This window comes from Rattus norvegicus, chromosome 1, assembly GCF_021556685.1.
Source record: "Rattus norvegicus strain SHRSP/BbbUtx chromosome 1, alternate assembly SHRSP_T2T, whole genome shotgun sequence".
NCBI lineage: Eukaryota > Metazoa > Chordata > Mammalia > Rodentia > Muridae > Rattus > Rattus norvegicus.
In genome coordinates this window covers 62163224-62235312 of record NC_141534.1, presented here as the reverse complement: position 1 = coordinate 62235312, position 72089 = coordinate 62163224, and the positions used below count along the sequence as shown (strand labels likewise).

Sequence of the window (72089 nt, the reverse complement as noted above, 5' to 3'; positions counted from 1 at the left end):
CTCTTCTTTATGCAGTTCTTAAATTATCTTTAAGAGAAAGTAGGGCATTGACCTACCATGAAATCTTGGACCTAAAGGTACATTTTAATACAAAGCTTACATATCACTTACAGATAACTCTAGTAGGAAGTACATTAAGTTCAGAATCATTCAATCAGAAACCCTTAATGTATATACACCATTCTCACTGCCTTCACTTAACCTCATGTCTGGACCACTGTTCCTAGCTGGAGATTCCTGTTTATCTCCCAGAATAAAAGGGAGGCTCCATGCTCTATTGGTAAAGCAGATTCAAGGTGGGACTGTTGGGTGACATTACAGTGAATATCAGGGACTGCCCCACAGAGGCAGGTAGTGGCCCTTTCTTTCTTCCTGGGGAATCATTATCTACATTGTCCTGAGCATAGAAGGATCCTCTCATTTTAGCAGATATTCTGGATGACACAAGGAATGTGAATAGATTATGAGATCACTTTTCCACATTTCTTTCTGAGGCAGAGACCCTTGAGACCCTTGGCTTAGGAGTAACAGTTCCAGATAGCAAGGTGAGGTCAGTGTGGGCCCTGTGTTGACCTATGAATAGTTATTTATGTTAATCACCAAATCTTTAAAACTTACAGCATGTGAGAGAAAAGTCTGCCAGGAGACTCAACTAAAACTAATCAGTGAGTTTTTAAGAACAAGAACAAGTAGGAAATTTAAATTCATGTGATTGCTACAAATAAAGCAAGATATTGTCACTAGATCACGTTTGTGTAAGGGCCCTGACAACATACACAACTTTAGATGTGAAGTGCTCAGCTAGCATGCTTAGTGGCATGAACCCAAGACACAGCTTCTCTGTGTCTCATCACCTCTGAAGCATGGTCCACAAACAATGGCAACAAACCTTCTCTTCCTCAGAGTTCAAAGTTACCTTTACTGGTAGTGATAGTTTCCACAGTTAACTAACCTCTACTGGATAGACAGGTTTGACTAACCTTCTCTGAGCTTCTCCCAACCGTGTACAGATGGTACATTCCTCTGCAATGAGGCCTGTCCCTCTCAGGCCTGCTGTTCTCCTTCCCAGATTAGAAACTGGATACCTTTCAAGCCTACATTCTTAAGTCATCTATCAACTTTGGGTACATGATAAGCACAACATGACATTGGGTGCCAAATAACACTTTCCTACCTGACAATGAATATGGTCCAGGGGTACCAAACATGGAAACTGGTCAGGTAAGGTCAGGTAACCCCCATGCTATCTCCATGTGGAGATGAAGATTGACACACCTTCCCAAGCAGACTTTCTCAGCTGTCTCAGCCCACACAGCAGTCCTTTGCTGAGCTTCCTTACTCCCAGTGACTGATGAGAGTACATGAGAAGATGCCTGATTTCTGGAAAGCCCTGGGCCCCATGACCCACAGTAGCAGCAGCTTCTGATCACAGGTGATTTCAGGAACTGAAAATGCCTAATGTTCCTGTGTTGATTTGAATATGCTCAGCCCAGGGAGTGGGACTATTTGCAGATAAGCCCTCATTGGATAGGTGTTGCCTTGATTGAGGAAGTGTGTCACTGTAGATGTGACCCTTATGTTTCTTGTCCTAGCTGCATGAAAATCAGTTTTCTAGTAGCAGCCTTCAGATGATGATGTAGAACACCCAGCTCCTCCTGTACCATGTCTGCCTAGATGCTGCCATGCTCCCACATTGATGATAATGAACCAAACTGCTGAACTTGTAAGCCAAACCCAAAGCAGTGTTCTTCTTATAAGATTTGCATTGGTCATGGTGTCTGTTCATAGCAGGAAAACCCTAAGTAAGTCACTTTCTACCACAGATTACGAGGTTAATTGAGTGATGTCATCACCTGAGGAGACATGGCCTCTTATTAAGGTTCTAATCTCCTAAGTAATTGCAGGCTCTCTTCTGGCCTAGGCATTGGCTATAATATTAATCTTCCCAGTGTCTTTTTCTCTGTAAACTATACATTTTGCATTTCTATTTGCCCCATTTGCTCCTTTTCATTGAAGACCTATAACCTCATTATAACAGAGGCCATACTGGGCTCTCTTCAAATTTTCATCGAAGGCTGGAGTGGTGGCTTTCCAAAAGTTGGGTGAGTTAAGGAGCAGTATTATAGTGGGAAAATGGAGGGAGGAGGGAGAAGATGTAGGAGTGGGCATTTGTGGATTGGCACCTAGAACGTGGGACATCATTTGAGATGTTAAAATCAGTGGAAATGATAAGGTTTGCATTGTCTGACCCAAAACTAAAGGATACTACATAAGGAAAAAAAAACCCACAGGTACTCACCAACAATCAGATAAAATTTGGCCTTTGGCGGTCTACTCCAAAGAAACTATTCCAAGAACACTGTTTAGTTTTTTCAAACAAAGTTTAAAACTCTTATGTGTACTCTCAAATTTGCCCTAATTCACATGAATCGGTCAAAACTGTAAATACTTCTTTGTAAATACTTCTATCTTGTCCCAATAGTCACATGCTGGTCATACCAACAACAAGATACTTGTCAAGGTGGGAATCAATCAACATGGGATCCTTGTTCCAACTGGGCCATGCAGACCCTGAGCTCACCTTCAGTTTCACACACACACACACACACACACACACACACACACACACACACACACCACATACAGAGAGAGAGAAAGAGACAGACAGACACACAGACACAGAAACACACACATGCACACACACACACACACACACACACACCCATGAGAGCCATGAGAGGGGGAGAGGTAGAAAGAGAGAGAGAGAGAGAGAGAGAGAGAGAGAGAGAGAGAGAGAGGGAGAGAGAGAGAGAAGGGAGTGCTTATCATCTACTTTCTAAGGCATAATGTGTGCTCTTCGCGTTGAGCACCGACACTTGCACATGTAAACCAGTCTTGTACACCAAGGAACATTTACTGTTCTGTATTTTCTCTTTTCTATCCAGTTTTTAGGATATCTTTAAAAGCAAGTAGGGCATTGTCCTACCATGAAATCTTGGACCAAAGGTACATTTTAATACAAAGCTTACATGTCACTTACAGATGACTCTAGTAGGAAGTACATTAAGTTCAGAATCATTCAATCAGCAACCCTTAGTGTGTATACACCATTCTCACTGCCTTCACTTAACCTCATGTTTGGACCACTGTTCCTAGCTGGAGATTCCTGTTTATCTCCCAGCATAAAAGGGAGGCTCCAGGCTCAAGTGGAACAGCAGATTCAAGGTGGGACTGTTGGGTGACATTACAGTGAACATCAGGGACTGTCCCACAGAGGGAGGACATGGCCCTTTCTTTCCTCCTGGGGAAGCAGTATCTACATTGTCCTGAGCAGGGAAGGATCCTCTCATTCTAGCAGATATTCTGGATGACACAAGGAATGTGAATAGATTATGAGATCACTTTTCCACATTTCATTCTGAGGCAGAGACCCTTGAGACCCTTGGCTCAGGAGTAAGAGTTCCAGATAGCAAGGTGAGGTCAGTGTGGGCCCTGTGTTCACCTATGAATAGTAATTTATGTTAATCTCCAAATCTTTAAAACTGACAGCATGTGAGAGAAAAGTCTCCCAGGAGTCTCAGCTAAAACTAATCAGTGAGTTTTTAAGAACAAGAACAAGTAGGAAATTTAAATTCATGTGATTGCGACAAATAAAGCAAGACACTGTCACTAGATCACCTTTGTGTAAGGGCCCTGAGAACATACACAACTTAAGATGTGAAGTGCTCAGATAGCATGGTTAGTGGCATGAACCCAAGACACAGCTTCTCTGTGTCTCATCACCTCTGGGCTCTCTTCAAATTTTCATCGAAGAAATTTGCCTATTACTTTTTAATTTAGCCTCAGGTAGGTTTGTACGATGTGGGCTGAAGGAAGCCACATTTTTGTAAAAGCATCATACAAATTATCCCAGACCAGTTACAAATATTATTGCCTTCTGAATCCCCTTGTCCTCGGCTTCCACATTCTGAATACGTCTTGGCACTCCTGACTCCCAAGCTCCTGCCAGTATACCCCATTAAACTCTTCTTAGAGCATTGGGCCACTTCTAGTTCAAAGTTCTGAATTCTTGCATATTTTTCAAAACAAGTAACAAGCACAAACTGGCATGGTCAGGTATCACAGAGCAAGAGTCCGCTCTATCATATCCCCTTCTGCATTAGTTACCTTTGTATTTCTGTGACAGAAATGCCATGAGCACAGCAAACTATAAAACATGTAGGCGATTAGTGATCCTATTTCACAGACCACCTGTTACCATAGGTTAAGTTCCATGACTACAGGGCACAGTGGAAGGAGCAGGAAGCAAAGGACTCACATTTGGAATCACAAGTACAAAGCAGAGAGTGCACAGGGAGTGGTGCAGAGCACTAAAACCTCAAAGCCCAGCCCCACTGGCATTCTTTCTCTGGCAAGGGCACACCTCCTGAGTCTTCCCAAACAGAGTCACCAACTGGGAAACGAGTACTCAAATGCCTGAGACAGTGGAGGATAGCTCATGCAAAATGTCATGATGATTCAAAATTCGAATCAGTAACAGAGAGAACCTTCACTCTGGGTCAATGTGTGTTGCTGTAAAGCCAGCAAGCTGCTCTCCCTCCTCTTGAACATAAGATGTGGATTAAGTAAAAATGTAAACAAGCATCTCCATGGAAAATCAACAGCCCAGTTAATCTGGTAATACTTATAGGATAAGTCCAGAGGTGCTGGATACTGAAATCACAGAAGAAGCCAACACAAACTCAACCGTTTACTCTATAGGAATAAAAATACCACAGAAGCCAAAATGGGTAACGATATGGAGCAAACACTCACTCACTCAGCAGATAAAATTACACCTAGCCCTTACTCACAGACCTACTTCATAAACAGTGTACATTCTGCTGGTACCTACTCAACACAATCCTAAATGCTGCAATCAAACCAAATGATCTCTTACTTTGTTGAGTATGACTTAAAAACACTGAAGTACTCTGAAGGAGGTTAATGGAATCTTCTCAGGGCCTGGGGAAGATGGCTAAGGGAGTACAGATTAATAAAGCAACACAACCCAATTTCCCCACCAGCAAGCAGAAACCGGCCTGATGTCAGTTGCCAATTCCTGAGGGTTTAAGAGAAGCCTACAGACTGGAAGGACTGAGGTAGGTGAGATTTAAGTACAGTTACACTGAATGCTCACTTGAGGAATGGGAAGGGTAGCAACTGGAAAGTGTGCTGTGTGTGTGTGTGTGTGTGTGTGTGTGTGTGTGTGTGTGTGTGTGTGTGTGTATGTGTGTTCCATGAATGTGTTTCTGTGTGAGTGTGGTTGGGTTGTTGCTGTTGTGTGCTTAATTTGAGACAGAGTGTTACCACAAACTGAAGCTGTCCTAAAACTCACCCTGTACACAAGGGTGATTTGGACAGTAAAGAGACCTTCTCTCTCATGAAAGGTGGGATTAATGATGTGTAGCACAAGCTATGTGTGAATGTAAATTTCAAAATCTGAAGATTTCATAAATCTCCTTTGGCTTGCTTTAACAATGCTGGTGATTATAGCAATACATGGTACACTGAGGACAGAACAGAATATATAGTGTGTGCTTTTGAGATGGTTCAGAGGTGAAAGGAATAGCTGATGATCTGAGTTTAGTTCCAGAGGCACTGTTAATAATCAAACACAAATGTAGCCGACTTTTATCCTGTGTAAAAATCAGTCAGGGCATCCAGTCATCTAAAGTCTGGAAGCTGGGGAAGGGAACATGGAAAATGAATATCCTAGTAAGAGCAGCATTGGAAGGGGAAGCCCTGGGTCCTGCTAAGACTGAACCCCCAGTGAACTAGATTGTTGGGAGGAGGACGATAAGGGGGGGAGGATGAGGAGGAGGGAAGTGGATGTTTGCACGGAAACTGCGAAAGGGAATACTGGAAATGTATATAAAATATACTGAAGTTAATATATATATATATATATATATATATACACACACACACACACACACACACACACACACACACACACACACTGAGGTCAACCCTAGATAGGGCATAGAGCAATCCACACATCATGGGATTCAACGGGGCGTTTTATGAAAGAGCTATTCCCCAGGAGCACACCTGTGTGTCAAGGCCTCCCTTCCAGCTAGGCCTTTGGAATCTCCAGTGCTAAACACTGTCTCTTCCTTTGCAGAAGTGAAACATAATAAAAATTCACACTTCACAGTACAGTGAATAGCAGTAATCGTGAAAGGTGTAAATAGAACCGATGAGTACCAGAGTATGTGGATTGATGTTATATGAAATGTGTTTGGATGCCGTGCAGTATCCTCTTCCATGTACCTACATACTGAGCAACGACCCTGTACAATTTCTCTCTAGACAGAACCATCTGGGATTCACTCACTGAGGGACTCATGCCCTCGAGTGGCAGCTACAGGTAGGACTTGTGCAACCATGTCACGAAGCGAAGAGACAGAGATGCATGGATTAAATGGAGAGAAGCAGATTGGAATGGTGGAGAGGCTAACCTGCCAACAACTCCAAACCCCCAGCAGGATGACAATGGAGAACAGCGAGCAGTTTCCCAGCCAGCCTCACTCTCCATAGCCAGACTTCTTCCAGTCCTTCCATTTTCCCAAGGAAAAAAAGTTCAAAAAGCAGGGACAGGGAAAGAAAAAACTGCTCTACTCCCAGGAGCCAAGGGCAAACCCCCTGGCACCTCCCTGTCTGAGCCCATAAGCAGAGACAGCCCAGTCCTGGGATCATCTCTAGAGGCTCAGGGACCCAGGCAGATGAGCCCTTGATTCACAAAGGGTTCCTCTACAGCATTCTATGGGTGTCAGTCCTGAGTCCCTGAGCCTGAGGTGCTCTGCACAGCTATTCAGAGAAGCCTTCTCCTGTTTTCTGTACTAAGATCTCTGTGTTGGATGTCAAAGGAGAGTGTCCACCCAGCATGGGTTGGGGCTCTGGCCCTCTAATCTGTTGGTCCATGTTAACTTCTCCACAGAGAAAGCTTATGAGCTTTGCTGATGCATCCATTAGGCGTTTGGGGGATTCATACTCAAGTCTCTGCCTAGTCCTGCAGCTTTGTCTCAGGTGTTTGATGATAACCTAGAGCCTTTCTGAGGACTTATGAGAACAGTGTCCTCTTGATGCGTCAGTTTAGAAACAGCTTTGTCTTTAAAAAAAGAAAACTATACCATCAGTTTGAGGCTAATCCTTCAGAATTCAAAGATAACGTGACACCCTGAGTGTAGACATGAGGACTTTAAAGCAGGATGCAGAGTAAACATTCAAAACAGAGAACTATGGACAGCTAAACATCTTACAGGGTTTTATTTCTAACAGCCTAAAGTCTTTCCATAGCCCATAGAAGCCACGGTCTCAGAGTCCTTCCCAACCATGTTGACAGGTCCTATTGTGACCTCATGAGGAGCGATTGTGAGGCGGCCCAGCAAACACATATTAAGCTGTTGCCAGGCCTGGATTCTTTGAGTGCTTTGAGAGGAGGTGTGGAGTGGAGCCCTCTGCGACTTGGTTGTATCTAGTGAGCTGTGTGTGGTTGTATCAAATTTTACTGTACTGTGTGTATGTGTATGTATCAGTGTGTGTAAGAGAGTGTGTGTTGACAGATTGGCCTGTGTGTGAGTGCGTGTACACTTTTGCCTGTGTGTTTGTCGGTATATGTAGGAGAGTGTGAGTTTACAGGTTTGTATGTGTGTATGTGTTTGTATGTGTGTATGTCTTCTTGTGCGTATGTGTATCCCTGTGTGTATGTGTGTATGTGTCTGACGTGTGTTTTTCCAGGTTTGCTTGTGTGTAAGTATGCGTGTTTTGTGTGAATCTGGGTGTTTGTAAGAGTTTGTGTGAGTATAAGTTCACTTCTGTGTATTTCTGTGTGTGCCTGTGTGTGTGCCTGTGCCTGTGTGAGTGCCTGTGTGTGTGTGTGTGTGTGTGTCTGTGTGTCTGTGTGTGCACGTGCCCATCCACTTTTGCCCCTTGTATCTATATTACCTGCACCTCAGTGCAAGAGAGTGTAGAGGCCAGAAGTCACCCCGGCTGCTGTTCCTGAGGTAGGTTCTCAACCTTATTTTCAAGACAGGCTCTCTCACTGGCCTGCAGCTGCCCAAGTATCTGGGCTGGCTGACCAGTCGCTCCCAGGCATTTGGTATGACAAACCCCATAATATCAGTTTAAAGGCCTATGTAGATGTCTGGCTGCCTATTTCTTGATTGATTGATTTTTGGATGACTTCAAGAGAAGGAATTAGGTCACATATTGCCACGCAACTGGCTATTTCCTTATTGGAGTTTTGTTTTTTATTTTATTTATTTATTTATTTATTATGGATTGCTGGTTTCATTTTTTAGTGGTTTTTATGTTCTCACATGCTATATTACTGCTTTGATTATTTATGTTTCTGCAGTCGGATGTTTAACTCTATCTCCATTTTCAATGTCCTGCGGTTTCATCCTTTTACATTATTCCTGTTTCTCTATTTATTGAGTACAAGCAATCATTGGCTTAGACTTGATACAAATTTGCCCTTTGTGACACTTTGACTCGTCGGCCTTTGTTTAAGGTTTACTATTCACTGATATTTAACTGCCTTATTCCTTGTGGTTGGTTAATTTTAATTTTCAGTATTTTGCTCTGGAGAGTTGTGGAGTTTTGTGGATCACTAGGTCCTGAAATTCAATGGAGTTTTCCCTTAAGTGTTGGCTTTTTATATTTGTTTGTTTTGTCTTATACTAATTCTTTCTCCTCTCGTTTCTTTCATCTGTTTTTTTTTTCTTCAATGAACATCTATTCATAGTATTGACCATCTTTGGCCGCCCAATCCTATTGTAGTATGACGATTTTTATTTTCATCATTGCATTTAGTATGTGTGTGCTCTTGGCTTTCTCTTTTGGGGTTGGTTATTTGGGTGGCTTTTACTTATGACTCTTCATATTTTCCCCTTAACTTTTTCATAATTTTGCTCTATTTTTCTAGTCTAGTTTTTACTTTGTCTTTGTTTGTTTTTTTTTCTTTTTCTTTTGTTTGTTTCTTTTAGGTACCACAAGTGTAATTTTAGCTCCTTTATTGCTCCATCTTTTTCATTATTTGATTCCAATTTTGTTATTTTTAGGTAGCATTAGTACTGATAAAATGCCTACAGAGACTGAGGAGGAGTTACCAACCCCTACACCCGAGCCCAGTATCTCTGAGGAGGGCAACTTCCATTCCCAATACCAAGTATTGGGGACAATTGGGCAAGGGGGCAACGCCAAAGTCCTCTTGGCCCACCACCGGCTCACAGGAACCCCGGTGGCTGTCAAAGTTCTGCGAAAGGACAAGCAGTGGTTCCAGCCAGCCATGATGGAAGCAAACATAATGAGAAAGATCAACCACCCCAACATAGTGTCTCTCATACAAGTTATTGAAAAGAAAACGAGAATATACCTCATAATGGAGCTGGTGGAAGGCCAAGAACTCTACCAGTACATCAGAGAGTCAGGGCACATAGAGGAGGATGAGGCCCGGCAAATATTTGAACAGATATTGTCAGCAGTGAGCTACTGCCATGGAAAGGGGATTGTTCACCGAGACCTCAAACTGGACAATATAATGATTGATAAAAACAAAAAGGTCAAAGTCATCGACTTTGGGTTTAGCACCCAATTTCAACCTGGAAAAATGCTAAACCACCACTGTGGCACGTACTCTTTTGGTTCCCCTGAACTCCTCCTTGGCCGTCGGTATGACGGGCCGAAGAATGATATGTGGATTATAGGAGTGGTCTTGTACTGTATGGTAGTGGGAAAGCTCCCATTTGATTCAGTGATCATCCAAGAACTGCAAAGACAAGTAGTGGCAGGGGTATATCCTGCTCCCTGTGGGGTTTCAAAAGAACTGGAGGACCTCCTTAGTAAATTACTGAAAGTAAACCCCAACTTTAGACCAACAGCAAGAAAGGCGATGAAACACCCTTGGTTCAAAGAACACTGGAACGGATTGATAGATCCCTATGAAGAACTGCTTCCCCTCACACCAGACCCGGCCATTTTGGATGCCATGAAAAGCATTGGATTCCAAGCCTGTAGTAAAACACTCTTTAAAACAAAGAAAATATAATGAGGAAATGGCAACTTATTTCTTTCTACAAAAGCAGGCTCTCCAGGGGGATGGCTGCACAGCCCAGGCACAGCAAGTGAGTTCCCTTGCAGCACCATTCCCTAGCCTTGATCCTGCTGCTGCTTTTAGATTAGAACCAAAGAGGAGTGGAAGCCTGCCAGTCCTTGGCACCTTGCAGGTGTCATCCTCCCACGGTCACGTATCTCACTATGGCCAGAATGCTCATCCAAAAGGAGGCAAAAGATCCACTGTGGCTGGTCGTCTCAGGCCACTACCGATGACACCTACACAGGACCACTATCACAAATGTGCCGTGAGTGTCCCATGCATTCAAACAACAAGCATCTTCAGTGAGAAGAGTAGCAATAAGGAAATCAAAGAAGACAACCCACTCTCCCACAGAGCCCCATTAGAGGATAAGCCCATCCCCAGCAGGGTCCGGCACAGAGGTTTTAAGGTGTGGACCAGGAATAGAGCAAATGCCCTGATAAAGCTGTGTTGCTGCTTGCCAAGGAGAAAGAAACCTCGCCTTGGGCAGAACAGAATCTCCCCGCAGAAATGAGCCACAGGGAGAGTCCAGAGAACAAGCAGCAGGCATAGCCCAGGTACCTTTGTGCTTTGTCCTTTTCAGTTTGCTCTATGCTGGTCCTACCTCTGTCTCTGGTTTCCATTTTCCCCACAATACTTACCTTGTATCTTCTGTAAGTTCTTTATGAGGTTTCCCCAACACCAAGCCTTCTCCCTCTTCCTGATTTCTCCTCTTCCCAGCAGGGACCCAATAGGATTGATGAGTTCCACACTCTACAGAGTTTTCTAGTTGGCCCATCCCTTCAGTTGGACTCCAGCTCCCCCTTAGGCCAATAGCTCCCACAGGGTGAGGACAAGAGGTTCATGGGCTCATGGATTCCTCCAGGGGCTACTGATCTTTTCACATGTGGTCATCAATCACAAGTGCTGCAGAACAGAGTCTTATGTTTTCAAATGTAACATCCCATTCCATTAAGCCTCAAAACTAATTAACAAGGTTTGTCATTGAATAAGTATCAACAATCTAGTTTGTAGTTTATTGTTGATGGTCAGAATCCTGCATGCATGCATATTGTTTGGATACTTTTTTTTGTTGTTGTTGTTCCTAAGACCTAGTGATCTATTGAATTTTATAGGTAGTAGTTCTAAATGGTTTATTTCAAAGACCTCAACTGAGAAGTAGAAAAAAAAAAGTTATAATATAGTAAGGCAAATCAAAGCCCCAAATGGTAAGCTAAGAATTCTACCTCACTGTCTTTTTTGCTTGGAATAAATTGTCTTGTCTATTTCACAGTGTCATCTGGAAATTCTTTCATGTCGTCAGTACAAACAGTAGGTGATTTCAGACACATGGCAATGGAAAAGAAACAGCAGAAACTACAGCAGCAACAGGAGTAGCAACAATAGCAGAAGCAGCATTAGGCACAGCAGCAGCAGGAGGAGGAGAACGAGGAGGTTAGGAGGAGGAGGAGGAGGAGGAGGAGGAGGAGGAGGAGGAGCAGGAAGAGGAAGAGAGGAGGAGAAAGAAGAGGAGGAGGAGGAGGAAGAGAAGGAAGAGGAGGAAAAAGAGTAGGACGAAGAGCAGGGGGAAGATTTTGCTTCCCTGTCCCCGTGAGAATTGCTGATGACTACTTCTGGACACAGATATCATGCTGAGAACTCTTTATCAAAATGATTTAACAGAATATTAATTTTCATAGAAGACATGTCAATGTTACTGAGGGCATGCAGCCCTGGAAAAGAGAGCCAGATGGCAGAGGCAAGCAGTGTGGAATGTTCTTACTGAGGAAGACCTTCTCAAAGCTGATGATGTAATAGGTATGAAGGAGCATTTCATGGGAGTCACGGTCCAATGCCCCTGTGTCAGGGCACACAGAGCTCCTAGCCTTGCATCCTGCGTGAGAGGGGACCTGGAATATTCCCTGATCCCCACAGGGTCCTGGATTGCATGGTTCCCCCTCGGTCATGGTCCTCCCTGTGCCTCATGGGGTCCGCAGCTTCTACGGGCTGAATTTATATCAGTGATTAACTGGAGCTGGACCACAACCACACCACAGGCAAGCCCTGGGCACTGAGGACATTAAGAGCAACAGACAACATCTCCTCCACTGCTTCTGGCTCTGCTCTACAAGCCAAGGCAGCTCCCACACAGCAGGCATCCAGCCTAACTCCCAGCAGGGAGAGTGTGAGATGTCTGTGGATGAGCCCACAGGGACTACAGGATTCTGTGGGAAGACATCTGGTAGCTTCTGGAGCAGCTGCAGCAGCCAGGACACATGAACTACAGTGGAGGTGAGCTATAGGAACAGGTAGCAAAGAGCCTGATCTGGCCAATGCTGATCTGAATCCCTGAGGGCAGGCTGGAATGGTCACTCAGGGCTATTAGAGTGAAGGCCAGCCAAGGGCATACAATGTGTCACTAACATTCTCAAAGTCTTGTCCAGGAAATAAACCACTGGCCTTGACCACTAAAGTTGAGTCCAGACTCATGGGCTACAGTATAGCAGATTGAACTGAGTCTGAATTCCCATGAGTATGACCTCTGGCTGCTCCCTAGGCTCAGTATAGATGAGCATGAGAAGGCACCATTGCTGTGTTTGCAGGAGTAGCAGAGAGCTCGGAATACATGACCCACTCCTAACCCAGACTGGAGCCACTCTGGGGAGGAGATGGCATCATTTGAGAGATGGGCTTATGCGGGACACTGTGCTCTGGTTTGTGGCACATACAGCTCCTGTCTTTCTTGCTGACAGTTCAGATCCTCAGCTGGCCTCATCATGGACAGTCCCATGAGGAGGGGGTGTTTGGTTCCTGCTTCCCAGTTAGGGCAGGAACAAGCCCAGACGCAGTGAGTAAGGACAGTGCTTCTGTCTTGACCCAGCTTCCTTGTCCTCCCCCCTCCCCCAATTTATCAGGAGCCACCCAGAGACCTTCATAGGAGTGTGGGTCATGTTAATCGGAATGCACAGCTGGAGATTAAATTCTGGGTAAGGTCTCCATACAGCCCTGGTGGCTCCCACACCCTGCCTACCTAAGTTTTCCCAATTGGGTCCTCAGGGTCGTGGAGAATCTTCTACAGGCTGCCCTGAAGATACAGCCAGTTTCTTGGTAACATTGTGTTTAGCAGAGGTTCTCTGCTTCAGGCACAGAGCCTTCCAGTGAGAGGGTTTGCTGAGTAGCACACCAGGACCAGAAAAGTGTAGAGCCCTCCAGTGGTAGACATGAAGTACTGCAGGAGTTTATTTCCTGATTTCTTCACATCTACCTTGTTCTAAAGGCTTTTTGTCAGACACATAGGGACCTAAGAAACTTGAGTTTGCAACCCCATAGGGAACCCAGGACACTAAACCATCAGCCCTGTTAAACGTCGGCAGAGGACAGTCTGGGCTCTGTGTTTATAGAATGGCTCTAGACTGGTATGAAGACTGATTGACCAGCCAGTCAAGGAGAGTTAGGGACAGTTAGAGACTTGGAGGAGAGCATGAGCGGCAGACACAGCAGACTCCAGGCCAACAGTGGAACCAGTTCATTTAATAGAGACGCATATGCCCTCCCAAAAGGCTGTCAGCTTAAGGCACTGCACTGAAGACCTGACCCAATAACATGCCCAATTTACACATCACCCACCTGTGGCTTGTGGAGGGTCCTCAGGGTAGATCCTAAAGTCTATCATGGCTGAAAGGCAGAAGTTTGCACATCATTGCAATGTGGAGGCTACTCTCTGCTGATGGGACCCACACAGTCTGTGAAAAAGTTTGCTTAAGTGAAAGTTGCCCATCCTTGAACTCTCTGGTCTTCCAGGGTAGTGTGTGTTGACCACATGCAGAGCCATTCCTTAAAAACATAAGAGCCAAAATTCAACAATAGGGAGAGAATCCTGTGCCAGATGGAATCCCTCAGGCCAGTGCGGATTCAGAGACATCCTATGCCATGGCATGGAGGCTCCCAAGAACATCTAGTATCAATGTGAGCCACACAAGAGCCCACAGTCCATCCTGGGAGAACATTAAAGTATCTGGAATTATCAGGGACCCTAAGGTAGGTTCGTCCGGATATGGTGCTGATGCATGGTGGGATGCTTGGAGGATACAGCCTAAGGCAACGTAGAGGAAAGTGTGTTATGAGAGCTAAGACAGAGCAACCACAAAGTCTGAGAACAAGTTTGCTTAAGTGAAATTTGGCCGTCCTTGAACTCTCTGTTTTTCCAGGGTAGGATGGCCTATCGGGCCCAGGACAGAGCGACTATGCCAGCATTACAATGGTCTGTAATAGAGATGGAGAAGGTGTCAGGATGGGACTTGGGCAGTGGATGGAGCTCTATGACTGCAAAGCCTGCCTAGGCTCCAAGGACCCAGAGCTGGCTGCTGCAGGAAGTCCTAGATCACAACTCCTCAGTTCCTCTTCCAAGGTCTTGCTTTTAACTACTGGACCCAACACAAAGCCTCCCTTGCAGGCTTACCAGAGCATGAAAATGAAAAGGCCACCTCCTGTAACAAGAAAGACTTCTAGAAGAGGAAGGAGACATCAATACATTCACAAAACCTTCAACTCGAAATCTGTCTTGCCAATAAGTGCGCAGGGATAAAGGTAAAGCAGATATTGAGGGACCAACCACTCAATGACTGACACAAAGTGAGATCTGTCTCATGTGACAGACACAAACTCTGACGCTATTTATGATATTCTTTCAGATTTACTTGCAGACAGAAAAGTAGCACACCTGTCTCCAGAGGTTTCACTCAGCAGCTGAAAGCCACAGCCAATCCTCAGATGGAGCTCGGGAAGTCTTGTGGAAGAGTGGGGGAGAGTGCCAAGCAAACTGGTTGGGTTAAAACACTACAAGAAGCCCCCTACAGTCAGATACCTTGGACCATGGAGTATGCTAGAGCCTGTGCAACCAACCCCAGTGCCGGGTTAGCTGTCTGCCGTTGGTCTCCATGTGGGTCATCTGACAAGTAGATCCAGGACTGTCTCAGTCTGTGTTGCCTGCCATTGGATCTGTTCCCCATACCCGGACTGCCTGATTGTAAATCCGTGGGGCAGAATGTGCTCGGTCCACCTGGGACTAGATGTCCCGGGGTGGTGTGGTAACCAAGGGAGTATCCCCTTGTCCAAAGAGAAGGGAGAGCATTATGGTAGAAAGCATTTGTAAGGTGGGACTGGGAAGGGAAGAGGGAGAGTGACTGGGATCAGGATGTAACCTGAATAAAGAAGAAATTATTGGAAATAAAAAAGTTAGCCTGGAAAATGGAAAGATTGGTAAGTGGCTAAGAGCACTGAATGCTCTTCCAGAGGTCCTGAGTTCAAATCCCAGCAAACACATGGAGGCTCACAAATGTCTCTAATGACATCTTATGCCCTCTCTGGTCTTTCTAAATACAGCTACCCTGTACGTATGTATAACGAATGATTGAATGAATGAATGAATGAATGAATGAATGAATGAATAAAGAAAGAAAGAAATTTTACCTCGTCTTAGTTATCAGGGAATGAATAAAATGTCGAGATTATGTTCAAACCCATGTCATGGATTGCCTGGATCTTTTAGATTTGCAGGAAACATCTCAAGGAAGAACAAGAGAGGCTGGAGAAGAATGGGGAAGGGTTTGATCCCTGAAGTTCCTCAGTGTCCACTAGCACAACACTTGTCTTTGGGAGGTGACATCTTTCACTCTTCCAGACTGTCTCACCAATCAGAATTACAAGCTCTGTGGATTACCCTGTAAAAGAGGACAGTTGCTCTTGGGCCAATATGGAGGTTCCTGACCTCTCAGCAAGCTCACTGCTGACTTTTGCGGTCTCTGAAGGGTGAGCAAAATGAAGACACTCAGAATAGCCTCAGGTTGAGTCAGCCAAGCCCAGGGGGCTCAGTGATGTCTCCCAGATTCCCAGGCCCTCCCTGAGATTGAACACTCTACACAGTGTAAGAGGATTGGGGGTAACCAGGAAATGAAGTTGCTCAGGTGTCTGACTCTGTAGGAGGGAAATAAATCACAGTGGGAAGCTTCAGGACAGTCAGGTGACCTGAGCCCTCCACAGAGTCTATGTCCAGACTCATAGACATTCTTCTGTCCACAAGTCTCCTAAACACAGGCCTTGACTGACCTGCAGTCCAGAGTATGTTATCATACAGTGTCCCTTAGAGAGAGGACATACTTTCCAGTTAGGCCTCTTCTGTGTCACACTGAGACTGGGTTTGTGGTACAGCCGATACAGATGGGGACTGGACACAAGTGGCAGTCTATCACAGATCATGCAATCAATCAATCAATCAATCAATCAATCAATACCCACTTATCTCACTGCCTGCAATCCTCATTGTCACCACAAGGGAGCGCTGCTTTGACCTTCTCAGAAATAAAAGCTGACTTCCCTCAGGGAAATGGATGGATGGATGGATGGATGGATGGATGGATGGATGGATGGATGGATGGATAGATGGATGGATGGACGGATAGACAGAGAAGTGATTTGACTTAATCAGTTTCTTCCAGTCCCACTTTTCTGAGCTAAACAACTTGGACATGGCTGCTGCAATTGCTTGTTCTTCATTTCTGCTTTCATGGGCTGTTCATTGAAGGGAGCCCCCTTAGAATCTGCTCATCTCAATAAAGGCCCATCTGTGGAATGTATAGCTTCTAAGTTAGGAGCTGAGGCATTCTTGGAAGGACTTCCCAAAATCCCCTCTGGGGCAGTTGCCAGTGTTCTCTACTTCAGACAGCAGCTGCATGAAGCAAACACACACCTGTCTGAACATTCTAGCTTGGGTGCACGTCACAGTGCACCTGCCCCAGGGTCCCTGCCAGTTGCACATGCCACAGGGCCACTACCATGAGGTCCCCTCCTTAGGGCTACTGTCCCATTGCACCTCTCCCAGGGTCACTGCTCCACTGCACCTGCAACAGGTTCGCTGCACTGTTGCACCTGGCCCAGGGTTCCCACTCAGTTTTACTGTCCCAAAATCCCTGGCCAACTGCACCAGCCTCAGGGATCCAGTCCCCTTGTTCCCATCCTGGAGCAGCTTCCTGAAAGTGCCGACTAACTGTCCCGAGGTGGCATATTTGAAAATCTAACTCAAAGATCTCGCCAGTCAGAACCCATTTTCTTTGCAGGCACCAAGTAGATATTAGCAGGGCTTCATCACCTTCCCTTTCTCAATCCCTTCTCACAGTTGGCCATGTGGAAGCAAAGAAACTGGCAGCAGAACATGGCATAGTCACCGAGGGTATCAGCACACCTAGAATTCGCATGAGATGGGCTGCTCTGACGTGTGATACAGGGGTGGCAGGCAGGCTTTGACATTGAAGAAGCCCAGGCTGCTGCCTCTGCTCACATGTGTGCCAGCACCTTAGCCTAACTCTAGATGTCCTAAACTCTGAGAGGAGGAAGGAGATCTTCCTACATAGAGGCTGTCCTCTGAATCTGTGCTGGCCAAGGTCAAGCCAGAGTGTTTGAACATGCCAGTTCCAGCCCCTGAGGGTTCTCTGCCTGCCTGGTGTTTTGTTGTGCTTTATGTCTGGCAAGGTGAAGATGTGGCCCATACTAGGAATATCTTTGAAGACAACTGCCCTGGGTTCCCATGCTAAAATTCAATTAGGGACTGACAGGGACCTAAATAACAAGACAGTGCCAATACCATGAGTTCCAAAATCAAGAGCAAATGGGGCCTTGATGCTATCCTGTGCTGATCTGACAGGAGTCAGTACACACAATTCCCAGTACATCAAACGTCCCGTGGTAAAATCCTCTGTCAAGGGCAGGTGATGCCTCATGAGAGTGAACTATCAGGGTAGGACAAGACACTTGGGACTACTGTCCTGAACTCACCAGTCTCAGATGAATGGGCTTTGAAAAGTTTTCAGAAAACAGGATAGGGGTGAGTAAGCAAGTGCAGGTAATCCTTGGGTAACACATAGTTCCTGAGGAGGTTCTGAGATATGTTGGATCCACTCCTGGAAAAGGCAGCATTGTGTTCAGGGGGGTAACAAAGCAGGAGCCTGCTGATGTTTTCACAGTATTGCATGGGAACAGTAACAATGCCCTTAGCAACAGGATGTCCTAGCACTCTCAGATCAAGCAGACAGCCTAGAGCCTATTAGGCCCATATCCGAAGAGAATACCGGTCATGTGTGTAGCTTCTATAGCCAGGAAGCTGGAGCAGGGAACATTGACATTGTCTCATTTAGGGGTTTACTGCTGAGAACAGACACACCATGACCAATGCAGCTCTTATGAGGACAACATTAATGGACACAGGATTGAAGGTTCAGAGACTCAGTCCAGTATCATCAAGCTGGAAGCATGGCAGTATCCAGGCAGTCATGGTGCCAGAGTAAGTGAGAGGTCTACATATTCATCTGAAGGCTGCTTGGGGAAGATTGGCTTGCATGTGGATAGGAAAAGGGTTTTAAAGCCCATGCCCACAGTGACACACCTACTTTAACAAGACCATGCCTCCCAATATTGCCACTCCCTGAGCTAAGCATATACAAACCATCATAGACATCTTGCAGGAGGGTGGTACTGTTCTATCAGAGAGAAGCCTCTGCTCCCGTTAATATACTGAGGTCAACCCTGGATAGGGCACAGAGCCCTCCATACATCCTGGGACTCAGGGAGGCATCCTATGAAAGAGCTTTTTCCTAGAAGGACACATGGGTGTTAAGGCCTCCCTTCCAGCCAGGCTGTAGGGAGTCTCCAAAGCTAAACTCTGACTCTTTGCAGAAGTGAAACAATAAAAATTCACCCTTCACAGTACAGTGAGTAGCAAAAATGGTGAAAGGTGTAAATAGAACCAATTAGTACCTGAGCATGAGGATTGGTTTTATATGAAATGTGGGTGGGTGCAGTGCAGTATCCTCCTGCATGTACCTACACGTTCAGTAACTACCCTGTTCGATGCTGCTTTACACAGAACCATCTGGAATCCATTCACTGAGGGACTCCATCCATGGACTGGAAGCTACATGTGGGACTTTTGTATCCAGGTCTCCCAGCCCTGGGACAGGGATGCATGGATAAAGTGGAGAGAAGCAGACTGGAATGGTTCAGAGGTTATCCTGCCAACAACCCCAAGCCCCCAGCTGCATGACAATGTAGAATAGCGAGCAGTTTCCCAGACAGCCTCACTCCCCATAGACAGACTTCTTCCAGTCCCTCCTTATGCCAAGGAAAAGAAAATCAAAAAAAGCAGGAGCACGGAAAGAAAAATTGCACTACTCCCAGGAGCCAAGGACAAGCCCCCTCCCATCCTCTGATCTGACCCCATAACCATCCACAGCCAAGTCCTGGGCTCATCTCTAGAGGCACATGGACCCAGGCAGATGAGCCCTTGAATCACAATCGGCTCCTCAAAAGCATCCTATGGGTGTCAGTCCTGAGTCCATGAATCGGAGGTGCTCTGCACAGCTATTCAGAGAAGCCTTCACTTGATCTCTGTCAAAGATCTCTGTGTTGGATGTCAGAGGAGAGTGTCCACCCAGTATCAGTCCTGGGACTGTGGCCCTCTAATATGTTAGCCCGTGTGAACCTCCCCACAGAGCGCCACCTCTCCTTGGGCAACTCCTCCTTGATCGCCTTCTATAGGAAGATATTTAGAGTCCCTTGCACGAGGCAGGGAAAATGGCACACAGCTGAGGGCGGTAGACAAAGCTGGGAACACATCAAATATTGAGTTGGTGTGAGGCTCCCTAAGCCATGCTTGGGCAGGTCTGTGCCAGCGATCCCATAAGACACTTTGATTATCCCCATGTACACAGCAAGAACCAATTGCCAGGCCTACCCTCTGCCCAGAGCAAAGGGAGATTGGGACTTGGATTCCAACCTTGGCCATTATTGTAATACCTGACCTTGTAACCCTTGCTCCCTTTGGGGCTCAACAGTCCCCCTCAAATGTAGACAGCAATGTCTAGATGGTGTTCACAGCTTTTCTTGCCTGAAACTGTGCTGTGCTTGATACTACAAACCAGGAAGTAGGGACTTGAACTTGAGATCACTGACTCAGGCTAGGGAGGACTCCAGGGCACCTGAGCTCAGCTGCAAAGGCAGAAGCTGAACCAGAGTGAGCAGAGGTGGCACATTTTGCTGTTTCTTTCCTTTTCTGCTCTCAGGCCTTTTAATGAACTCTACAGATGAGGATCTTTCCTCCCAGGCTTAGTGTCTGCAGCCATGAGGGTCCTCTACAGGGGACTCAAAACCCCAGAAGAGTCTTCAGAAGGAAAGCGCTACACACTGCACTGCCCCCAGCACTCTGAGAAACAGAGACCCTTTCTGGGCTTGGGCCAGTCAGTGCTCAATAGTTAGCTTCTTGCTCCACTGGCTGCTCACAAATAACACAGCAGCCTGAGTCCTGTGACCTGGCTGTCACAGACTGTGATTGAGAATTTATTTCAACTGTGTCAGCATAGCCACTCTATTCCTTCTGGTCCCAGGTTGCACAGAGCTCCTTGTCCTCATACACGCCTGTTCCATGATTGGACCTTAATATTTAAAGTGAACCCTACACTCAGGATGGACTTGGTTTTCTATACATCATGCCAACCTCTGTGTGAGAGGAAGTGTCTGCATGTGTATGCATACCACCTTATGTGCCTAGGTGTCCATGCATACCACTACCCCATGTCCTGTCAGAGGCCATCCTCTGGACAGGTCCTCACGCCTGCATGTCAGACCACCTGTCTTCAACCCCAACCCCTCCCCACTCCACAGATGCTGAGCTTATGGGCTTTGCTGATGCATCCAACATTGATGGGGGTTTTGGGGATTCAAACTCAAGTCCTCACCCTTGGGAGGCAAGTCTCTGCCTATCCCTGCAGCTTTGTCTCAGGTGTTTGATGATAACCTAAAGCCTTTCTGAGGACTTATGAGAACAGTGTCCTCTTGATGGGTCAGTTTAGAAACACAGCTTTGTCTTTTTTCATTTTTTAAAATCTGTACCATCAGTTTGAGGCTAATCATTCAGAATTCAAAGAAAAAGTGACACAGCGAGCATAGACATGAGGACTTTAAAGCAGGAGGCACAGCAAATATTCAAAACAGAGAAATGAGGAGAGGTAAACATCTTACAGGCTTTGATTTCTAAAAGCCTAAAGTCTCTCCATAGCCCACAGAAGCCAGAGCCTTGAAGCCCTTCCCAACCATGTCATGACAGGTCCTATTGTGACCTCATGAGGAGCGACTGTGAGGAGGTCCAGCCAACAGATGTTAAGCTGTAGCCAGGCCTGGATTTCTTTGAGTGCTTTGAGAGGAGGTGTGGAGTGGAGCCCTCTGGGACTTGGTTGTATCTTGTGAGCTGTGTGTGGTTGTATTGGATTTTACTGTACTGTGTATATGTGTATGTATCAATGTGTGTAGGATGATGTGTGTTGACAGATTTGCTTGTGTGTGACTGTGTGTACACTTTGGCCCGTGTTTGTCAGTATATATAGGAGTGTGTGAGTTTACAGGTTTGTTTGTGTGTATGTGTTTGTATGTGTGTACGTTTTCTTGTGCATGTGTGTGTCCCCGTGTGTATGTTTGTGTGTGTCTGTGATGTGCGTTTTTATTGGTGTGCTTGTGTGTAAGTATGTGTGTACCTGTTCATATGTGATTGGGTTTTGTGTGAATCTGGGTGTTTGTAAGAGTTTGTCTGTGTGTATAAGTACACTTTTGTGTATTTCTGTGTGTGCTTCTGTGTGTGCCTATGTGTGTGTGTGTGTGTGTGTGTGTGTGTGTGTGTGTACACACGTGCCCATCCCCTTTTGCACCTTCTTGTATCTATATTACCTGCACCTCAGTGCAAGAGAATGTAGAGCCCAGAAGCCAGCCCAGCTGCTGTTCCTGAGGTAGGTCATCAACCGTATTTTCAAGACAGGCTCTCTCACTGGCCTGCAGGTGCCCAAGTACCTGTGTTGGCTTACCAGTGGCTCCCAGGGATTTGACATGCCAACCCCATAATATCAGATTAAAGGCCTACGTAGACGGCTGCCTGCTCATTTATGGTTTGATTTTTTTTTCTGTGTTTAAGAGATAGAATTAGGCCATATATTCTCAAGACCACTGGCTATTTCCTTATTGTGGTTTTGATTTTTAGTTATGCTTTATTTATTTATTTATTTATTTATTTATTTATTTATTTATTATGGATTGCTGGATTCAGTTTGGTGGTGGTTTTTATGTTCTCACATGCTATATTATTGTTTTGATTTTTACGTTTCTGCAGTCAGATGATTCACTCTATCTCCATTTTCAATGTCCTGCGGTTTCTTCCTTTTACATTATTCCTGTTTCTCTATTTATTGAGTACAAGCAATCATTGGCTTAGACTTGATACAAATTTGCGCTTTGTGACACTTTGACTCTTCGGCCTTTGTTTAAGGTTTACTATTCACTGATATTTAACTGCCTTATTCCTTGTGATTGGTTAATTTTAATTTTCAGTATTTTGCTCTGGAGAGTTGTGGAGTTTTGTGGATCACTGGGTCCTGAAATTCAATGGAGTTTTCCCTTAAGTGTTGGTTTTTTTATATTTCTTTGTTTTGTCTTATACTAATTGTTTCTCCTCTCCTTTCTTTCATCTGACCTTTTTCTTCAAACTACATCCATTCACAGTATTGATCAGATTTGGCCGCCCAATCCTATTGTAGTATGACGATTTTTATTTTCATCATTGCATTTAGTATGTGTGTGCTCTTTGCTTTCTCTTTTGGGGTTGGTTATTTGTGTGGCTTTTACTTATGATGCTTCATATTTTCCCCCTTTTAATAATTTTACTCTATTTTTCTAGTCTAGTCTTTTCTTTGTTTTTATTTTTTTTTCTTTTTGTTTCGTTTGTTTCTTTTAGGATCCACATGTGTAATTTTAGTTCCTGAATTGCTCCATCTTTTTCATTATTTGATTCCATTTTTTGTTATTTTTAGGTATCATTAGTACTGATAAAATGCCTACAGAGATTGAGGAGGAGTTACCACCTCCTAGCCCCGATCCCAGTATCACTCAGGAGGGAACCTTTCATTCCCAATATAAAGTATTGAAGACTATTGGAAAAGGAAGCCATTCCAAGGTCCTCCTTGCCGACCACTGGCTCACAGGATCCCCGGTGGCGATCAAAGTTCTCCGAAAGGACAAGCAGTGATTCCAGCCAGCCATGACAGAAGCAAACATAATGAGAAAGATCAACCACCCCAACATTGTTTCTCTCTTACAAGTCATTGAAAACAAAACTAGAATATACCTCATAATGGAGCTGGTGGAAGGCCAACAACTCCACCAGTACATCAGAGAGTCAGGGCACATAGAGGAGGATGAGGCTCGGCAAATATTTGAACAGATATTATCAGCAGTGAGCTACTGCCATGGAAAGGGGATTGTTCACCGAGACCTGAAACTGGACAATACAATGATCGATAAAAACAAAAAGGTCAAAGTCATCGACTTTGGGCTTAGCACCAAAACACAACCTGGACAAATGCTAAACCAGCACTGAGGTGCGTACTCTTTTGGTTCCCCGGAACTCTTCCTTGGACTTCTGTATGACGGGACGAAGAATGACATGTGGACAATAGGAGTGGTCTTGTATTATATGGTAGTGGGAAAGCTCCCATTTGATTCAGTGATCATACAAGAATTACAAAAACAAGTTGTTTCAGGGGTGTATCCTGCCCCCTGTGGGGTTTCAGAAGAACTGGGAACCTCCTTAGTCAATTACTAACAGTAAATCCAATGTATAGACCAACAGCAAGAAAGGCGATGAAACACGCCTGGTTCAAAGTACACGGGAAGGGGTTCACAGGTCGTTGTGAAGAACTGCTTCCCCTCAGGCCAGACCCTGAAATTTTGGGTGCGATGAAATGCATGGGATTTCAAGCCTCTGTAATAAAATACTACCTAATAAAAAGAAAATATAATGAGGAAATGGCAACTTATTGCTTCCTACAACAGCAGGCTCTCCCAGGGTATGGCTGCACAGCCCAGGCACAGCAAGTGCGTCCCGTTACATTCCCATTCCCTAGCCTTGATCCTGCTGCTGCTTTTAGATTACAATGAAAGAGGAGTGGAAGCCTGCCAGTCCTTGGCACCTTGCGGGTGTCATTCTCCCATGGTCAAGTATCTCACTTTGGCCAGAAGGGTCATCTAAAAGCAGGCAAAAGAACCACCGTGGCTGGTCGTCTCAGGCCACTACCGATGACACCTACACAGGACCACTATCACAAATGTGCCATGAGTGTCCCATGCATTCAAACAAGCATCTTCAGTGAGAAGAGTAGCAATAAGGAAATCAAAGAAGACAACCCACTCTCCTACAGAGCCCCATTAGAGGATAAGCCCATCCCCAGCAGGGTCCGGCACAGAGGTTTTAAGGTATGGACCATGAATATAGCAAATGCCCTGATTAATCTTTGTTGCTGCTTGTCAAGGAGAAAGAAACCTCGCCTGGGGTAGAACAGCATCTCACCCGAGAAATGAGCCACAGGGAGAGTCCAGAGAACAAGCAGCAGGCATATTCCAGGTACCTTTGTGCTTTGTCCTTTCCAGTTTGCTCTATGCACCTCCTTCCTCTGTCTCTGGTTTCCATTTTCCCCACAATTCTTACCTTGTATCTTCTCTAAGTTCTTTATGAGGTTTCCCCAACACCAAGCCTCCTGTCTCTTCTTGATTTCTCCTATTCCCAGCAGGGACCCAATAGGATTGTTGAGTTCCCCACTCTACAGAATTGTCTTTCTGACCCATCCCTTCAGATGGACTCCATCCCCCCCCTTAGGCCAATAGCTCTCACAGGGTGAGGACTAGAGGTTCATGGAATCTTGGACTCCTCCATGGGCTACTGGTCCTAGCACATGTGGTCATCAATCCCAAGTGCTGCAGAACAGAGTCTTATCTTTTCAAATGTGACGTCCCATTCCATTAAGCCTTAAAATTAATAACAAGGTTTGTCATTGAATAAGTATCAACAACCTAGTTTGTGGGTTATTGTTGATGGTCAGAATCCTGGATGCATGCATAGTTTTTTGCATACTGATTTTTTTTTGTTCCTAAGGCCTACTGATTGGTAACATTTCTAAATGATTTCTTTCAAAAATCTTAACTGAGAAGTAGAAGAGAAGAAGTAATAAAATAATAACGCAATCAAAGCTCCAAATGGTAATCTAAGTATTCTACCTCATATTTTTTTGCTTAGAATAAATTCTTTTTTCCTTTCACAGTGCCATCTTGAAATTCTGTCATATCCTGTGTATAAACAGGTGGTGATTTCAGACACATTGCTAATGAAAAGACACCAGTAGAAGCTACAGCACCAACAGGAGTAACAGCAATAGCACCAGCAGCATTAGCAGTAGCAGAAGGAGGAAGAGGAGGAGGAGGAGGAGGAGGAGGAGGAGGAGGAGGAGGAGGAGGAGGAGGCAGAGCAGGAGGAGGAGGCAGAGCAGGAGGAGGAGGAGAAAAATCTGGAGGAATAAGTAATAGGAAAAGTGGAATAGGAGGAGAAGAAGGAGGAGGAGAAGGAGGAGGAGCGGGAGGAGGAGGAGGAAGAGGAGGAGGAGGAGGAGGAGGAGGAGGAGGAGGAGGAGGAGGAGGACTTTGCTTCCCTGTCCTGGGATAATTGCTGAATGACTTCTTTTGGAGACAGATACTATGCTGAGCAATGTTTATGAAACAAATTATCAGAATATTAACCATTCATCGAAGACATGTCAATATTCCTGAAGAGGATCACCCCTGGAAGACAGAATTAGATGGCAGTGCAAGCTGTGCGGAAAGTCCTTAATGAGGACGACTTTCTCAAAGCTGATGATGTAATAGTTCTGAAGGAGCATTTTGTGGGAGTCAGGGTCCCATCTACCTCTGTCTGGGCACACAGAGGTCCTGGCCTTGCATCCTGCCTGAGAGGTGACCTGGATTATTGGCTTCCCTGGTCCACACAGGGTCCTGGATTGCTTGGTTGCCCCTCATTCCTGGTCTACCCTGTGCCCCATGGTGTTTGCAGCTTCTATGGGCTGAATTTAATCAGTGATTCACTGGAGCTGGATCTGAACCCAGACCACAGGGAAGCCCTGGGCACTGAGGACAATAAGAGCAGCAGACAACATCTCCTCCACTGCTTCCCTCTCTGCTCCACAAGGCAAGGCAGCTCTCACACAGGAGGCATCCAGCCTAACTCCCAGCAGGGAGAGTGTGAGATGTCTGTGGATGAGCCCACATTACAGTACGATACTGTGGGAAGACATCTGGTAGCTTCTGGTGCAGCTGCAGCAGTCAGGACACATGGAACTACAGTGGAGGTGAGCTATAGGACCAGGTAGCAAAGAGTCTGATCTGGCCAATGCTGATCTGAATCCCTGGGTGCTCAGGGCTACACTGAATGCCAGTCATGGGCATGCAATGTGTCACTAACACTGTGTGTGACCACATTCTGAAAGTCTTGTCCAGAAAAAAAAAGTGGTCTTGAGCACTGAGTTTCAGTCCCGACTCATGGGGTACAGGATAGCAGATTGACCTGAGTATGAAATTGCATGAGTATGCCCTCTGGCTGCTCCCTGGGCTCAGGATAGATGGGCCCTGAGAAGGCACCATTCATGGGTCTGCAGGAGTAGGGGAGAGCTTGGCATTCATGAGGCACTCCTAACCCTTACTTGAGCCAGTCTGGGGAGGAGATGGCATCATTTGTGATATGGACTTCCGTGGGACACTATGCTTTGATGTATGGCACAGACAGCTCCCGTCCTCCTTGCTGACAGTTCAGACCCACAGCTGGCCTCATCTCAGACAGTCCCATGGGGAGTGGTGTTTGGTTCCTGCTTCACAGTTAGGGCAGGAAAACACCTAGGATATGATGGGCCACTGCAGTGAGTACAGGCCATGCGACTGTCTTGTCCTTGCTTACTTGTTTTTTCCTCTTCCTCCTCTTCCTCCTCCCCCTCCTTCTCTTCTTCCTCTTCTTCCTCCTTCTCCTTCTCCTCCTCCTCCTTCTCCTCCTCTTCCTCCACCTAATTTCAGGAACCACCCAGAGACCTTCACAGGAGTGTAGTTCATGCTAATCAGAATGCAGGGCTGGAGATCAAATTCTGGGTAAGGTCTCCATCCAGCCCTGGTTGCTCCCCCACACACCCTGCCTACCCGAGATTTCCAAATTGTGTTCTCAGGGTCATGGAGAATCCTCTACAGTTAGCCCTGCCGATACAGCCAGTTTCTTGGGAGCACTGGGTTTAGCAGGAGTCCTCTCCATCAGGCTCAGAAGCTTAGAGTGAGTGAGAGGGCTTGCTGAGTGGCACACTAGGACCAGAAAGGTGTAGAGCCCTCCAGTGGTAGTCATGAAGTACTGCAGGAGTTTATTTCCTGATTTCCTCACCTCTACCTTGTTCTAAAGCCTTTTCAGGGGCCCCTAGAGACCTAAGAAACTTGACTTTGGACCCCCATAGCGCAACAGAGAGACTAAAGCAGCAGCCCTGTGAAATTTCTGCAGAGGACAGTGTGGGCTCTGTGTTATAGAGTGGCTGTGGACTGGCATGAAGGCTGACTGACCAGCCAGTCACAGAGAGCTAGGGACAGTTAGATTCTTGGAGGAGGGAGCATGAGCGGCAGACACAGCAGAGTTGAGGCCTTCAGAGGAGCCAGCTCATTTAATAGAGAAGCATATGCCCTCCCAAAAGCTTGTCAGCTTAAGACACTGCACTGAAGACCTGACCCAGTAACAATGCTTCATTTACACATCACCTACCTGTGCCTTGTGTAGGGTCCTCAGGTTAGATCCTAAAGTCCATCATGACTTAAAAGCAGAAGTTTGCATATCACTGTAATGTGGAGGCTACTCTCAGCTGATGGGACCCACGCAGTCTGTGGACAAGTTTGCTTAAGTGAAAGTTGGCCGTCCTTGAACTCTCGGGTCTTCCAGGGTAATGTGTGTTGACCACATGCAGAGTCATTCCCTAAAAACATAAGTGCCAACATTCAACAATAGGGAGAGAATCCTATACTGGATGGAATCACTCGGCTCAGTGTGGACACAAAGATATCCTATGCCATGGCATGGAGGCTCCCAAGAACTTCTAGGATGAATGTGAGGCACACAAGAGCCCACAGTGCAGCCTGGGAGAACATTAAAGTATCTGGAATTATCAGGGACCCTAAGGTATGTTGGGCAGGATATGGAGCTGATGCATGCTGGGATGCTTGGAGGAGACAGCCTGAGGTAAAATAGAGGGCAGTGTGTAATGAAAGCTAAGACAGAGCAACCAACAGGATGGCTTATCTGGCCCAGGACAGATCGACTCTGCCAGAATTAGATGGTCTATGTAGAGCTTCAGTCCTGGGATTGTAGGAGCATAGAAAGCGCCAAAAGTCAGGGTGCGGACTACCTCCATGTTTTCGTATCTCCCTGTAGGTTGAAGAGGCAGAGAACAAACGCAGAGGTGCCCAGTATGTCCTCAGCCTGGACAACAAGTGTCTGCTCAATCATACAGACAGCCCACGACTCTCTCACCCAGCGAAACCTGAGACTGCACACTGGTGGACCAGCTGGTTCCTCAAGAGGTTAGCTCTCTCAATGGCATGAAGTTCAGGTGCTACCTCTTCCTATACTGGCCTGGTGAAGACAGAACCCTGGAGGACATTGTGGTCTGGGCAAGAGATATACAGCAGCCCTTTCTGTGCCAGCCAGCCTTGAAGGTTGCTTGACATCATTCCAGCATGACCAGTCTCCAGCCTTTTCCAAGCAAGTCAGTTGTTGGCCCTTACCACTTCTGCCCACCACATCAGTCGCCTTTCCCTGCCCACTTGTAGGAGATGGGACTAGCTCTGACTTAATCATAGGGCTTTTGATGGACTCTATTTTTCCTGTTTCTGGTTGTAAGCTACTAGGATTCTCAGGAGCATAAGTGTATGAGAGAAACAAGTGTCTTGTTAGCCCTGAAGCAGCCTGGATTCTGGTCTTATCTGCTAGAGAAGGTGTCATGAAGGGACATGGGCAGTAGAGGGAGATCTATGGCTGCAAAGCCTGCCTAGGCTCCAATAATCCAAACTGGGTACTGCAGAATTTCCGAGATCACAGCTCTGCAGTTACCCTTCTCATGTCCTGGTTTTAACTACTGCACCCAACACAAAGCCTCCCTTGCAGTATGTCTCAGATCCATTTGAGACTCTGCAAACCAGACATCTTTGTACGGAATGGAAAAGAACCCTTACTGCACATCTCAGGTTGTGGAGGCTGATCCATCCTGTCTGGCAGTGTTTCTTTTTTTTTTTTTTTTTCTTTTTTTTTTCCGGAGCTGGGGACCGAACTCAGGGCCTTGCGCTCGCTAGGCAAGCGCTCTACTGCTGAGCTAAATCCCCAACCCCTATGACAGTGTTTCTGAGTCACTGGTATAGGGCTGTTTGGGGTCTCCTCTCCTCACCTTAGCCAAGGAGGTCCAGGGTTATCAAGCAGGTACAGTCCATGGGCTCTGATATGGTTTATGGTATGTTATCTACTCATGGAGCCCTCAAGATTTCTTTACTGCCCAGGGTCCAAAGAAGTATTTGATGCCCCTTTACTTGGATGAGAGGAGACTTGAATGTCACTGCTGCTCACAGGTTCTTGGTAGTTGAGCCCAATAGTGGATGCATTTTTGTGAGTCATATCTGCACCTCCTCCTAACATCTGTTAGAGTAGATGAAGTCTGTCTGGCTGGGTGGGGCAGTACCTCCTCCCCTAGGCCTTCTTGTGTGCATCTTGACCTCGGCCAGAACATGTGGAGTTGGGACAACCATTCTGGATGTCAGCTGATGCAATGCCTCACACAGAGGTGCTGGCAGAACTGAGGGTTCTATTCCCTGGACATTGTGACACGAAACAGACTGGGAACAGTGGGAAGAGGAGGGTCCACAAGGCTAGCTCAGACTCCAATCTCTAAAGATCAGATTTCATCTTTCGTACAAAATCTGGTGAACTAGCCCTGTACGAGACGCATATTACCTTCCATTAGAAAACCTCTGGGAACAAAAACCCTAGTGTAAAGTGGGGTCTGTGCCAACTGTGGGTGCCTGGCATCGGTCAGGTCTGGTGTCAGGATAGGCCCATCCACAGACACACACAGGCACACACACACACACACACACACACACACACACACACACACACACACACACAGAAACACATCATTTCATGCAAGCCTACACCGCTCCCCCCAATCACCTGCTATCTTGGGATGTGTCCAGGCTGCCTCAACTTAGCTTCTTCCCACCACATATGTCCCTAAATTGTGTGAACCAGGGGTGGTCACTTCCCTTCCTGGGTTCCCTATTCCTCAAGTTCAGGTGAGGTCACTCTGCTCCTCCTGATCCTTTCCTGGTCTAGAGCTTGTCACCTCACCCTGTGGTTCACAAGTGCTCCCAAGGAAGAAATAATCCATGTCTCCATGTTTACGTGGTTGCCCATACTGCTGATTCCTGGCAGGAGTCATGTGTGGATGGGTACTTGACAGGGTCTTGGTCCTTAGTTTGTCAGTGTCTCCATGAACACAGCATTCCTGTGAGACCAAAGCACTCCAGACAGCTTGGGATATGCTGAGTGGCATGGCAGAGTATGCCCCTGAAGAGCAGGCAGGCCCAGCAAGGCCACAGTACACCTTGGATGTGCCTGTCTGACTTTCCCACCAGAGCACGACCTGCTGTAACAGGTGCTTGTCATTATCTTGGGGAACACAGCAGTGAGAACCCTGCTGGGGCTTCTGGTCTCCAGGGAGAAGGCAGGGGCCTTGTGCTCACTTGTCCCTCACTAGTCCCCTTGGCCCAGGGATTGTGGTTTTCAGGACTCCCAGAAGCATCAGAGGCCAGCACAAGTCATCCTTAGTGTGTGCAGCAGCTACAGGTGCATGCAGGTCAGGACCTGTGCCCTGTGTCTTCAGAGACAAGAAGGAGCCAAGAGCATTGGCTGACCCTGAGAAGCCACTTGGGTCTCATAAAGATTCTATTTATGTCCTTCCTCTGGGCCTGTGGAGACATTGTAGGGAACTATACCAATTTCCTTGGATGCCAGGCTGTGCAGAACTGCAGACTGTGGTCACAATCCACAGGGAATGGACAGGACAATTACAGGCCACGCTCTGCCATGCCTCTGCCTAAAAGTGTGCAATGGGGTCAGGGTATGGGCATAAGGAGGAGCCCACGCAGATTCGAGTCTCCTTCCAATATTCATCTGTGGGCTGGGTAAAGAAAGCCAGCACAAAATCACAGTAACTTTATATGATTGTCTTTTAAAAGAAACATCAAAGATAACAGGTGTAAATCATGAAAATGGCATCTGTGTGTGCGTAGACAGCTGTTTGCATGGAGAGTGTGTACCCACACTCCAAGCACAGACTACAGGCATGGCGAGTGTCTGTCTACACTTGGAGCAGAGCATACATGCTATCAAACACACAATAAAGGCCATCATGCCCAGGCCCTGGGTCTATAAGCCACTGAAAGCCTCTCACTCCTCAGTGGGGTCTGATGTCCAATACCTTAGAGACATCTGCAGACTGTGCTGTCAGAACATGAAGAGCCATGAGCGTCTCCCCCGGGAACTCTGTAGTCTTGCTGGAAATGCAAGAGGAAAGCCCATCCTCTAGGCCAACGTGTAGCATAGTTCATACAAGTATCACTGACACACAAACATGTTGAAGACAACATGGCTGGGCCTGGCAGAGCTGTAACTTGGCCAAAGGCAGAATGGCTGGGGCAAATGAACAATCATGGCTGTGGTAGCTCCCTAAAGCCTGGATTTCTGCCCCCTCTATTATGTGGTCTCTGAAGAAGACAAAGGATGGACTCCTTGAGCATCCTGTTGATTAGCTTGCTGTTCAGATGTGGGATGTGGTCACAGTGCTCTGATAAGGCCACAAGAACATCCATGGGAGTGGAAACTAGCTTAGGTGTGTCCTACTGTGCCCAGGGAACTGCACTCTGGCTTATGGTGTGGAGGCCCAGGGTGCAATGGGGTCAAGGAGTGGCATAAGGAGGAGCCCACGCAGCATAGCATGTGAGTCCTTGAACTCACTGCATTTAAGTCCTAGGGTGAGTCTCATGTGGTCAAACTCTGCATGACTCAGGTGGCTGACATCTTACCTGCTGTGATTGACATCACTGGCTTTTACAATGTGGGTGTAGCCTTAAGAGCCATGTTATATACTTGTCAACTGGAAAACAGAACTTGTGTTTCACTTAGGATGGATGTGTGTCCTTCCAAAGTGTGAGTGTACCATACTTTTGTTTTCTTCCCTCCCTCTCCACTTCCAAAGTCTGGAAGGCCTCCTTGATGTGGGCTCTACACAGCCAACGCTCACTGCAATGATCACTTGGGTTTGCCATGAATGAACTTCTGTACTGGGAACTGACCTGGCACAGGGCTAGGCTTCCCTTCCTTGCTGACCGAGCAGAAACCTGTGACAATCAAGTGACACCTGAAAGAGTTCCTGTGCACCAAGTTGGGGTACCGTTCTCTGAGTTGCATGCCTCTGTGGATGAGTCCCACAAACGCCAAGGCACTGATGACAGGCCTGGAAAAGGACAGCATAAGTCACAGAGGACCCCAGGTTGATCTGGCAAGGGATAAGGACTCTTTGCTATGATTAACCTTATCTTGCTCATGGACAGACAATTCTCATGTGAACCAAGTGTGCTAAGTTTAAGAAATTGGGCTGGGGCTGGAGAGCAGGCTCAGTGGTTCAGAGCCTGGCTGCACTTTCAAAGGTCCTGAGTTTGATTCCAGTCACCATATTATGGATACTAACTAACTATAATCAGATCTGATGCCCTCTTTGGAAACACAGATGTACATGCAGATAGACCACTCAAATAATTGAATCTTAAAAGAAAGGAACAAAGGAATGAAAGAAGGAAGAAAAGAAAGTTAAAGCATGAAAGAAAGAAAGGAAGGAAAGTATGAAAGAACGAATGAAAGAAAGAACGAAAAATCAAGAAAGGCAGAGAGAGAGAGAAAGAGAGAGAGAGAGAGAGAGAGAGAGAGAGAGAAAGGAAGGAAGAACGAAAGAAAGAGAGAGATAGAAAGGAGAAGAAAAGAAAGGAGGAAGTAAGCAAGCTGGTCAGCTGTAGAGAAATGGACCTGTAATACCAGACAATCAAGACACACAGTAGGAAGGGGGATCAGAAGTTCAAGGCTAGCCTGGTCTACAGCATGAGTTCAAGGTCATCATGGACAACTTAGTCACACCCTTTTTCTAAAGGTGAGGAGGGCTAAGGCTACTAACTCAGTGGTAGAGCACTCGTGGGGAAAGCAGACTGCTGTCCATTGATACCTCTCCTTCCTTGCTCTGAAATACACAATGGTATTAGAAGAGTCAAAGGTTCTTGGCCTAGTATCCACTATTCTATTTGCTACATCGTTAAGGGTGCAGTTTTTGGTATTTTGTTCAGGGATCAGATCTATGAAATAAAACTTAAGCAATACTCTTATTGCTGTCAGAGTGGCAGGTGGATGATAAATGCTTGCCCACCTGCATCAGTACAAAGCTGGTTCCTTGGACTCCCTGCAAACACATCACTGCTAATTGTATGCCCTGGGTAGGCTTTTCCAGCACTGTACATAGCTTGAAAACCTTCCCTGCTATGGACCCTTGAGTGGGCATCCTGCCTCTCTCAGTCTCAGAATGGAGCACCTGGTCACCTCTAGGCTCACAGGTCAGGGACCTCTTCCATCCCATGTGAACAAGACTGGCACGGCTGCACACACTTTGAAAAAAGAATATATTGGCAACCCTTAACGAAAAAGATGGTTCTTACTTTCCATTATGGCATTCTATAAAATACGGGTATTTTCTGGTACAATTACACATGTCATTGATTGTGTGTGTGCGTATGTTTTTGGAGGTTGGAGGGGGATAATTCATTTCTCTAAGCCCCTTCCTCAATGCGAGGCGAAAAACATTGACTCTCATACAGACTTTTAATAATTACACAGTTATTTATATATTTTAAGATTTGTTTATTTTTCCAACTTTTTTAGTGCTCTCTCTCTATATATATCTCTCTCTCTTTCTCTCTCTCTCTCTCTCTCTCTCTCTCTCTCTCTCTCTCTCTCTGTGTGTGTGTGGGTATGTGTGTGTAATTAGATATAATACTCAGGGTCAGTACATCCTACACTTGAGCTACCCTATAACTTTTTATGTTTTAAACAGCCTTATTATGATATCTTTGACATATAAAGGTGATATGTGCTAGAGGTGAGCATCTTGATGTTCTTAAAGACATGTTCTTTCTCAGATACAGAACGCGAGCTGGCTAAAATCCTTGCTGCTCCTGCAGATTAACCTTGTCATGCACTGAAGCAATGGGACACATACTAAGCACACTCCCTGAGATGCCTCCTAGGTTGGTAGCACTGGCTCCATCCCAGGCACAGCTGGAGTGGGCAGCTGTAAGGTTGAGGACCTGGATTCAGGACACTGGGCCCCAGGAGCACCTCACCTGCTGGTCATCCTGTGTACCTCTGAATGTCACTCCTGGGTTCTCACTGCCTGGCACTTAACCATAGACACCACTGTAGAACTGTCTAAGGCCAGAAGGGCAAAAACATTGTTGTTATAAATTTCTACTATGGAAATATCAAATGTTGTGCTTCTTGAACAGTTTTATGAAATGAACCTGGGAGAAACGCAAGAAATATGGCCTGAAGTCTCTTCTGGAACTGCCACTCCAGCATATTCTTCCACAGGCAGTCACTCTCCTCTGCACTACCGTCCCCCTTGTTTTGCAACTCATGGATCTCCTTGCTTAACATATCCACAAGGTGCATTTGCTGTTGCTTCTCCAGCTTCTCCCTGGCATCTTGTTTCCATGGGTCTGGAGACAGACTCCCCAGAGGACAACTCCTCTTTACTGATAGTTATGAACTGCAGATCCCTGTGCTCAATAGTGGGGTGCTGCTGTGGGGACTACAACACCAGAATGACTGTTTCTTGGGGCCTCTGCAGTGTGGAAGGTTTTCCTGGTTTGGTCGGTGTGGTCAAAGAAGAGAAGGAAGCAGGTTCAGGGAACGAGAGTGCATCTCTCACCCATTCCTCTCCTGCTCCCTGTGCTTCCTCTCTGCTTCCTTGTCCAGGCAGGCCTTCTATATCTCAGGCCACCGCTGCTGCTCCTCACTCTTTTTTGCTACCCAGCAGCCACCTGAACAGACTGGGATCCTGCCTTGTTTGCACAAGGTGGTGGGAGGGGCAAATCCACTAAAATGCCGCCAAAATCTGGTGTAGTGGACCTGTGGTAGAGGAGGTGGTGGAGGGAGGTCTGTTCATATGGGCTGGGAGACAGTGACAGTGGTGGGCAGCACCTCTGCTGGGGTTTCCCAATGGCCAGGACCACTCTTAGTCAGAGTGGAAGCAGGGGTAACTGACTTGGAGGAAGGGTTCAGGTGCTCCTGTCTGGATGTCATAGATTCCAATGAGGAGCGCTGGATCCACATATTACTGTCACACTAGAGACCCTTGCCAGCCTCTACTCAATGGAGCTCAAGTAGGTAAAACTCTTCCTGAAGTTCTTCCTTGGAAGGGGTAAGAGGCTGAGAAAAGTAAAGAGGAAGCTCTACTACTTCAGGGACTCCCACAGATGTTAGCAAAATTTCATGCATGTTTCTTCCTCACAGAGGAGGTAACAAAAACTGGGGAATGGGTGAATAACCAGACCTGGCACTGCTTTATGGCTCACCTGCCAAGTAGCCAGCTGTTGCTGTGTCTATGAAGGAATAAAAAGATTTTTCTATACACTGATGCATGCTGTTTGTGGCACTGTCACTCCTGCAATTTAGCTCCTAACCAGGTCTAGGTTGAGGGGTCTGTTCTTGTGAAATGTAAAGAAATAAACAATCAGATGCTTAAACCTGCATAAAAGGCGTACTTTTTCCTCAGGGATCTGTTTTACAATCTTTTAAAAAGCATTCAAGGGGGTTGAAACCCCGAAAGGAGCTTTGCCATTTCAGGAAAGGGCGATGGAGGGAAGATTTGTATGGTGGGCTACTGGGAAGACAGGAAGGGCTAATATTGGATTATAAAGGAAATAAATAAATGGTTTTCTAAAAAGCATGTATTATAAATGCTGTGCTAAAAATGTAATGTTGACCCTATGCTTTCAATAAAAAACATTTCACATTTTCTTATTTACTCATTTACACTAATTCGCATTTTCCCAGATTCAATAATTTAGTATTAGTTTACTTGAGTAGCGTAATAAAAATAAAACTGCTGTGAACAAAATTCAGGAATGATAGTTAATGTAATTTGTTGAGAACTGTATCAAAGAAGTAAGATATTTCACAAGTAAGAAAGTGTTCCAGCTCATCTCAGACCTCAGTGCAGAGGTCTCCAGTGGAGACAGATGTTAGCTGCTGTTCTAGTGGTATATGCACACTTCTCTCCAGGAATAGGAGGCTGATCTATTAGAAATAGTGTTAAAAACCCAAGTGTCACATTAAATGACAAGTAAAATAAACATAACAACATTCCTTTAAATGCAGGAGCCATGTCATACCCATCATACACTGAGGGCAGGATATTTAGCACTGAGCCAGAGACAAAGATGTATCAGAAGTTGGCTTCACGCACCCCTACAAGTCTCCTGACACCACAGACCAGGAGAAGGACTTTCTCCAGGAGATGAGATCTGTGCTAGAGACATGAGAGTAAATACGTGAAGCCTTTTGGAGGTTGAAGCCTTTTGGAGGTTGGGGTCCCTATTCAGGATACTCCATCCTCACTACTTTGTTAGCCAGCCTTTTCAGTGTAAAAATGATCTCCACTACCTTGGAAACCTGACACTTTTTTGAAGACACATTTACAGTGCATTTTGATCTATAAGGTCAAGGGTTTTTCAAGTAAAATCCTAATTTTGGACTAATTTGAGACCTCTATGAAAACAACAATGATCAAAGTACAATGTGCCTCACTGCCTTCTGGGTTACAAGGTGACTTAGAGAGTGCCTCCTCTTGTCACATTGGGGCTGAAAAGGTGATCTGCTCTGTTTTTCATCAGACTGTCTTTACCATGCAGTTTCGTTGGATCACTGTGCTCTGTCCAAGGCTTTTGAGGACTCTCTGGGGAGCCGTTTTGAGCTGAATTATTATAGAGCTCAAAACCTTTACTCTTCCACCTATCAATGCTGGACAATGCCATCATCTGCTACACATGTGGCTGGAGCCATGGATCCCTCCATGTGTACTCATTAGTTGATAGTTTGCTACCTGGTAGTTCTGGTGGGTTGTGGTTGGTTGGTTGATATTGTTGTTCTTCCTGTGGGGTTGCAAACCCCTCCAGCACCTTCAGTCCTTTCTCTAACTCCTCCATTAGGGTCCCCCTATTCAGTGCAATGGTTACATGCAAGCATCCTTATTCCAGAGCACTGAGATTGGAATGGGTGTGTGGGAGCGGGAACATCCACATAGAAGCAGAGGCAGGGGTTTGGGAGAGCATGGGAAGGGGATAACGTTTGAAATGTGAATACATAAAATATCCAAGAAAAATAAAACTCATAAAAACTTCACTCTGTGCTCTGGGTTTACCTGAGCACAGTGATCCAATGAGCCATAATGATCTGAAACTGAAACCAAAGCCAATTCATTCATTCTCTCCCTCTTACTGGTTCTAAGACTTGAAGAGCTTCAAAGTATGCATCTAAAATTCTTATAGTTAATAACTGCTCTTGGTACAATAGGGTGATCTTTCTATACATTCTTTGACTAGCGTAAAAATGCAAAACCAACCAAGCAATCAGAAGAAACCATAGCCTAGGGTCTCACTATATATTTGAGGCTGGCCTGGAATTCACTACACAGACAGGGGCACCGGAAACTAACAGAAATCTGCCTCTTTCTGCATTCTTAGAGCTGGCATTAAAGGTACATGCCACCACAAATAGCTTTATATGAACATTTTCAAAAGCTTCTATTGTGTCTAGAAAAACATTTCATTTACTTAGTAACTATCTATGGGGGAAACTGAACTTATTTTTTTCTCAACACCTGAATAGTAATTTGTAAATAACAAAGTAACCTTTTTTAGAGTAATTTTTTAAAAAGCACCCAACTACTCTTCTCTCACCTGATAACACACATATTATTATCCATCAGAATGACAGCATCACATGGTGCTGTCCCCTGGTGTGGTTATCCACACCTGTTCACAGTTTAGTCTTCCTGTCTGCTCACCTGGGACTCATTCATTACCCACTTCCCTCTTTCAGTTTGTAAATGGTGTTCTGCTTTAACATGCCAACACATGGTCTAGCCAGGATTGTTTCCTGTTCTACGCTTTAGTAAAGAGGATTCTAGGCTGTCAGATACTGATACTGTTGTTGATACTCTAGCTACAAAGGTCAGGGCTAGGGTGTGCAGGTTCCAAAGCTGATTTAGGGTCAGAAGAGGGTTCACAATACTGCACTTAACAGACTGTGAATATATCTAGGAAACCGTACCATCAGATCTGATCTGTATTATGATCCAGAAGTATTTCTCAGCATCATGCACTCAGTTTCAACTAACTTCTTCCTTGAAGAGCTGAGCAAGAGCTGTGGTAGGAGCTACTACATGGGACTTTAAGGGCCTCTCTTTATAAAAATAATTTATGTGTATGAGTGTTTGCCCAGCATGTGTGCACATGAATGTTTGACTGGCGCCCAAAGAACTTAGAAGAAGGTTCAAATCCCCTGAAATTAGGGGCAATTGTGAGCTAACACTGGTAGCAATTGTAAAATACTGAACCATCTTTCCAGCCCCAGATTTTGATAACTTTTAGGAGGAGCCATATCTCAATACAGGATTACTATATGTTGGCTAACCTGGCTTGAGTCACTAGCTCTTACCTCTCTGCACCATGGAGGACAATGGCTGGGTAAGAAAGTTGGACAGGCAGTGAGATAGGATGTCTTGATTTGCAACTTCCAGGGTAACCATGGAACTGGTACTAGTCATGAGTTCAGCTGCCTTAGGTAGAAAAGAAACAGCGGTCACTGTCACAGTATAGTCTATGTTCAGAATACTTGTGCTTAGGTTCCTCAACCCGGTTGCTATGTGGGAAATAAACTAGGCTTTCAGAAGATTATGTCCTGTCCACATCACTTATGATAATTAAATATAAAACAGGTAAATATATTCTATTCTATAACATTAACATTAAGATATTTAAACATTTTACAAGCTCCAAGTATAAGTGTACATATTTATATAATTATTTAAGGAAATACTCTAAAGAATATACATTCTTATGAGTGAACAAAAATGAGATTCATGTGCTCTAACAACTAGGATTATAGGGGAAGATGAGTAAACACAAAAAGCTTTTACATCACTTCTTTTTGAATTCAAATTTCAAAATAAAAAGCAAAATATCACTTCAATACAGTAAGACTAACCAATCAGCTTTAAAGTAACCAATTAGTCATACCTTTCCTGAGAAAGTCCAACCAGACTAAATCCATCCACAATGAGGAGTTGGTCATGGGCACCTAGTTGTCCAACCTGAGCTACCAGAAGGATGCAGGTGTAGGGAGAAAAGAAAAAAGGCATCGTCAATGCACAGCAGCATTCCTCACACCACACAGTCAGTGCACAGCAGCATTCCTCACACCACAGTCAGTGCACAGCAGCATTCCTCACACCACACAGTCAGTGCACAGCAGCATTCCTCACACCCTTGCTGATTTCCCTCTAGGACTAAATAGGAATAGAAGAGAACACAAATTAGACACATTGCTCTCCTCATCTTCCAATGGCCTAGTGTCTCCCTATGATCATAAGGCTAGTCAAAGAGGAAGCAGAAGTGCCATTGGGCATGCCCTTCTTTTCAGAACACTCCCGACAACACCCACAGTGAACAAAGCATACATACACACCAGTATCCTGTGTCTTCACTCAACAATCAGCCATACTTAGAAGAGCTGTAGCAACGAGAAAACAGAGGACAACCTACTTTCCTGCTGTCTCTCAGCAGAGAGCAGGCCATTCCCCAGCTGGGGATTTCCCAGAGGCATTAAAGGATGAACCAATTCCAATGGGGCAATTCACTGATGAAGTTGTGTTGCTGCTTTCCTTCAAGAATGTAACCTTACAAGGCGGTGGGGGAAGAGTTTTCTCCCATAAATGTGGCCCAGGGAGATTGTCCAGAGAACACGCAGATGGCAAAACCCAAGTGCCTTTGTACTTTGTCCTTCCCAGTTTGCTCTGTGCTCATTCTTCCTCTGGCTCTGTTTTCCAGTTCCCCATAATTCTTACCTTCTAATATCATCTAAGTATTTTATGATTCTTCCCCCAACCCAAGCCTTCTCCCTCTTCTGGATTTCTTCTCTTCCCAGCCAGGACTCAATATGACTGCTGTGTAGCCCACTCTAGAGCGTGGTACAGCTGAATGCATCCATTCACCTGAAGTTTATCACACTCTAAAAACACCAGCTTCCACAAAGTGAGGTGGAGAGTGGTATGAGCTCATTAAGTCTTCCATAGCTTACTGGTCCTAGCATACACGGCATTTATCACAAGAGGTATAGAACAAATTCTTATGCTTTCAAAAGTAACATCTCATTTCATTCAGCCTGAAATCTAAAAACCAGCAATGACTTTGAAAAATTGAAATTACAGTTGCTGCAACAGTGCAGATCCTGTGAAGAGGTAGGTCCTGCGACAGTGGAGGCACTGAAATAGCGCTGGTTCTGTGACAGTGAAGGTCCTTTGAAAGTGGAGGCACTGAGATCGTGGAGGTCAATCTACCTACAGGGGAGCTGCTGCACAATTGAAGGTTCTGCTACAGTGGAGGTCCTGCAAAATTGGAATTGCTGATACAGGGGTATTCCTGTCACTGTAGAGATCCTGGGGCAGTGAAGTTGCAGAATCATGGGAGATCTTGCTTCAGTTGATGTCCTGAAACACTTTAGTTGCTACGGGTGGTGCTACGACAGTGGAATTCCTACGATAGTGGAGGTTATAGGACAGTGGGTGTCCTGAGACAGTTGTAGTGCTCCTACAGTGGAAAACCTGTGACAGTGGAGGTCCCGCAATAGTAGTGTTGCTTGGACAGTCCAGTTCTTGTACAAAGGAGGTCCTGTGACACTTGAGATGCTGAGACTCTTGAGCTCCTGAACAGTAGAAGTGCTGTGATAGTTGAAGTGCTGAGACACTTGTGGTCCTGTAACAGTGGAGTTGACACACAGACAGTGGACTTCCTGAGGTAGTGGTGGTGCTTAAACAGTGGAAGTCCTGTGACAGAGGAGGTCCTGCAATAGAGGAAGAACAATATATGCTGGCTGATGACCCAGAGCTTCCAGAAAATAGACCACCAACCGATATATATCAGAGGATGGCATTATTTGAAACCAATGGGATGGAAGGCCCTTGGTCCTGTGGAGATGTGATGCTTGAACGTAGGAGGAGGCTGGAGTGGTGGGTTTCGAAAAGTTGGGTGAGTTGAGGAGCAGCATCATAGTGGCAAAATGGAGGGAAGAGGGAGAAGATGTAGGAGTGGGCATTTGTGGATTGGCACCTCTGACGTGGGACATCATTTGAGATGTTAAAAACAGTGGAAATGATAAGGTTTACATTGTCTGACCCAAACCTAAGGGATACTACATAAGGAACACAAAAACCCACAGATGCTCACCAACAATCAGATAAAATTTGGCCTTATGCGCTCTACTCCAAAGAAACTATTCCAAGAACACTGTTTTTTGTTTTTTCAAACAAAGTTTAAAACTCTTAAGTGTACTCTCAAATCTGCCCTAATTCGCATAAATTGGTCAAAACTGTTGGCTTTGTAAATACTTCTATCTTGTCCCAATAGTCACATGCTGGTAATCCCAAGAACATGATACTTGTCAAGGTGGGAGTCAATCAATATGGGATTCTAGTTCCAACTGGGTCATGCAGACCCTGAGTTCACCTTCAGTTTCACACACACACATACACACACACACACACACACACACACACACACACACACCACACATACAGAGAGAGAGAGTGACAGACAGACAGACAGACAGACACACAGACACAGAAACACACACACATGCACACAAACACACACACACAGACAACGGACACAACCACACATGAGAGGGGGAGGGGTAGAAACAGAGAGAGAGAGAGAGAGAGAGAGAGAGAGAGAGAGAGAGAGAGAAGGAAGTGCTTATCATCTACTTTCTAAGGCATATTGTGTGCTCTTCGCGTTGAGCACAGAGACTTGCACATGTAAACCAGTCTTGTACACCTAGGAACATTTTCTGTTCTGTATATTCTCTTTTCTATCCAGTTTTTAGGATATCTTTAAAAGCAAGTAGGGCATTGTCCTACCATGAAATCGTGGACCTAAAGGTACATTTTAATACAAAGCTTACATGTCACTTACAGATGACTCTAGTAGGAAGTACATTAAGTTCAGAATCATTCAATCAGAAACCCTTAGTGTGTATACATCATTCTCACTGCCTTCACTTAACCTCATGTTTGGACCACTGTTCCTAGCTGGAGATTCCTGTTTATCTCCCAGAATAAAAGGGAGTCTCTGTGCTCAAGTGGAACAGCAGATTCAAGGTGGGACTGTTGGGTGACATTACAGTGAACATCAGGGGCTGTCCCACGGAGGTAGGACATGGCCCTTTCTTTCCTCCTGGGGAAGCAGTATCTACATTGTCCTGAGCAGGGAAGGATCCTCTCATTCTAGCAGATATTCTGGATGACACAAGGAATGTGAATAGATTATGAGATAAGTTTTCCACATTTCTTTCTGAGGCAGAGACCCTTGAGACCCTTGGCTCAGGAGTAACATTTCCAGATAGCAAGGTGAGGTCAGTGTGGGCCCTGTGTTCACCTATGAATAGTTATTTATGTTAATCACCAAATCTTTAAAACTTACAGCATGTGAGAGAAAAGTCTCCCAGGAGTCTCAGCTAAAACTAATCAGTGAGTTTTTAAGAACAAGAACAAGTAGGAAATTTAAATTCATGTGATTGCTACAAACAAAGCAAGACACTGTCACTAGATCACCTTTGTGTAAGGGCCCTGACGACATACACAACTTAAGATGTGAAGTGCTCAGCTAGCATGCTTCCTGGCATGAACCCAAGACACAGTTTCTCTGTGTCTCATCACCTCTGAAGCATGGTCCACAAACAATGGCAACAAACCTTCTCTTCCTCAGAGTTCAAAGTTACCTTTATTGTTAGTGATAGTTTCCACAGTTAACTAACCTCTACTGGATAGACAGGTTTGACTAACCTTCTCTGTGCTTCCCCCAACCATGTACAGATGGTACATCCCTCTGCACATGAGGCCTGTTCCTCTCAGGCCTGCTGTTCTCTTTCCCAGATTAGAAACTGGATACCTTTCAAGCCTACATTCTTAAGTCATCTATCAACTTTGGGTACATGATAAGCACAACATGACATTGGGTGCCAAATAACACTTTCCTACCTGACAATGAATATGATCCAGGGGTACCAAACATGGAAACTGGTCAGGTAAGTTCAGGTAACCCCCATGCTATCTCCATGTGGAGATGAAGATTGACACACCTCCCCAAGCAGACTTTCTCAGCTGTCTCAGCCCACACAGCAGTCCTTTGCTGAGCTTCCTTACTCCCAGTGACTGATGAGAGTACATGAGAAATGCCTGATTTCTGGAAAGCCCTGGGACCCATGACCCACAGTAGCAGCAGCTTCTGATCACAGGTGATTTCAGGAACTGAAAATGACTAATGTTCCTGTGTTGATTTGAATATGCTGAGCCCAGGGAGTGGGACTATTTGCAGATGAGCCCTCATTGGATAGGTGTAGCCTTGATTGAGGAAGTGTATCACTGTAGATGTGCCCCTTATCTTTCTTGTCCTAGCTGCATGAAAATCAGTTTTCTAGTAGCAGCCTTCAGATAATGATGTAGAACACCCAGCTCCTCCTGTACCATGTCTGCCTAGATGCTGCCATGCTCCCACCTTGATGATAATGAACCAAACTGCTGAACTTGTAAGCCAAACCCAAAGCAGTGTTCTTCTTATAAGATTTGCATTGGTCATGGTGTCTGTTAATAGCAGGAAAACACTAAGTAAGTCACTTTCTACCACAGATTACGAGGTTAACTGAGTGATGTCTTCACCTGAGGAGACATGGCCTCTTATTAAAGTTCTAATGTCCTAAGTAATTGCAGGCTCTCTTCTGGCCTAGGCATTGGCTATAATATTAATCTTCCCAGTGTCTTTTTCTCTGTAAACTATACATTTTACATTTCTATTTGCCCCATTTGCTCTTTTTCATTGAAGACATATAACCTCAGTATAACAGAGGCCATACTGGGCTCTCTTCAAATTTTCATCGAAGGCTGGAGTAGTGGGTTTCCAAAAGTTGGGTGAGTTTAGGAGCAGTATTATAGTGGGAAAATGGAGGGAGGAGGGAGAAGATGTAGGAGTGGGCATTTGTGGATTGGCACCTAGAACGTGGGACATCATTTGAGATGTTAAAAACAGTCGAAATGATAAGGTTTACATTGTCTGACCCAAAACTAAAGGATACTACCTAAGGAAAAGAAAAACCCACAGGTGCTCACCAACAATCAGATAAAATTTGGCCTTTGGCCGTCTACTCCAAAGAAACTATTCCAAGAACACTGTTTAGTTTTTTCAAACAAAGTTTAAAACTCTTATGTGTAATCTCAAATTTGCCCTAATTCACATAAATCGGTCAAAACTGTTGGCTCGTAAATACTTCTATCTTGTCCCAATAGTCACATGCTGGTCATCCCAACAACAAGATACTTGTCAAGGTGGGAGTCAATCAACATGGGATCCTTGTTCCAACTGGGCCATGAGACCCTGAGCTCACCTTCAGTTTCTCACACACACACATACACACACACACACACACACACACACACACAACACACACATACAGAGAGAGAGAGAGACAGACAGACAGACAGAGAGACACACAGACACAGAAACACACACACATGCACACACACACGCACACACACACACACACACACACAAACGGACACACACACCCATGAGAGGGGGAGAGGTAGAAAGAGAGAGAGAGAGAGAGAGAGAGAGAGAGAGAGAGAGAGAGAGAGAGAGAAGGGAGTGCTTATCATCTACTTTCTAAGGCATATTGTGTGCTCTTCGCGTTGAGCACAGAGACTTGCACATGTAAACCAGTCTTGTACACCTAGGAACATTTTCTGTTCTGTATTTTCTCTTTTCTATCCAGTTTTTAGGATATCTTTAAAAGCAAGTAGGGCATTGTCCTACCATGAAATCTTGGACCTAAAGGTACATTTTAATACAAAGCTTACATGTCACTTACAGATGACTCTAGTAGGAAGTACATTAAGTTCAGAATCATTCAATCAGAAACCCTTAGTGTGTATACATCATTCTCACTGCCTTCACTTAACCTCATGTTTGGACCACTGTTCCTAGCTGGAGATTCCTGTTTATCTCCCAGAATAAAAGGGAGTCTCCGTGCTCAAGTGGTACAGCAGATTCAAGGTGGGACAGTTGGGTGACATTACAGTGAACATCAGGGACTGTCCCACGGAGGGAGGACATGGCCCTTTCTTTCCTCAGGGGGAAGCAGTATCTACATTGTCCTGAGCAGGGAAGGATCCTCTCATTCTAGCAGATATTCTGGATGACACAAGGAATGTGAATAGATTATGAGATCAGTTTTCCACATTTCTTTCTGAGGCAGAGACCCTTGAGACCCTTGGCTCAGGAGTAACAGTTCCAGATAGCAAGGTGAGGTCAGTGTGGGCCCTGTGTTCACCTATGAATAGTAATTTATGTTAATCACCAAATCTTTAAAACTTACAGCATGTGAGAGAAAAGTCTCCCAGGAGTCTCAGCTAAAACTAATCAGTGAGTTTTTAAGAACAAGAACAAGTAGGAAATTTAAATTCATGTGATTGGTACAAATAAAGCAAGACACTGTCACTAGATCACCTTTGTGTAAGGGCCCTGACGACATACACATCTTAAGATGTGAAGTGCTCAGCTAGCATGCTTCCTGGCATGAACCCAAGACACAGCTTCTCTGTGTCTCATCACCTCTGAAGCATGGTCCACAAACAATGGCAACAAACCTTCTCTTCCTCAGAGTTCAAAGTTACCTTTACTGTTAGTGATAGTTTCCACAGTTAACTAACCTCTACTGGATAGACAGGTTTGACTAACCTTCTCTGAGCTTCTCCCAACCATGTACAGATGGTACATCCCTCTGCACATGAGGCCTGTTCCTCTCAGGCCTGCTGTTCTCCTTCCCAGATTAGAAACTGGATACCTTTCAAGCCTACATTTTTAAGTCTTCTATCAACTTTGGGTACATGATAAGCACAACATGACATTGGGTGCCAAATAACACTTTCCTACCTGACAATGAATATGATCCAGGGGTACCAAACATGGAAACTGGTCAGGTAAGGTCAGGTAACCCCCATGCCATCTCGATGTGGAGATGAAGATTGACACAACTTCCCAAGCAGACTTTCTCAGTTTTCTCAGCCCACACAGCAGTCCTTTGCTGAGCTTCCTTACTCCCAGTGACTGATGAGAGTACATGAGAAGAGGCCTGATTTCTGGAAAGCGCTGGGCCCCATGACCCACAGTAGCAGCAGCTTCTGATCACAGGTGATTTCAGGAACTGAAAATGACTAATGTTCCTGTTTTGATTTGAATATGCTGAGCCCAGGGTGTGGGACTATTTGCAGATGAGCCCTCATTGGATAGGTGTAGCCTTGATTGAGGAAGTGTGTCACTGTAGATGTGACCCTTATGTTTCTTGTCCTAGCTGCATGAAAATCAGTTTTCTAGTAGCAGCCTTCAGATGATGATGTAGAACACCCAGCTCCTCCTGTACCATGTCTGCCTAGATGCTGCCATGCTCCCACCTTGATGATAATGAACCAAACTGCTGAACTTGTAAGCCAAACCCAAAGCAGTGTTCTTCTTATAAGATTTGCATTGGTCATGGTGTCTGTTAATAGCAGGAAAACACTAAGTAAGTCACTTTCTACCACAGATTACAAGGTTAATTGAGTGATGTCATCACCTGAGGAGACATGGCCTCTTATTAAGGTTCTAATCTCCTAAGTAATTGCAGGCTCTCTTCTGGCCTAGGCATTGGCTATAATATTAATCTTCCCAGTGTCTTTTCTCTGTAAGCTATACATTTTGCATTTCTATTTGCCCCATTTGCTTTTTTTCATTGAAGTCCTATACCTCAGTATAACAGAGGCCATACTGGGCTCTCTTCAAATTTTCATCGAAGAAATTTGTTTATTACTTTTTAATTTAGCCTCGGGTAGGTTTTTAGGATGTGGGCTGAAGGAAGCCACATTTTTGTAAAAGCATCATACAACCTATCCCAGACCAGTTACAAATATTGTTGCCTTCTGAATCCCCTTTCCTGGGCTTCCACAGTCTGGATATGTCTTGGCACTCCTGACTCCCAAGCTCCTGCCAGTATACCCCATTAAACTCTTCTTAGAGCACTGGGCCACTTTTAGTTCAAAGTTCTGAATTCTTGCATATTTTCCAAAACAAGTAACAAGCACAAACTGGCATGGTCAGGTATCACACAGCAAGAGTCTGCTCTATTACATCCCATTCTGCATTAGTTACCGTTGTATTTCTGTGACAGAAATGCCATGAGCACAGCAAACTATAAAACATGTAGGCGATTAGTGATCCTATTTCACAGACCACCTGTTACCATAGGTTAAGTTCCATGACTACAGGGCACAGTGGAAGGAGCAGGAAGCAGAGGACTCACATCTGGAATCACAAGTTCAAAGCAGAGAGTGCACAGGGAGTGGTGCAGAGCACTAAAACCTCAAAGCCCAGCCCCACTGGCATTCTTTCTCCAGCAAGGGCACACCTCCTGAGTTTTCCCAAACAGAGTCAGCAACTGGGAAAGGAGTACTCAACTGCCAGAGACAGTGGAGGATAGCTCATGCAAAATGTCTTGGTGATTCAGGAATTTGAATAAGTAACAGAGAGACCCTTCACCCTGGGTCAATGTGTGTTGCTGCAAAGCCAGCAAGCTGCTCTCCCTCCACTTGAACATAAGATGTGGATTAAGTAAAAATGTAAACAAGCATCTCCATGGAAAATCAACAGCCCTGTTAATCTGGTAATACTTATAGGATAAGTCCAGAGGTGCTGGATACTGAAATCACAGAAGAAGCCAACACAAACTCAAACCGTTTAGTCTATAGGAATAAAAATACCACAGAAGCCAAAATGGGTAACGATATGGAGCAAACACTCACTCACTCAGCAGATAAAATTACACCTAGCCCTTACTCACAGACCTACTTCTAAAACAGTGTACATTCTTCTGGTACCTACTCAACACACAATCCTAAATGCTGCAATCAAACCAAATGGTTCCTTACTTTGTTGAGTATGACTTAAAAACACTGAAGTACTCTGAAGGAGGTTAATGGAATCTTCTCAGGGCCTGGGGAAGTTGGCTAAGGGAGTACAGATTAACAAAGCAACACAACCCAATTTCCCCACCAGCAAGCAGAAACCGGCCTGATGTCAGTTGCCAATTCCTGAGGGTTTAAGAGAAGCCTACAGACTGGAAGGACTGAGGTAGGTGAGATTAAAGTACAGTTACACTGAATGCTCACTTGATGAATGGGAAGGGTAGAAACTGGAAAGTGCTCCTGTGTGTGTGTGTGTGTGTGTGTGTGAGTGTGTGTGTGTGTGTGTGTGTGTGTGTGTGTTCCATGAATGTGTTTCTGTGAGAGTGTGGTTGGGTTGTTGCTGTTGTGTGCTTAATTTGAGACAGAGTGTTACCACAAACTGAAGCTGTCCTAAAACTCACCCTGTACACAAGTGTGATTTGGACAGTAAAGAGACCTTCTTTCTCCTGAAAGGGGGATTAATGATGTGTAGCACAAGCTATGTGTGAATGTAAATTTCAAAATCTGAAGATTTTATAAATCTCCTTTGGCTTGCTTTAACAATGCTGGTGATTATAGCAATACATGGTACACTGAGGACAGAACAGAATATATAGTGTGAGGTTTTGAGATGGTTCAGAGGTGAAAGGAATAGCTGATGATCTGAGTTTAGTTCCAGAGGCACTGTTAATAATCAAACACAAATGTAGCCGACTTTTATCCTGTGTAAAAATCCGTCAGGGCATCCAGTCAGAGATTTAAGTATTTTTGGTGTTGTGATGCTACACAATCATAAGACTGATTCCTGTGGAACAGGCTAGTGGAGAAGACAGTAATCAACAGGACACGAGAAACCTACAGAGCAGGAACTAGAGAGAAAGCTCAGGATTTCAGAGCACTGGCTGCCTTTGCAGAGGACCTTCACTTGTTTTTCAACACTTCCAAGTCAGCTCACAGTCATGTGCAACTCAAGATCTAGAATATCTTACCCTCTTCGTGTTTTGTTGTCACTGCATAATACACACAGTGCACATATACTCATGTACACCCTTGTTGGATGACCATAATCCAACCACAGCAGGGACAGACCTCGCCACCCTCAAGCTTGCCAATTTGAAGGAGGGAGCCTTCTTGTTAAAAGCACTGGAGAAGAGCAGGCACAAGGACACCTGACTCACACATTCGACCCGAGGTCTTGAGATGGAAGCCACACATAACTCTGGCCTTCTCACTGAAGAGAGGTCATCCTTGGGTAAGGAACTTTCATCTGATACTGTTTTCCTCTTGGATCCCATTACAGAAAAGCATTTGTGTTTGTCCAAGTCTGCACAGGTTCCCAGCACCCTTCCTAGTCATGTCTGACAAATCCATATGGAAACCACTGTGTAACTGGAGTCCTAGTCTATAGCATCTCTCTCCTTCATGCTACCCTCCTTTTATAATGCAGATTCCATAGGAAATCATAATCTTTGTGTACTTACAAATCCCATGTTGTTTACATGTGGCTAATGTTTCGTCCTCAGCATGCTTGCCTGGAGACAGGGCTGGATGCCAGTATTCTGTAGACAAGGCAAGATGCAGGTACTCTGGTAGCCATAGGACACCAGCATCACAGCTGTAGTGCAGTGCATGCATGGCATGCATTCACAAAGAAGACTGTAGCCACAAGGGCAGGTACATCCACAGGGTACTAAGGAGAGGGACCTGATTGCTACTGTTGATGCTGCATTTCCTCTTTGTTCTGACGGTTTTAACTGGAATTGCCCCCACACGCAAAACTCCTAAGATACCTGACAGCCACACACAGATGCACATGCAGGTAAAACACAAATGCATGTGAAATAAAAATAAATAAGTTTAACTGGAGAGAGAGAGAGGGAGAGAGAGAGAGAGAGAGAGAGAGAGAGAGAGAGAGAGAGAGAGAGAGAGAGAGAGAGAGAGAATGGTGTTTATAAAAGAGAAACTTACCCTCAAAACCTATTTACTGTCCTGAAACTTCTTTCTCATGTGCAGAGGAACATAGACATGAAAGTCTTTCTCTCTACACTTCTCAGTGTGTGCTGGGGTACTCTAGATTACCGGTTATTTGGTGAAATGTTGAGGGGTTTAGAAAGATGAACATCATGTTGCAAGTCAGTGGTCTTTAGTCCCTCCTGAGTTCTGTGATTTCAGCTGAGGATCTCTTGCAATAGGTTATGTATCCTGAGTTATAATCATGACCTGTGGAACTTCATTTGCTAAATGGATAAAAGGGCCCCAGTGTAGTCATCTGTTACTTCCCCAACCCATGAGCATGACCCAGGCCCAGTCACAAGTCAGAATTGGGTCCTCAGAGACGCCACTAGGAATGTATGTAGACAAAAGTAAGAAGTCTGGGGAGGATAAGGAGGAAGAGTGTCAGGTTGAAGCCTGTTTCAAATTCAGAATAGCAGAGTATGTATTTCAGTTAACTGCTTTCATAATTCCCTCATCTGTGAAATCTTAGGACTTGTTAGATTAGATCTTTTAGCCAGAGAGCTAACACCACTGAAGCCAAAACTTTATACAGACAGGCTATCAGGAGTGTCACCCATGTTTACTATCTCTGCTTCCAGAAGAGGTGCAGACAAATATTTCCTCACTCATGGTGAGTACACCACAAAGGAAACCAGTGCATGCTCCTTACACCCCTGAGAACTTCCCAGGGTAGGGGTCCCCAACACACTGGGATCTGACAGTGTAAGTGTCTGTGATTTGACTAGGGCATGAGGGACTACTTATATCACTTTTCCAGGGATGGCACTGCAGAGATCAGACAGTAGTTAAACTTGAAAGCTCATCACATTCATCTTCTCCCTGTGCTCCTAACACACCTGGTCCCCACACCCTAAGAACTGGCAGCCCCTTTAAGCTGCTGCTGTACTTTCACACCCTGCCTCCCTGGACTCTGGACTCTTCCTCCTGATGCTCTGCTCCCAACTGCCTTGCACCCAGCATTTTACTCCTTTATTTTTATTTCTTGTTCCCACCTCCTGCATGTGTTCTGAGTGGGTCAGCTATGGGTAGGATCACGAAATATGTGGCTGTACACACACACACACACACACACACACACACACACACACACACGTAACAATTTAAGACAAGGCAGACTGTTTATCTGCAGGGGATCCAATGCCTTCAAGAATTGGAACCCTGTAAAAAGAGCACTACACTTCAAACAAAAATACAAGGAAAATAAACAACTGGAGTGTCAGTGGAGGTTGTGTAAGAAGAGTGTCAGAAGAGCCTGTGAGAAGATGAAGGGTATACTGAACACCCAGCCAAACTGGAAACGTCTGCACCTGAAGTGTGCAGCATCCACCCTGCAGTGTGGCGTGCTGTGGGGGTGTCTGAGAAACCATATCTCATCACCTGAGTTTGCACATATTTAGACCAAGTCTTTGGGTGTTGGAGGTGACTACTATATCTATAGATTAATTAAAATTAATATGGATGAGTTCATCATGCATAAACAGTACAACAAAGTTGTCCAGACCCAACTGTTGGATGTATCATTAATGGATTATTCCTTAAATACTTCTGTTCACGAGGATGAAAAATTTAGGATTAATCTCTGTTCCACTAGTGGATGACTCACTAAGTGTGCACCACACTGGAGGGGACCAACCATCAAAGGAAAGCTACCTTTCTTTTAATCTTTTGCAACTGCAGTAGCCTATGCAAAGCAAACACTCACATGTGTCTCATCAGTCAATCAGTCTACAGGACAGAGATTACCTATGCCAATCTCAGGGACAGAACAGCATTTTCTGTTTCCAATTCAACTACCTTTTTTTCTTTAACCTGCAGCCAGGATCCAAAAAATTGCCTCAAAACAGCATTTACCTGCCCACACTGAAACACCATTAATGAACAGAGAACAAGAAATGGTAGAAACAGTCTCAGCAAGGAGAAAGTCAACAGTCAGGTTGTGAAGACTCCTTCACATACTGCAGAGCCAAGACAAGTCAGCCTCAGCAAGGCATGGCCGGCTACCCACACACACCCCATGGCTCTGAGCCCATCAGCACCAGACCTGAGGACTACCAGGGATGCAAGCTTGACACTCGAGACTCTTTTATCTTTCAGTCAGTAAGGTGCCGTGGAAAGTACCTGGGAAGGAGGGTTTACAGAGAAAGTCATAGAAACATTTCAGCCTTAAAAATAAAAATCTGATCCCTTCAAAGCCGTGTGTGTGTGTGTGTGTGTGTGTGTGTGTGTGTGTGTGTGTGTGTGTGTGTGTGTGTGTAGGTGCTCATAAGACGTAGGTAGTCTTGGAAAATCAAGGAGAGGAAGGATTTATTGAGAAGCTGAGATGGTGGTCAGTGAAGGGTGGATGTTGGAAGGAAGCTAGAGCATGGTGGGATTTTATAAGCCAAAGAAGTGAAATTCGTATTTAATTCCCTTTGACAACTGGTCCAGGTGCAGTGTTCCTGGTGGTGGCTCAGTGCTCCAGCTGTGGATTCAGGGAACTCAGAACATCATACTGAAAATAATCTCACAGACTACAGAGTCAAATTCCTGCTGATGCTCCAGTCCCATCAGAGAAGAAATTAAGTCCCTCCTCCTATGGATCCTCTCATTTTTGTCATTCTCTCCTGCAGGAGATTCAGTCCTTCCTCTGAGGGGGCTACTCATACCTGCAGGTGATTTAGACCCTCTTGAAGGGAATTCTGTCTCCAGATTGGGATGCGGACCCTCCTGTTAGAGAATTAACTCTCTAAATCTTCTCACAGAGTATGTGTGACTACATGGAGACAGCATTATCTGCACTTCTAACCTCTGATTGGTAAAGAGAACCTACGATATGAGTTTGAAAACCTCTGAGTTATATACTGAGTAATGAAAACCTACAAGTTATATACTGTTGATTTCTAAATGTATTCAGTTGATTATGAATTATTCTGCAATATTTTGATGAAATTTACTTACTTCCTAGATTTCAAACAAAAATAGAAGCTATAGTTAAAAGTTTAGTGTGTGTTTGGCCAAATTATTTACAAAATATTTTTGGTTTTTATAAAAGTTGGTGTACGACATAAAAATTTTCCCCTATTTTGTTTTGTGTACTGCTAGGATATAGAAATGCTTTATTTCTGCTGACAGAGCTTATATTCATTGGTCTTGTATAACTCACTGTTCAGTGCTAAACTTTAGCAGATTCCTTAGGGTCTCTGCCATTTATAACAGGATTCCATCTACAAGTCTACTGCCTTGTTCTTCCTTTCTGATGAGATGCCTTTTGTTCAGTTTCCCCCCGTAAATGACAGAGCTATACTGTGAGAACAATGATGGACAGCAGTGCCAGAAAGACCTGGGACACATTTACAAAGTCTGGTCCAATTAGAATGGGGCATGGTGAGATAGTTCTGTTATGTTTGCTCTGACCCTATGAGTCTCTCTTCACTACCTTCACTTGGACAAGTTGTAACCCAATTAATATGGTGAAGGATGAAGTCCCTGACACTTAGTAGGTGACAATGCCTTCCACGTGATCCATTCAAGGAAACCTGAAAGGTGGGCTCTCTCGTAATGACATTGCTGTCTTTATGAAAGGGACCCTAAAGTTACAGACACTTGAAGGGTGCAGAGAGAGACCACAGGGCACCAAGAGGAATCAGCTACCTACAAACGGAGGAGAACTGGAGCCAACTCTTGGACCCCAGTCCTCCAAATGGAAGCCAACAGAAACCTCTGCTCAGTTCTGCCTGCAGCCCACAAACACTAGAGTGTGCATTCTCGGTGTGCTCCAGAGCCTGGAAGTGGCTGCTCTAACCCCAGCTCTGTCGTGGGGTGGATGGAAGTCTTGTCTATCTTGGGGTGGATGGAAGTCTATCTCTCAAGGTGAGGTAAAGTGGTCCTGAGTTAGGTGCCAAGGTCCAGTCCCAGGGGGAAGCTTCCCGATAGCTAAGCTTGAGCTTGAAGCAGGCAGAGCTGTGCTCTCCTTAAGGAATGTAGCACTAGTTGCCAGAATAGAGGTTTCTTCTTTCAATGTACACTTAGGCAAATTTGCAAAGATCCAAAATGCTGGCTGTGGTTCTCACCAGTTTCCTTGGAGTATGCCCACAGAGTTCCTTGTCTGCTCCTGGGAATCCAAGCCTTGTCCTCAAAGGGGCTGCTCATGCACTCATCTGACTTCTTTGGCCAGGAAGCACACCTGATAAAAACTGAATTTTAAGAGGCAGATAAGATCAGAGAAAGGACTAAAAGAGCTCGAAGGGGCTCGAGACCCCATATGAACAACAATGCCAAGCAACCAGAGCTTCCAGGGACTAAGCCACTTCCCAAAGACTATAAATGGACTGACCCTGGGCTCCAACCTCATAGGTAGAAATGAATAGCCTAGTAAGAGCACCAGTGGAAAGGGAAGCCCTTGGTCCTGCCAAGACTAAACCCCCCAGTGAATGTGATTGTTGTGGGGAGGGTGGTAATGGTGGAGGATGGGGAGGGGAACACCCATAGATAAGGGGAGTGGGAGGGCTTGGGGGGATGTTGGCTTGGAAACCGGGAAAGGGAATAACAATCGAAAGGTAAATAAGAAATACTCAAGTTAATAAAAAAAGACATAGAGACAGGAGGAACTGCATCCTGACCTTTTGTGTAGGAAGTTTGGCTTGGACTGATCAAGTATCAGAAGGACCATGAATTCCCTATGGCCAAATTAGCTAGGGCTAAGTTTATACCAAGAGAGCTCCTTGAAATACCTGATCTGCAGTTTGCGCTCCCTTCTACAAGCAACTACTCAATTGAATATAAGTGACTACATCCAGGTTACTTAGTTGGCTGCTAAGTGTAAATCTACTTTTACCTGTATTTAAACCAGCATACTTTTACCTGTATTTAAACATACGGTTCAATCCCCATTAAATGGAAAAGCCCCAGTGGTATTAGTTTTAAAGGTGCTCACATAATAAGTTTTTGCCAAGAAATTTTCAGTAATTTATGTAGAAATCTATATGGAGAATGCAGTATAGTACAGTCAAATCACAGGCTTTATAATCCTATATTTAAAGTTTGATATGATTACAAATATTAAAGCAGGACTATTTTAAATAGTCTAATATATTTAATTTAGAATTAATATGTTTTTCCATGCACCAATCAGCCATAATGTAGGTTAGCTTGTTTCCTAAGTCATGTGTTTTAAGAGGCTTATCAGTCTACCAGCTAAATTTGAAACACCTTTTACAGGATTGTATTATTTAGGTACCAGGAATATTAAGAAGATGAAAAGAATAGGAAAGTTAAAATGATTTAGTAAGCATTAAGATTTATGGATGCATAACAGCTTAAATCTTGATGAGATATGTGTAAGAAAACTAGTAGGGGGAGCATAAGTAAAGGAATGATCCTATCAGTGCCTCTAAACCATAAAATGCATTCCTACAGTTATCTGAACTCCATTGACTACGGAAGTCAAGGTAAAACACACACACACACAAACAAAAGAGGCAGATCAGATCATCTTTCTGATTATGTTCACAGCATAGACTTCTTTGTTTATTTGTCTGTTTTTGTTTTTTTTAATTTTTTATTAGATACATTTCTTTACTTACACTTCAAATGTCATTCCCCTTCCCGGTTTCCTGTTCATAAATCTTAGGTGGGGCTGCTGTAAGGTTCAGATTCTCTGCTTGGGAGCCATTACCACATATGATGTTTATATTTTTGTTCACTTTTATCAATCTATTTTTCTGCGGTGTTCTCTAAGAGGGCAACGAGTACGGTTACATAATTATTGGTATTAACAGCTGTACTCCCAAATCCTGCTCAGTATGGAGTCTGCTGATGTTCAGCATAAGGAGGTGCCAAGTCAGGGAACCTTCATTTGTTGATGCAGCAAATGAGAAGAAGCCCCAAGCGGGAGATGGAGGAAGGAGCCATAAGGACAGTTGGGAGAAAACATGTCAACTTCCCTAAGATTCGGAAAAGAAGCAGTTGGTCTCCATCCCGAGGGAACTCAAGCTAAGACTCACAAAATAGTGCTACTAAGCCAACCCAAATTCTCTTATTTTCCCCACATCCCTGAGAGCAGAAAGGAGTGGTTTCAAACTCCATGGGCTCCCCTCATACTCACTGGAATTGGATGGTGAAACTGCCATAACCTCTGTTCTGAAAAATCCCCTTAGTAACTAATGAAGGGCGTGGCTAAGTCCGAGAGAGGAGGGCCGGGTATCGTTCATTGGCCACTCATGCGCGCGCATGAGTCTATGCCCATACACTGAAGTTTTCCAGGCTACCTTTCAATATCCTTCGCATTTACAGTGCTTGTAAAATACAAATCAATTTACTGTGGCATTGAATACCAATCTCACCTAGAGGCATCACTTTCCCAGCCCATAGGCGATCCTGCCCCCTGAGACTTGTAATGGAGGAGGCCCTTCCCCTTCCTCTCTACCATCTCAGGAGAGTCTACCACACAGACATGTCTTATAGGGTCCTTCCATCAGGCCCCGCAGGTTCTGTGTTCATTTCTCACACTTTAACATTTATCCACACCTGTGGTCTGCTGATGTCTCCTGATCCCCCATCCTGTTCTGTATGTGACTGCCTGGGATCACAGGGCGAGTAGGGGCAGTACTATCTACATACTGCTTAAAACGTTTAGGCAATCTCAAGACTGGCACTTACCTCCCAGCGCTGTGAGTGAACAGGTTGAAAAAAATTCTTATACAAACAAATCACTTGACACTTTAGGAGATGAAAATTTCTTCTGCCAAGTCAATCAACCACCCTATTCTGCTTAATTGTATAATAAATTCATGAGTATAACTGTTTCTGAAATCACTTTATTACCTGGGAATGGGCAAAGGAAGACTCATGTAGGATTTGGCAGAAAATGAAGTGGTACAGAGACCAGGGGCCACAGTAGGCCTGAGCCACAAATCCCACACAGGACAGGGAGCACAAGAAGACATGGTCCTGGGTCAGCACCAAAACTAGTTTCTAAGGGATGTCTCTACAGAATTAAAAAAAAATAAATTAAAATATAGAAATACAAACACTAATTCCAACATATAAGTTCTGTTCTTCCAAAAAAGTTCCCCACAAGCTTTTTAAACCCTCAAACATGCTTCCCATTTCTTAAAGTTCCTTTGCATTATTTATAGGACACTGCTGAGTGTCATAGGCTACAGGTAACGGTACTCAAAGTCATTCCCTGTTCATCTGAACTTTACATCCTTTGACCAGCAACTTCCCAACTCCATCCTTACATTTCACCCAAACCCTGAGATTTGGACACTGTCTTGCTCCCCCGTGCTAAAGCACAGTAGTCATGAGGGTGAGGGGACACAACATCCCACTGACCCTTCAGCCTGCTGGAACGGATCAGTGTATCCTGTGCCATGATAATGAAACATACCTTCCTTCCATCAGTACTGAGTGGCCACTTACTTTTGAAACGTGAATGACCAGAACACCTTTAAGGCAATGGGCTTATCAGTGAGTAGTTTGGGGAGTCCAGGCCTTAGGAAAACATTTCCCAACAGTAGTGTACGCTATTCAATGTGCTCTTGCAACACTTATTCACATCTGACCTCACTGTCCAGGGATGGCCAAGTCTACTTCACTCCAGGTCTCACAAACACACATGCAGTGTTTTCAGATGCTTGCAGGTTCTTGAGTGCATCTGTCTTCCCATGCACTAGGGACAGCAGGTACCTGCTCTTCTTTGGGAGGTATTTTTATGCTATGAAAGGCTGCCCATGTGCTGCAGACACAAGAAGAATGCACTTCCTGGGCAAGACAAGTGTGCAAATCCTTCATCAGCTCTCTGGAACACTCTATTCTCTTACAGAGGAAAAAAAAAAAGACACGCTTTCAAATAGGAAACTCATAAACATAAAAAATACTAATGGTTGTATTTCAACAATTGATCGTACAGCTCTTATTAAAAAGAATTTTTGGGTTTCAAATGCTTCCGTTTTATTTAAAATTGTGATTATTTCCCTGATGCACAGATTTCTATGGAACAGAAAGTTCTTCTAAAACCATATTAGAGATTCTGAAAAAGAAAATGTGTTGAAATCATAAAGTTACCTTTCACACAAAATAAGCAAACTGAGGCCTTTCTCCCATAGCTCAACTGAGGAATGAGGATGCAAAATTCAGGAATTAAAATTAAATAAATCTGTTACGCTGAGAAAGAGATGCAGACTCAACTGACACAAGTTTTCTTATAGCACTTAAGTCACAGGGGGCACAGCAACACGCTTCTTCCTTTCCTGACAGAGTTTATAAATCTCTTCACTAAATTTACAACTTCTGAGATAGCTGTGTTTGACCGCCACACATGAGCTCCCATTCGTCTCGGACGTCTTTGCTCCTGCTTGCAAGAATGCTGTGTAATGCTGTGAGAGCTCTACAGCCTTTGGAACCACTGAAGTATTAGATAACTCTAACAGAACTGTCACCTTTGCTTTCCACCAATGATTAGTGGTCTGGTGATTTGAATTGATAAAAATAAAATCCCTAGCATCAAATATGAAGCCTTTCTCTAGAATTTTGGAAATTAAATTATGAATTAGATATTCAATCTCAAACATTTACATTGGATCAGGAGGCTCACATTTTAGATGAATGATGTGTTGTGCGCCTTACATTAACAACTCCTTGCAGCCAACTCATGCAAATTAAAGAACTTACAGGCAACATTTCACCTGCCCTAAGAGACCTGTCTCCTGCATACAGGGTGCCCAATGACACAGGAATGCCCTAGGCTGAGAGGCCTGTCTCCTGCAGAAAAGAGCAATTCTCAAATTCATCTAGAATGACAAAAAACACAGGATAGGGAAAATATTCTCAACAATAAAAGAAATTCTGGGAGAATCAGCATTCCAGAGACACAGTAGTGCTCTGACATTTTCGGCGATCACTGTCTGGTAGGAAAATGGAGGTTTTAGAAAGAACAGAAAGATAATGTCTAGGCCTACTGCCCTTGGAATGACAATGGAAAAGGTAGGGTAGAGGAAACACCCTGTCATCTTTAAAGCCCTTCATTCTGCCTTCTGGGTCCAAGAGTGCCAATGCTAACAAGAACGGGTAACTTCACCTTTGTCAGATCTCTAAGAACTAGGCAGGATTTTTCTTGGTAAAGTAAGACAAAATTTCTTGGATGTGGAACATCTCTCAATTGCAACCATTTCAGAAAAAGAAATTAAACATCACTTAGAAGGACATTTGTTCCTTCCTCTTCAGGCCCACCCCACAAATCGACTGCCAAGGTCAGACCTGCTTGAGTACAGGTGACCTCTCTCTTCTCACTTAGTGTTCAATTCATTCTCAAGCTCTGTTACTTTACGAGAAGCTTCCACTTTGTCAGACATATCATGACTTTTTGAGAAGTTGTGTGGACGCTCTTTAAACATCAGGTTTTCATGATCTCCAGAACTGCCAGATAAGTGTGCATCTTGGCTGGACAAGAGGAGAACACAAAAGATTATGCATAAAAATACAACTAACTAGCCTAACTAAATTTTCATCTAAATTTTAATGTTTCAGTGAGAGCTGTTCATTTTTGCACATTATTTCAGTTATTTTATGTATTCTGGCTGAAACAAACTATACCTACTCTACGGTCTGAGCAGAACTTTAAAATCCAATCTTTGCTCATCAACTAAATGTCAGTTCAAAGAAAAGGGCAGGATTTGTGGCATAACCCTATAAGCAACCTGGCCAAAAAGGTATGAGTACAACTTAAAATATATCAAAAGAGTAATAAACCAATAAAGAATTCCATGCAGAAAAGGGGCAAAATAAACTCTTGACTGTGACTTTCAAAAATAAATATGTGCAGTACTGATGGCTCAGTGATCAACTGAAGATTACATAAATGCTAGGAAGAACAGGGAGCCAGCTTAGCCATTGAGAGACTCTCTTTCATTGAGCAAGGGAGAGTAATTAGAGGATAATTTCTGTCAACATCAGGGCAAGCCTCCACACGCACCTATATACACAGATGTATATGGTGGTACAACATACCCACACTTATAAGGAAGAAAGAAAATAACAAACCAAGGGTGCTCAATTTCATTAAGCATCATAATTTAAATGTTTTGGCCATGTAAACAAGCTTATCTATGGGGGTAGTTTAAAAGTACACCATTTCCACAAACTTTCCCCCATATAATATTGAGAACCAGAACAACCCTGATTACTGTAATTCAGTGTTACAAGGGCAGAGGACATATAAACTGAATATATATATATATATATATATATATGTTTATATATATTTGTTCATACACATTTATACTTACGTAAATATGTAACCATATACAACCAACAGACAATACCAAACAAAATGTAGAGAAACTTGAAGCAATCCCAATAAAATCAGGAACAAGGCAAGCCTGCCCACTCTGCCCCTATCTATACAATATATTATGAGAATTTATAGACAGAGCAATTAGATAACAAAAAGAGAGCAAAGGGATAGAAATTTGGAAGGAGGAAGTTAAGATATCACTATTTGTAGATGAAATGATAGTATAAACATGTGACCAGAAAAAACTGTACCAGAACTCCTCCAGCTGATAAACAACTTAAGCAAAGTAGCTGGATACAAAATTCACTCTACCAAATCAGCAGTATTCCCCTACTCAAAGAAATAATGGGCTGAGAAAAATTAGGGAAACAGCACCCTTCACATTAGACACATATACTATAAAATACGTCAGCGTGACTCTAACCAAGCAAGTGAAAGATCTGTACAACAGGGACAAGTCTCTGATGAAAGAAATTGGAGAAGACCGCAGAAGATGGAAAGATCTCCCATGCTCTTGGATCAGCAGGATAAACATAGTAAAATGGCCATCTTACCAAAGGCAGTCTATAGATTCAATGCAATCCCCATCAAAATTCCAACTCAATTCATCATAGAATTAGAGCAATTCTCAAATTCATCTAGAATGACAGAAAACACAGGATAGGGAAAATATTCTCAACCATAAAAGAAATCTGGGAGAATCAGCATGCCTGACTTCAACCTGTACTACAGAGAAATAATTTTAAAAAACGCAGTTATTTATACAGGGACAGGAAGATAGATCAAGGTAATACAATGTACAACCCAGAAAATAACCCTACACACAGATGGGCAATTAATCAGTGACAAAGAAGCCAAATCCATCCAGCATAACAAAACAGCATTTTCAACCAAAGGTGTTGGTTGAACTGTCGGTGAGCATGAAAAGAGTGCAAATTTACCTTTTCTCCACTCCTTGTACAATGTTCAATTCCAAGTTGATGAAGAACCTCCATACAAAACCAGATACGCTGAATATACCATGGGGAAGAGACTCAAACACATTGGCACAGGGGAAATTTCTTGATTAGAATGCCAATGGCTTATGTTCTAAAATCACCATTCGACAAATGGGACCTCATAAAATTGAAAAGTATCTGTAAGGCAAAGGTCTTAGACATTAGGAGAAAATGGCAATCCCGAGATTGGAAAAAGGTCTCTATTGATCCTACATTTGATAGAGAGCTAATATAAAAAATAGACAAAAATTCAGAAGTTAGTCTCCAAAAATCCAAAAACAATATTTTTCAAATGGTGTACAGAGCTAAACAAAGAATTCTCAACTAAGGAGCCTTGAAAGGATGAGAGGCACTTAAAGAAGTGTTCAACATCCTTCCTCATCAGGGATGTGTAAGTCAAAATGACCCTCACAATCCACAGCACAGCAATGACTAAGATCAAAACCACAGGCGACAGGAGATGCTGGCAAAGATGTGGAGAAAGAGCAACACTCCTCTACTGCTGGTAGAACTGCAAGCTGGTAAAATCACTTTAGAAATCAATGCAGTGCTTCCTCGGAAAATAAAAATAGTTCTACATGAACAACTAGCTATAACACTACTAGACATAAATCCTCAAAGATGCTCCAACATATAACAAGGCCCCATGCTCCCTTATGTTTATATAAATCTTATTTATAATATCCACACGTTGTAACTAAGCCACATGTACCTCAATGGAAGAATGGATATAGAAATTGAGATGCATTTGCACATTAGAGTATACCAAGTTATTATAAACAATCACTTCACAAAATTTCAGGGAAATGAATAGATCTAGAATCTATCAACTTGAGAGAGGTTACCCAGACACAAAAGAACACACAAGCTGTGTACAAACTGATAAGTTGTTATTACACCCAAAAGCTCAATATGCCACAATAAAGCTCACAAACCATATGGAGCTTAAGAAGAAGGAAGACCAAAGTGTGGATGTTCATTCCCACATAGTACAGGGAACAAAATAATCACAGGAGGTAGAGAAAGGCAGGGACCTGGGAGCAAGAGAGAAGGGGAAGATAAATAAATATGCAGAGTTGTGGGGAGGACAGGATCAGGTGATAGAAAAGACATGAGAGAATTAGAGTTTCAGGAAATTGATTAAAAGTATGTAGCAGTGGGGAATGATGAACAGGGTGTAGCCACTACAAAGTCCCAGATGTTAGGGAAGTGAGAGTCCCCCAGGATGGAAACGGTTGACTTTATCTGAAGTATGCAACAAGGGGGACCTACAACCTGTATAGACACCTCCACTAGATAGACACAGCCCCAAATCAGTGATGGGGCCACAGAATCATCTCAAAATGTTTACCTAGATATGTTCAAGTCCAAAGTAAAGACAGCAATAAAAAATGGAACAGACACTAAAGGAAAGGCCATACAGAAACTACTCCACCTAGGATTCCATCCCATGAGCAGATACCAAACTGAGACACTAGTACTGATGTCAAGATGTGCTTACTGACAGAAGCCTGCTATTGCTATTCCCTGAGAGGTTGTACCAGCACTTGACCCATACAGCTGCAGATACAGCCAACAATCAGACTGTGCCTGGGGACCCCACTGGAAGAGCTAGGTGAAGGACTGAAGGACCTGAGGGAATTCAGCCCCATAAGAAAAACATTATCAGTTTACTGGACACCCAGAGCTCCGAAGAACAAAGCAAAAACTAAAGAATACACATGGAGGGAACCATGGCTCCAGATACATGGCTTTCACTGACATCAATGGGAGAGGAGGCCCCTGGTCCTGTGGAGGTTTGATGTGCCAGCATAGGGGGATGTTAGAGTGGTCAGGTGGGAGTAGGGGAGAGAGTGGAGGAGCTCCCTCATAGACGCCAAGCTGAGGGGCATGGGGAGGATGGAATGGGTGATTGCGGAGGGGCAACAAGGAAGGGGGATATCATTTGAAATTAAATGAATAAATTGATTAATTTAAAAAAATCTCATGATCATCTCAGTAGATTCTGAAAAGGCCTTTGGCAAAACGTGCAGTCCATCATGTGAACCTTACAGAGAGAGAAGGATACAGAAGAATACATGAACACAAAGTAATATACAGCAGTCCACTAGCCAACATCAAACTAAATAGAGAGAAACTTAAAATAATTCCCATAAACTCTGGGGCAGGGCATGGCTGGCCACCCTCCCCCTAACATTTCAATATAGTTCTTGAAGTTCAGGCTAGAGCAATAAGAAAACTAAATGTGAAAAACGAGATATGCATTGGAAGGGAAGAAGATATCGTATTGGCATTTGTGATGATATCATACTATGTACAAGAGCCCCCAAAAATTCTATCACAGAACTCCTACATTTGATAAATACCTTCAGTAAAGTGGGTGGATACAACATTAACTAAAAAAAAATCAGTACCATTCTTTTAAACAAACAATGAAGGGGCTGAAAAATAAATTAGGGAAACATTGCTCTTTACAATAGCAACAAATAATATAAATGTCTTAGTGTAACTCTAAGAAAGTGAAAGATCTGTATGACAAAAATTTTAAATCTCTGAAAATAGCAATTGAAAGATATCAGAAAGTGAATGCAATACCCATTAAAATACCAAAACAAGTCTTTACAGAACTTAACGTGAAATTCTCAACTTCAAGTGAAAAATTTAATAAACCCAGGATAGCTAAAACATTCCTGAACAAGAACAGAATTTCGGGAGGAATCACCATCTCTGATTTACTGCTGTCCTACAGAGCTATAGCAATAAAACTACAGTATTGGTATAGGAACAGGCAGGCTGATCAATAAAATGAAATCCAAGACCCTGAAATAAACCCACACAAGTATGGATGCTTATTGTCAATAAAGTGGGCAAAATCATATGACAAAAAATAAGAAAGAATCTTGAACAGGTGGTGCTGGTCTAATTGGATATAGGCATAGGGAAGAATGCAATGAGCCTTATCTATAAACCTGTGCAAAACACATGTCCAAGTGGATCAAAGACCTCAAAATAAAACTTTATACATCAAATCTGATACAAGAAAAAGTGAGAAATAGGCTTGAGCACATTGGTACAGGAGACAACTTCCTGAGCAGAACACCAATGGCGCTCAGATATTGAGATCAACAATTAATAAATGAAACTTGATGCAACTGAAAAGCTTCTGTAAGTAAAACAAAACACTTAATAGAAATGTCTGCATACAGGTTGGAAGAGGATCTTCACCAACCCTATAGTGCACAAAAGGCTAATATTAAAATTACATAAATAACAAGTGAAACTACAAGAGACCAAATATCCTAACCTAATAATGTGGTGCAGAGATAAATTCATCAGCAGAACTTTGAATGGCCAAGAGCCACTTAAAGACCTGGTCACCATCCTTGGTCACCAGGTATATCCAAATCAAAAGCACCCTGGGATTCCAACTTATGTGCATCAGTATGGATAAAATAAAAATCTAAAGTGACATCCAGCACATGCTGATGAGGATGTGGAATAGTGGGAACACTCCTCCATTGCTGTTTGGATTGAAAACTTGTACATCCATTTTCGAAATCATATTGGCAGTTTCTCAGAAAACTGGGGATCAGTTTTCATCTGGACTTAGCAAAACAACCCTGGGACATATAATCAAATGGTGACCCACCATCCCACAAGGACGCTTGATGATCTATGTTAATAGTGTTTTTATCTGTAATGTCCAAGAACTGAAAACAACCTGTATGTCCCCCTACTGAAGAATGGATACAGGAAATATTGTATATCTACACAATGGAATACTCGTCAGCTATTAAGAATAAATACATTATGAATTTTGTAGGCAAATGGATGAACTTGAGAATGTTATCCTGAGTGAGGTAACCCAGACCCACAGAAAAATGTATGTCATTTATAAGTGGACATTAACCATAAAGTGCAGGATAACAGGTTGATAGGCATGAAGGAAGAAGGAGGGCCTGAGTGAGGAGGTGTGAATCTCATAAGAAGGAGAAACAAAATAGTCTAAGAAGGATGATGGAACAGGGTAAGAGAAGAGGCAGGAAAGGAGATGGAAATGCTGATCAGGTCTAGGGAGAGGAGTTTGGAAGAGGGCTAGGAGTGAGATTACAAATTGTCTGGGCAGGAGTGTCCAGGGATCTCTGGTGACTTGCTGGATGCCTGGTAAGTGAGAGGATGGGGGAGTTTATGGGGGTGACTCTAGCTTAGATTCCTACCGGAGCAGAAGATGGAAATGGCCACCTCCTATATCAAGAAAGAACTTCTAGAAGAGGAAGAGGACATCAATGCACTCACAACACCTTCAACTCAAAATCTGTTTTGCCAATAAGTGTGCAGGGATAAAGATATAGCAGATATTGAGGGAAAAACCAAACAATGACTGCCCCAAAGTGAGATCCATCTCATGTGACAGAGACAACCTCTTACAGTACTTATGTTACTCTGATTTACTTGCAGACAGAAAAGTAGCACACCTGTCTCTGGAGAGGCTTCACTCAGCAGCTGAAAGCCACAGTCAGTCCTCAGATGGAGCTTGGGAAGTCTTGTGGAAGAGTGGGGGAGAGTGGTGAGAAGACTAGAGGGGTTAAAAACACTACAAGAAGTCCCCTATAGTCAGATACCTTGGAACATGGAGTATGCTAGAGCCTGGGCAAACAACCCCAGGGCCAGGTGTAGCTATCTGCAGTTGGTCTCCATGTGGGTCATTTGACAAGTAGATCCAGGACTGTCTCAGTCTCTCTTGCCTGCCATGGGAACCCTTCCCCATACCTGGGCAGCCTGATTGTAAATCTGTGGGACAGGGGGTGTCTCATACTGTTGGGAGTAGATGCCCCAGCGCGGGGTGGTACCTAGGGAGTCTGCCCTTCTACAAAGAGAAGGGAGAGCATTATGGTGAGAAGGATTTGTAAGGTGGCACTGGGAAAGGAGGAGGGAGAGTGGCTGGGATCAGGATGTAACCTAAATAAAGAAAACAGTACTGGAATTAAGAAAGTTAGACTGGAAATTGGAAAGATTGCTCAGTGTTAAGAGAACTGATTGCTCTTCCAGAAGTCCTGAGTTCAAATGCCAGCAACCACATTGTGGCTCACAAATATCTCTGATGAGATTTGATGCCCTCTCTGGTATTTCTAAAGACAGCGACATTGTATATATGTATACAGACACACACACACACACACACACACACACACACACACACACACACACACATATATATATCAAATGAATAAATAAATAAATAAATAAATAAATAAATAAACAAACAAACAAACGTAGGAATTACCTGGTCTTAGATTCAGAGCAGGGAATAAAGTGCAATGAGATTATATTCAAACCCATGTCATGTACTGCCTGGATCTTTCAGATCTGCAGGAACCATCACAAGGAAGAACAAGAGAGGCTGGAAAAGGGGTCTGATCCCTGCAGCTCCTCAGTGTCCACTAGCACAGCACTTGCCCTTGGGAGATTATGTCATTCATTCTTCCCGATGTTGCATCAATCAAAATTACATGCTCTGAGGATGAACCTGTAAAAGAGGACAGTTGCTTTTGGGCCAATATGGAGGCTCCTTGCCTCTCAGCAAACTCACTGCTGCCTTTTGAGGTCTCCGGAGGGTGAGCAAAATGAAGACACACAGAGTAGCCTCAGGTTGAGTCAGCCAGGCCCAGGGGGCTCAGTGGTATCTCTCAGATTCCCAGGCCCTCCCTGAGATTGAACACTCTACACAGTGTAAGAGGATTAGGGGATAACCAGGAAATGCAGTTGCTCAGGTGTCTGGCTCTGTAGGATGGAAATAAATCACAGTGGGAAGCTTCAGGACAGTCAGGTGACCTGAGCCCTCCACAGAGTCTAAGTCCAGACTCACAGAGATTCATTCTATCCGCAAGTCTCCTAAACACAGGCATTGACTGATCTGCAGTACAGAGTATTGTACGATACAGTGTCCCTTAGAGATAGGACAAACTTTCCAGTTAGTCATCTTCTGTGTCACACTGAGACTGGGTCTGTAGCACAGTGGATGCTGATGGGGACAGGCCACAACTGGCATTCTATCCCAGCTCATGCAATAAACAAACAAAGAAATAAACAACCAAACAAACAATCCATCTCACTACTTGCAATCCTCATTGTCATCACAAGGGAGCGCCGCTGTGACCTTCTTCTTACACATAAAAGAGACTTGTCTCAGGGAAATGGATGGATGGATGGATGGATGGATGGATGGATGGATGGATGGATAGATGGGTGAATAGATAGATAGATAGATAGATAGATAGATAGATAGATAGATAGATAGATAGATAGATAGATGGATGGATGGATGGATGGATGGATGGATGGATGGATGGATGGATGGATGGATGGACGGACGGACGGGTGGGTGGGTGGATGGATGGATGGATGGATAGATGGGTGGGTGGGTGGGTGGATGGATGGATGGATGGTTGGATAGATGGGTGAATAGAGAGATAGATAGATAGATAGATAGATAGATAGATAGATAGATAGATAGATAGATAGATAGATGGATGTGTGGGTGGGTGGGTGGATGGATGGAGAGATAGATAGATAGATAGATAGATAGATAGATAGATAGATAGATAGATAGATAGATAGATAGATAAGTAATTTGACTTAATCAGTTTCTTCCAGTACTATTTTTCTGAGCAAAACATCATGGACGTGGCTGGTGCAATTCCTTGTTGTTCATTTCTGCTTTCTTTGGCTGTTCATTCAAGGCAGCTCCCTTAGAATCTGCTCATCTCAATAAAGGCCCCTCTGTGGAATGTACAGCCTCTCAGGAGCTAAGGGATTCTTGGAAGGAGCCCCCAAAATCCCCTTTGGGGCAGTTTCCAGTGTTCTCTACTTCAGACAGCAGCTGCATGAAGCAAACATACACCTGTCTGAACATTCCAGCTTGGGTGCACATCACAGTGCACCTGCCCCAGGGTCCTTGTCAGTTGCACATGCCACAGGGCCACTATCATGAGTTCCCCTCCCTAGGGCTCCTGTCCCATTGCATCTCCCCCAGGGTCCCTGCTCCACTGAACCTGCAACAGGTTCACTGCACTGTTGCACCTGGCCCAGAGTTCCCACTCAGTTTTACTGTCCCAAAATCCCTGGCCAACTACACCAGCCTCAGGGATCCAGTCCCATTGTTCCCACCCTGGAGCAGCTTCCTGAAAGTGCCAACTAACTGTCCCGAGGTGGCCTATTTGAAAATCTAACTCAAAGATCTCGCCAGTCAGAACCCATTTTCTTTGCTGGCACCAAGTAGATATTAGCAGGGCTTCATCACCTTCCCTTTCTCAATCCCTTCTCACAGTTGGCCATGTGGAAGCAAAGAAACTGGCAGCAGAACATGGGATAGTCGCCCAGGGTATCAGCACTCCTAGAATTCTCATGAGATGGACTGCTCTGACATGTGATACAGGGGTGGCAGGTAGGCTTTGACATTGAAGAAGCCCAGGCTGCTGCCTCTGCTCACATGGGTGCCAGCACCTTAGCCTGACTCTAGATGTCCTATACTCTGAGAGGAGGAAGGAGATCTTCCTACATAGAGGCTGTCCTCTGAATCTGTGCTGGCCAAGGTCAAGCCAGAGTGTTTGAACATGCCAGTTCCAGCCCCTGAGGGTTCTCTGCCTGCCTGGTGTTTTTCTGTGCTTTACGTCTGGCAAGGTGAAGATGTGGTCCATACTAGAAATATCTTTGAAGGTAGCTGCCCTGGGTTTCCATGCTAACATATAACTATGGACTGGCATGGACCTAAATACCAACAACAGTGCCAGGAATGTGAATTCCATAAAGAAGAGCAAATGGGCCCTTGATACCATCTTGTGCTGATCTGACAGGAGTCAGTACACACAATTCCCAGTACATCAAACGTCCCGTGGGAAAATCCTCTGTCAAGGGCAGGTGATGCCTCATGAGAGTGAACTGTCAGGGTAGGACAAGACACTTGGGACTACTGTCCTGAACTCACCAGTCTCAGATGAATGGGCTTTGAAAAGTTTTCAGAACTCAGAATAGGGGTGTGTAAGCGAGTGCAGGTAATCCTTGGGAAACACATAGTTCCTGAGGAGGTTCTGAGAGCTGTTGGATCCACTCCTGGAGAAGACAGTATTGTTTCAGGGAGTACAAAGCAGAAGCCTGCTGATGCTATTCACAGTATTGCAATGGAGCAGTAACAATTCCTTTAGAAGCGGGATATCCTAGCACTCTCAGATCAAGCAGACAGCCTACAGCCTTTTAGCCTCATAGTTCCAAGAGAATGCCGCTCATGTGTGAAGCTTCTAAAGTCTGGAAGCTGGGGAAGGGAAGATGGACATTGTCTCAGTTAGGGGTTTACTGCTGTAAAGAGACATAACAAAACCAATGCAGCTCTTATGAGGACAACATTAATGAACACAGGATAGCAGGTTCAGAGATTCAGTCCAGTATCATCAAGCTGGGAGCATGGCAGCAATCAGGCAGGCATGGTGCCAGAGAGAGTGAGAGTTCAACATCTTTATCTGAAGGCTGCTTGGGGGAGATTGGCTTGCATGTGGATTGGAACAGGTTCTTAAAGCCCATGACCAATGTGACACACCTACTTAACAAGAACATGCCTCCTAATAGTGCCAAGCCCTGAGCTAAGCTTATACAAACCATCACAGACATCTTCAAGGAGGGTGGTACTGTTTTATCAGAGAGAAGTCTCAGCTCCCATTAATATGCTGAGGTCAACCCTAGATAGGGCATAGAGCAATTCACACATCATGGGATTCAACGGGGCGTTTTATGAAAGAGCTTTTCCCCAGGAGCACACCTGTGTGTCAAGGCCTCCCTTCCAGCTAGGCCTTTGGAATCTCCAGTGTCTCTTCCTTTGCAGAAGTAAAACATAATAAAAATTCACACTTCACAGTACAGTGAATAGCAGTAATCGCGAAAGGTGTAAATAGAACCGATTAGTACCAGAGTATGTGGATTGATGTTATATGAAATGTGTGTGGATGTAGTGCAGTATCCTCTTCCATGTACCTACATACTGAGCAACTACCCTGTACAATTTCTCTCTAGACAGAACCATCTGCAATTCACTCATTGAGGGATTTATTCCCTGGAGTGGCAGCTACAGGTAGGACTTGTGCAACCATGTCACGAAGCGCAGAGACAGAGATGCATGGGTTAAATGGAGAGAAGCAGATTGGAATGGTGGAGAGGTTAACCTGCCAACAACTCCAAACCCCCAGCAGGATGACAATTGGGAACAGCGAGCAGTTTCCCAGCCAGCCTCACTCTCCATAGACAGACTTCTTCCAGTCCTTCCATTTTTCCCAAGGAAGAAAAGTTCAAAAAGCAGGGACAGGGAAAGAAAAACTGCTCTACTCCCAGGAGCCAAGAACAAACCCCGTGGAACCTCCCTGTCTGAGCCCATAACCAGCCACAGCCCAGTCCTGGGATCATCTCTAGAGGCACAGGACCCAGGCAGATGAGTCCTTGAATCACAAACAGCTCCTCTACAGCATTCTATGGGTGTCAGTCCAGATTCCCTGAGCCTGAGGTGCTCTGCACAGCTATTCAGAGAAGCCTTCTCTTGATCTCTGTACAAAGATCTCTGTGTTGGATGTCAGAGGAGAGTGTCCACCCAGCATGGGTTGGGGCTCTGGCCCTCTAATCTGTTGGTCCATGTTAACTTCTCCACAGAGAAAGCTTATGAGCTTTGCTGATGCATACAATAGGCGTTTTGGGGATTCAAACTCAAGTCTCTGTCTAGTCCTGCAGCTTTCTCTCAGGTGTTTGATGATAACCTAGAGCCTTTCTGAGGACTTATGAGAACAGTGTACTCTTGGTGGGTCAGTTTAGAAACAGCTTTGTCTTTAAAATAAGAAAACTATACCATCAGTTTGAGGCTGATCCTTCAGAATTCAAAGAAAACGTGACACCCTGAGTGTAGACATGACGACATTAAAGCAGCAGGCAGAGTAAACATTCAAAACAGAGAACTATGGACAGCTAAGCATCTTACAGGGTTTTATTTCTAACAGCCTAAAGTCTTTCCATAGCCCATAGAAGCCACAGTCTCAGAGTCCTTCCCAACATGTCATGACAGGTCCTACTGTGACCTCATGAGGAGCGATTGTGAGGCGGCCCAGCAAACAGATATTAAGGTGTTGCCAGGCCTGGAATTCTTTGAGTTCTTTGAGAGGAGGTGTGGAGTGGAGCCCTCTGGGACTTGGTTGTATCTAGTGAGCTGTGTGTGGTTGTATCGGATTTTACTGTACTGTGTATATGTTTATGTATCAGTGTGTGTAAGAGAGTGT

At 44.3% G+C, this 72089-nt stretch overlaps 1 long non-coding RNA gene and 1 pseudogene across 4 annotated transcripts; one reads left to right on the top strand and one right to left on the bottom strand.

The window, feature by feature from the left end:
* Positions 1 to 9121: 9121 nt before the first annotated feature.
* LOC147996740 (sperm motility kinase Y pseudogene) lies at positions 9122 to 10656 on the top strand (annotated as a pseudogene).
* A 2976-nt stretch (positions 10657 to 13632) lies between these two features.
* Positions 13633 to 56653, bottom strand: LOC148007087 (uncharacterized). 4 transcript variants are annotated; one of them, XR_015646197.1, is made up of 7 exons: positions 56597 to 56653; positions 54564 to 54686; positions 40019 to 41315; positions 39494 to 39572; positions 38913 to 39033; positions 27813 to 28020; positions 13633 to 13954 (listed from the first exon to the last, which is right to left on the bottom strand). It is a non-coding gene; the product is annotated as an uncharacterized LOC148007087 (long non-coding RNA). The 4 variants fall into 4 exon arrangements; XR_015646194.1 differs by having other exon boundaries at positions 39494 to 39567; XR_015646193.1 differs by lacking the exons at positions 13633 to 13954; positions 27813 to 28020 and adding an exon at positions 36315 to 36491 and having other exon boundaries at positions 39494 to 39567.
* Positions 56654 to 72089: the final 15436 nt, after the last annotated feature.